Consider the following 72,089-nt stretch of genomic DNA (forward strand, 5'->3'; position numbering starts at 1 on the left):
TACCCTTGGAGCATTCTGCTTGGGGTCATTCCACTAATAAACATAAAGCAAAGACCTGAACTTTATGCTTCCCTGACTTCTCTGCCCACACCCTCAGCTATGGGGGGGGGGGGGACCAGCAGGAGCTAGGAAGACAGTGCTGGGGTCCTAGAGAAGCAAAACCAAAGGAGATTTCATGTCCAAGATTCAAGGTCAAAGCCCATCATTCAGCTGAGAGACAAGGTCAAGGTCAAGCCAATGTGAACCGAGGCACAGTTCTGAGCTGTTTTGGTTATCAAGACTCAACTCATGAGGAGGCAATCCTCAGCCTGTGAGAGGGGTGATCTGGTCCTTGAATGTGTGGAGAGGGAGAGAGAGAAGCCAGGAGCAGACAGGTCTGACACACCAGCCTCTCTCCTCGGGAACTCCAGGTTACGGAAGCCAAGGGCCCATGCTATTCTGATTTACCTCCACAAGAACCTAATAGGTTGTGTTCACTCAGTGAATGAAATAAATAGAAGTTTGTTGCAATCCTAGATGACAACCATAACCATATCTCAACTGTGCAGTGTGCATGAAAGAATAAAATGAAGGTTTGTCCTGTGTGGTGTGAGCTCTTTATTGGGACTGGAAACTTTTCAGGATAGGGGATAGGCTTCGCCATCTTCATAACCTGCCCTGGAGGGAACCACTCTGGGGAATCGCAGGTCGGTGAGCCCGCAGCCTGTCTTGATCCCCACTGACCTGAGTGCACCCAACCTTGCCTTGCTGTCTCTTACCCTGCATTAGAGACACTCCAACGGCCAAAGGATTAGATGCTTCTTATGCCGCGACCCCCTCTCTTCTCTCTAAACTTTCCTTTGGAAGCTGTATCTATCTGGCTCTGCAAAGTAGCACTCCCAGCACGCAGAGGTTTGCATGTATTACATAATGCAAAATTCGTAAGATCATTTCGACTAATGCATGTCATCCACTGATCCAAGGGATGCTCCTCCGAACATGTTCCGGGTCTGAGAAGATACTTGTTCTTGCAAAGGATTATTCCTTACGTCCTGCTCTCGCTTGGGGACTGTGCTCCAGAGGTGCCGAGGCAGATGGAGTTGGTGGGTTAAGCCTACCTGAATGCTAGAGAGACCTGGTGGGAGCTCCCCAGTCAAAGGTGCTTATCTGTGGGTGGCACTAACGACGGGGGCCCTGTCATGAGACACAGCCAGATTTACCGCTGCATTCTAGAACAGTAGAGGAGAAAGAGAGAGTCCTAGCCTGGGACTTGGGCAGGCAGGCCATTCCTAGCCTACTGACTCAGTATCCAACTGGGGACAAGTGGCTTAACTGTACTCAGATTCCTCAACCCTCAAGTCAGATGAAAATAGCAATTAACATGGTTTAGTGCCTTAGGCATCTTGTCTAATAAATTAGTCTATTTCTGACCCAGAGAAGTGAAGTGACTTGTCCAAGGTCAGAAGTTCTCTCGTCCCCAGGCGGGGAGGGCTCTCAAGATTCCTGCCCTGTGCCGTCACCACGCTTGCTCCCAGCCCCGGTTGAGGAAAGTCCACGGCCGTTCAAGTTCGCTTGCGCTGAGTATTCAACTCAGCGTTTTACCCACACACAGACCAGTGTTTCTTTTTAAGGCAAATGTTAAAAATATATAAATAAGCTGCTTCGGGCTTGCAAGTCAGCTTCGTAAACTTGAACTTCATCCCTGTTTAGAAGCTGACTCAGCCTGGATTGTATTCAAACTCCTGTTCTAGCTCAGAAGAAAAATGGCTTCATAACGTTAGCCTCTCAACACTGCGCTTCGCTGGCCAAAGGCCCTGGGGTTTCAGAGATCCATCAGCCCCAAGCAGAGAACAGTGCCCCGAATCCACAAAAGCTCAGGTCGAGTTCCCAAAAGCCATTGGTCCATTTGTTCGCAAGTCTCTTCGGAAGTCCCAGTTGTCTCAAATAGGTTGAAGCCCCTGGCCATCGCTGGATGTCCACCGAAGGGCACTGTGAGTCTATCTTTAGTGTCTTTAAACCAAGTGCGCTTCTCCGCTCCTTTGCTGAACAGGATCTAGTGGGCACCATTGTCCACGAGTCTGGTATTGTCTACCCGGGGGCTCTGTCGAAGTCTATCCCTCCTCCGGGCCATCTCCGCGGGCTGGCGGGGCGGGTGGGGACTTTGCTGTCCACACTGGTGGCCTGTCCCCACCTTGACGTCGTGCCAGGTCCGGTCAGCGGCACTCCGCGTGCTCAGTCTCTCAGTCCTGATCGATGCTGGCCATCTCTGAAATCCACATCAGGCTCATAGGCACTTACCGTTGCTATTGGTCCTTTGGTGACACGCTCCAGGTTTTCCTTTTTTTCTCTGTCATGAATATCATTGGTGGCATCTACTGCCCACTTCTTCCTCCACAGCAGACCCTAGGAGTCCCCAGGTGTCCACCGCCGTCCTGCCGCCAAGTGTCGTCCAGGAAGCTACCGCCTCGCCTGGCCTCTGCCCTCCAGTTTCAAGAATGGACTGATTACTATATTGAAACTCTCCAGTTCTGTGGCTGATTCGGAAATAGACACGGACACAAAGCACAAAAGGTGTATGAACGAGCAAAGCAACCACATCGTAGGTCCATCGGTAGCTCAGAAATCAAGAATTAGACACCTGTGTAATGACTAACAATGTCTGTGTTGATCAATATTAACATCCCGTTTCTCTGGGGAGTCTTTTGTTCCTGACTTGGAGGATCCTAAGAGGCCTCTAGGTAGTGTTCTCAGCCTGTCAGCTAGCTTTGATGGGGAAGCCAAAGGATTTGTTCCTTGGAAAACTCTTTGCCCAAATAGGTTTATATCTCTTATCTGTGTAGTGAAGAGGATGAAAGCTGAACTATTTGATCACATATGGTTTGAAATACACAGGAGGGATTTCACTATAGATATCACTATAGACTGTGATATACTTTATTATTTTTTTTCTTTATTGATTTTAGAGAGAGAGGAAGAGAGAGATAGAAACATTGATGAGAGAGAACACGGATTGGCATGCCCCCCACTGGGGATCGGGCCCACAACCTGGGCATGTGCCCTGACCGGGAATCGAACTAGCAACCTCTTAGGGCATGGGTCGATGCTCAACCACTGAGCCACACCAGCCGAGCAACTGTGATATACATTAAAGAGTAGGAGTTCCTGTACCTTAAAATTGCTGGAGTATTTCCAGGATATTGGGTCCATTAAATTTTTTTTTTTTAATGAAAAAATTATAATTGGGGAAATTTTTAAAAAGAGAGAGAGAAACCTATAGAAAGAGGTTATTTCAAGTAGAAATAGTGATACTGTTTAGCAAAACTATCAGAGAACAGCCCTGGCCGGTTTTCTCTGGTTAGAGCGTCAGCCTGTGGACCGGGGAGACCTAGGTTCAGTTCCCACTAAGGGCATGCGCCTTAGTTGCAGTTTGTCCCTGGCCCCGGTTGGGGTCGTGTGGGTGACAACCAGTCAATGTGTCTCTCTCACATCAATGTTTCTCTCTCTCTCTTCCTCCCTCTCTTCCTCCCACTCTATCTGAAATGCAAAAAAAAAAAAAAAAAAAACTTATCAGAGAACAGCAATGTTTGTCTTCCTGTATGTTCAGTGGAATAATATTTACATGTTAACTCTATAAAATAAGATGTCGTGTAATAACATTAACTGGTTTTTCTCCCACAGTATTTGCCTGTCCCTTTGGTGCTGCCCCCTTCAGGTGGTTGGGTTTATCTGTAGAACTTGGATCTCAGGCAAGAGATGTGATGACGAAAGGCGGAGTGTTCTTTCTGCCTCTTTTGACATTTAGTTTCAAAACATTCAGACCCTTAGCAAATGGAAAGGACTCGTGGCGTGGATAAAATATTTTGGAGACAACATCATGAGTCAGAGCAAATATTCCTCATCCTTTTTCTCCCACCCCACCCTGGGCCTCAGACTACTAACAAACAAAATCCTCAAGTTAAAAGGGAACATAAACATCAGAGATAACGCTATGAAAGAAACTTGGGTGGTTTTACAATCTGGCTCTGGAATTCTTTGACCCTCCTCCTATAGAGAGGTAGGGTCTATGTCCCATCATCTTAAATCTGCATGGGCTTTTGATTTCTTTGACCAATGGCAGAAGTGACTCATGTGACTTCTAAGGCTGGGCAATGAAATACCTTTTGATGCAGCTCCCACCATATTTCGAGAACACAGACTCTCGTGTCAGGAACTGCCATGTAAGAATTCTGACGACCCTGAGGCTCTGACGACCATACTCTGAGGAAGTTCAGCCACACAGACAGGCTCCAGTCATCAGAGCATCGCATCCTCCAGCCCAGGCCCCCGACAGGGGAGTGAACAAGCCCTCAGGTGATCCCAGCCGGCAGCCAGTGTGTCCCCGCCGAGGACCGGGCATCACGGAGCAGAGCCAGCTGTGCCCTGCCGAAATTCTGGACCCTACAAATTCTATAAGATAAGATGAGACTGTTTAAGCTGCTACATTTAAGCTAATTTATTATGTAGCACTACTAACTGGAACAGAGGAGCTTGCTTCCTGTCTTGGAGCAATTCCTCTTGGAGGATTAACCTCACGGATCTGCCTGTAGAATCTGGGAGCAGGGAAGACTGTGTCCATCTCCAGGGCAGAGTCCAGGAGAAGTCCCCGGTGAAGAAACACTGTAGTATGTCCAGACACAACAGGCCAGGGATAGGCTCCCAGAGTCCCCCTGTTCTCTGTGGTACACATTCCCTAGAGTTACCCCTGTAGCCCCAAAGAACATGGAGGTAGAGAGAGAACTGCAGACCTTTTCAGAGCCTACGGATGTGCCCAGCAGGGGCCTGGAGGATTCTGTACTTGGTCAGTCCTGCAAAGCCTATCCACAGCTCTGAAGTAAAGAGGTAGCCCTAACATTACTCATCCATTTTTTGTCATCCCTATAGAATGGGGGTGTAAGACAAAATATGTTGAATTATAGTAAAATTAAGTATAATGATTAATAAAATAATGATAGTAAAATTAAGAAAACTACCTTTTGCCCGGCCTGTGTGGCTCAGTGGACTGAGCATCATCCCGTGGACTGAGAGGTCCCCGTTTGATTCCCGGTCAGGGCACATGCCCAGGTTGCGGGCTTGATCCCCAGTAGGGGGCGTGCAGGAGGCAGCTAATTGATGTCTCTCTCTCACATGGATGTTTCTATCTCTCCCTTCCTTTCTCTCTCTAAAAAAAAATAAAAATAAAAATAAAAACCTATTTTAAAGAAAACTACCTATCTTGCTCACTCTAGTGTGTGCACTGAGGCTCATCCTCCCTCCTTGTGCAGCAGGGATCACCTTTACCTTATTGTTGCACCAAAAGTCTAATTCCGGTTAGTCTTCCAGGGTCACCCACTGTGGTTTGATTGCCAATGTTATGAGTTCCCCGATCAAGTATATTCAATGATTCAACATTTCCCGTGTAAATTCCCAGCGCCTGGGCATCAGCTGGTGTCACCGCCTGGCCCTGTGCACGGGTGCAGCCTCGCACTGTGCTTCCCACAAAACGCAGCAGCCCAGGCCCTCCTCCTCCTGACTGCCGTGCTTTCTCCCGTGCTGTGACTTCCCCTTCCAGGAACGTCCTTCTCCCTTCCCAGTGCTGCTGCGTGTGCTCCTGGTGCTCCTAACAAAATCCAACCTGTTTATAAAGGGGAGGCTTGGCCATTACGCCAGGGCCACAGAGTCAGCGAGTCCCGTTTAGTGTCCTACGGGGCTGTTTCCACGCCGCGGTTCCAACGCTTCTCGGGCAATTACGTGTCTATGTGCCTCTCTCTCAGAATTCTGAGCTCCTTAAGAGCAGTTCAGTCCAGTGTGGGGTGGGGATTGTTAACGTACCACTCGCAATGCGCCACGCCTCTCCCTGCCCGCGGCCTCGCGTCCTTCGCCCACATCATTGCCTCTAAGCCGGCTACCGGACGTGTTTGGGGCAACAGAACTGGTAAATGTAACTGATGCAAAGGCTTTTCTTTTCTTTTTTTTCCTTTTTTTTTTTGTTGTTGTTCAGGTAGAGTAGGAGAGAGAGAGAGGGAGAGAGAGAGAGAGAGAGAGAGAGAGAGAGAGAGAGAAACATCGACATGAAAGGGACACATCGGGTGGCTGCCACCCACATAACCCAACCAGGGCCGAGGACAAACCGCAGCCAAGCTACGCGCCCTTAGCGGGAACCAAACCCGGGTCTCTCTGGACCGCAGGCCGACGCTCTAACCGCTGAGCCAACCCGGCCAGGGCGATGCAGAGGCTTGAACGCTTATGAGGTGGAGCTTCCCTGGTGAAGTCCAGGTTGGCATGCTGGGAATGCGGCTCAGCGAACAGCCAGCGCCAGCTGCCAGGCTGTCTCCCAGCTTCCACCCGACCTCCCTGCACACTGGCCGGACCGGGCCGGAGCCCAGCCAGGGCCTTCCGGAGAAGAGAGGGCCAGCTCACGTCCACATCGCCAACGCAGAGTGACTTTGTCCTAAGCCACTAAACGTGGAGGTTACTCACTGCTTTCATAAGCAGCTGGAGCATCTCAGTGACTTAACACAATGACATTTATTTTTTGTTTAAGTCACAGTTCAACGATGGTTGACGGTGACGGAAGGACTCTCAGATCTACCCGGCCATTCTGGAACCCAGGCCCCTGACTTCTCGCGATTTCTCTGTCTCTCCTAGGTTCTTTGAGTGCCTTTCATTCACATAGCAGATGGGAAAGAGGAGAGAATCATGCATGAGATAGGTTTATGGGGCATGTCAAAGAGGCACATAACACTCCAGTCTTCTTCTGTTGCCCAGAACGTGGAAAAGAAGACCGGAAAATGCAGTCTAGCTGTGTGCCAGGAAAAAAGAAGAAAACACAGATTGGAAAGGATTAATGGGCGCTGGTGCAGGGAGAAGTGTGTGCTTCCCAGTGCCTAGCCCAGGCCTGGCTTCACAGAGACACTTCATAGGTACTTGTGGACCGAATGAGTGAATGAAATGGTCAGTGACCATAGCGCCTCCTTTAGGGCAAGACCTGAGAACCACGCATGAAGGAACAAGTGTCTCGTCCAGGTTCGCCTGCTCCTAAATCCTTGAAGCACTAACTCTATGACAGAGCACTCACCAATTTAAAAACTGAGACAGGGCCCTGGCCGGTTTGGCTCAGCGGTTGGAGCGTCGGCCTGTGGTCCAGAGAGACCCAGGTTCGGTTCCCGCTAAGGGCACGTACCTCAGTTGCAGTTTGTCCCCGACCCTGGTTGGGTCGTGCGGGAGGCAGCCACCTGATGTGTCCCTTTCACGTTGATGTTTCTCTCTCTCTCTCTCTACCTCTCTCTCCCTCCCACTCTATCTGAACAAAAAATGGAAAAAATGTCCTTGGGTGAGGATAAAAAGATAAAAATTTTAAAAAAATAAAAACTGAGGCAGGAAATGAATGTGGATGTTTTACTGTGGCTGCTTTCCTAATGCTGAGATGATGACATCATAGCTTTTTCATACCTGCAATTTGTAAGAATATAACATTTAAAACAGCAAATTGAAAGTATATTTAAAGTGAAGTTTCTGAGTCTCCAAGTCTTTACACATGCACATGCTCACGTGTGTGTGTGTACACACACATGTATATGTACCAGTAGTATAAGTACTATTGAAACAAGTTACCCATTACCAAATTTAAGCACTTTTCATGAAATATGTTAGAAGTAAGTAATATATTAGAAAATGTATACAACATAATTTCCACTGCAATGCATGGTACCATATAAACACACTGAATCAAAAGCCAAAAAGACTTGGGTCCCAACCTTTATTCTGTTATTAGTCATTTAAATTTCTTTGAATTTAGTTCTGTTAGTTCCCTACCAGCTATAAAATTGTAGAATTCCCTAATTCTCTATCATAATGTATATGTTATAGGTATCCTTTATTTTTCTCTTTCCACTAGTGAAATCCAATTCACATAGCTCACGCTTCTTTAATCAAACTCCAACAAATAGACGCTTTTTTGTTTTATTTTACCTGAGAAATGGGACTGTGAGTAACCGCACTGTAAGGTGTCATCTCTGAGCCTCAAGAATTCAGGGAGAGAAGACTGAGCGGGCTCCGGGCAGCATTTAACAGAGAATTCGGCCCGCTACTCAGCCATGGGGTAAGAAATGGGATAACCGGTGGCCTTTCTCTGCTACCTGGCGTCATCTTCCATGTTTGCCAGTTACGGTTCATTGATGAGTCCAAGAGGTGGTCTCTCCAAGCATTCCTATTTGAAATACACATAAGAGGGTTTGAGTCCATCGTTGTCACCTTGGCCTGACAGAGTATTTTTAGATCATCAAGTCCACTAGCAGGAGCCTTAGAGACACAAATAGCAAGTAGGAAGGTTTTAATGAAGAAGAATGATGGCTGCCCAGCCGGTGTGGCTCAGTGGCTGAGTGTCGACCCATGCACCAAGAGGTCGCTGGTTCAACTCCCAGTCAGGGCACATGCCCAGGTTGTGGGCCCGATCCCCAGTGGGGAGCACGCAGGAGGCGGCCAACTGATGTTCTCTTTCATTGATGTTTCTCTCTTTCTCTCCCTCTCCCTTCTTCTGTCTCTAAAATCAATAAAGAGCCCTAGCCAGTTTTGCTCAGTGATTAGAGCATCGGCCTGCGGTCCAGAGAGACCCGGGTTCGGTTCCCGCTAAGGGCAGGCATCTCAGTTGCAGTTTGTCCCCAGCCCTGGTTGGTCGTGCGGGTGGCAACCACTCGATGTGTCCCTTTCACGTCGACGTTTCTCTCTCTCCCTCCCACTCTATGTGAACAAAAAATGTCCTCGGGTGAGGATAAAAAAAAAAAAAAAAATCAATAAAGAAAAAAAATTAAATATGAAAAAAAAAAGAAAAATGATGGGAGTCTGCCTTGCAAGTCAGGGCCTGAAAGGCCATCAAAGGGCAGGAAGACGATCCTGGAAACCAAAACAATGGTCCCAGGACCCCCAAGCTCCTGGCCACGCCATCCTTCTGAGTAAATGAAACAGCGAGGACTACTGAAGCAAGAAGGAAGACCACACAGATCCCAGGAAAACTAACTGGGCAAGTGGAGGCCGACTCCAGACACAGTGCTCTTGGTCGAGAAGAAGGCAGTGCGGGGTGAACAGGAAAAGAAGCAGAGTAGTAAAAGTACGAGTGGAATTGGTTAGACTTAGTCACTGATACACTTGTCCATTAGTGCGTGGCCTAGACATTTCTTTTTGTCTTCAACATTGCCCTTCAACTGTTTTAGGGTGCACTCTCTCGGCGTAATTTTAGACCATAACTGTGACATTAACCTGTCAATTCAGTGGAGGGAAAGTAACCCGGTTAATCCAGGGAAAAGAATAATTCACAGCATAGAGGTGTGATCTGTGTTTAATCTTACCTGTGATCACTACGTTGGTGTTGTTCGAGACTGAAAATCCGCCCCTAGAGACATTTGAGATCAGGAACTGTTTTCATGATACCAGTTTCCTCACTACTCAGTTCCTCCCCAAAGGAGCTCTGCAGAACCCACTGACTGTACGTCGCTCTTCTGTAATTCTCCGGCTCCTCTAACAGAGTCGGGGTAGGTCTGGAGGGAAGAAATGCGAACCAGCTTGAGCAGCACTGCCCGAGTTGATGAAAATGAAATGCAACCATCGTGGGTTCGAGTTTGGTGGTCCAAAACATTGGAACGTTTCAAAGACACCTAAAATGCAATGCCAGTGTTGTTTTATTTGGTTTCGGGTTTGCTATCCCTTTATGTTAAACAGGAGTTTGGGAAATTTGCACAAAAGACTCCCTGTTTTCATGGATGCCTACATACTAAGTAGCCAGTGTTACTGATAAAAGAGAACATCAAATATACATGAACAGAGTCTCCACTCATCTGCCTCATGAACTTAGAGGAAGCTGACGATGAAGCACATCTGACCTTTATTTAGCATCCTACCTCTCAGTGCCAAGTCTTCCTGAGCAACCAGACCCAGGCCTCAGAACTGCACGTAAAACAGGTGCTCGCCTGGTTCCGCCTCTGTAACCCACGTGACACCTGTGCTCAGTCTTTGCGCACCTCTGAGGCTGGACCGAGGTTTGAACCGAACACCACCCAGACCTTAAGAAAGATCCGGGAACCAAGCGCAGTCTGTGCACCCTGGAAAAATATCACACAATAATCCGGGTGTGGAGGAGGGGATGTTAAGATCAGAATCCACAGCTGCAAATTACACCTTTGTGATCCGCCAAAAACATATCCTAATCTACTATTTTAAAATGTTTTATTTTGTTTGTTTAGCCCCAATAGCCAAATACAGTCTTGTCAGTCAAGACAGACTTCAAACTGCCTGCGCCCGTTAGAAACGTTTCATTAATAACATGTGTTTATCATTGAGAGAACTAGGCTTCGTGTGCTAAGATTTTGTTTGTCAGTCATTCATTGGAACCCCGCTGTTAATAGCATACAATGGTTTGTGGTTATGCCACAATTTAACCCAGGTTTAAAAATACAAACTAGAGCCCTGGTGGTCTAGAAGGAACAGGGGATGAGTGAAGGTATTGGCTCAACCTGCTTTGTGGGCTGGTGGCTTGGAATACTTTACAAACTAATCAAATTTATTGACTATGATCCCGAGGAGGGGAAAATCACATGCTGGGGTGTGCATCCTGGTTTGACTGCAGTTTGGGGAGGTTCTGAATGTCTGAAGGGGGAAACAAGGCAACTATTTGGCATTCCTTTCCCCAAAGACAAATTAGAAACAGATATCGCAGAATATGAGATTTCTTTTCAACAGTCTGACAACAAAAAGGTTTTCCTCTCTAGTTTTAATTCTACAGTACGGTAAGCATAAGTAAGCAGAATGAATGTTGCAAGAGGCTAAACAGGCCAGGAGAACCCTATCAGTTCAGTCGTGTGGGCGGCCAGGGTTCCTAATGCGGCACACGACCTGGAGGGTGGAAACGGATTCTTTTCACCTTCGTAGGACCGTCCGAAGGTTCGCTGGGATTGAAGACTGCGAGCTATACATGCACTTACAGCAAATATATCACCCTAAAATGCTTACCTTTTGCCCAGGTCAGTGTGTAAAACGGTCATTAAAAATACAACAAAACGTAGCAATGCGCAGTAACGGAGAGAAAATGCCTTGTGTGCAGTGCGCCACCTCCGACGGCCAAGTGCGCTGAACCGCGAGGAGCTGCGAGATGCTGTGTTTATGAAATCTCATCGTCATGGAAATAACACCGTGATCCTAAACATTTGTGAAATCTTATATCTCGTGTGCTTAAAACCAATTTTCCAGTTGCTTACAATGTATGCTTTGAAAAATATGTGCATTTCAAAATGAAACAAGATCGCATTTAGAGAAAATGTAACCTATAAAGTAATCGTGGTAGGCCGCCCTTCAGTGATCGCTTTACGCTTTCCTACAAGAGAGATCCTGTACCTTAAAACATTTGAATGGTTCCCATTTGTTTTCCTTTCTTTCTTGTCCATATTTTAGGGGGGGGGGGGGGGAATCATACCTAGAGAAAAAGTTTACTACTAAAAGATCCATTTTCAAAGTTCCAAGTAGTTAGAAAATGAAGACTAAGAGACAACATTCATTAAACTCACCCTTTGCACTTTCGAGGTTAAACTTGACCTTCGGTAGACACTGGGCATGCTACGCGTGCAGTAACAGGCTAGGTGCAAAGACAGCCGCAGAGGTCAATAGAACTGACCTACCTTTGAGGAGCTGACGGTTTAACAAAGTGCACAAACACCTAACAGTTTGTAAACACATTCTACAACATCTGCAGGAGTAATATTTCACTCTCTCATTTCTATTCCTCTATACTTCTTGGAGGTATTTCCTATGACACTTTTGCTTGTTTTTTCATTTTGACTGGGGCTTTGTGTTCAACAAAGTTTTCTGTAATTAACCTTGATGAAAACCTAAAAGGGACTCAAAAAGCATGCAGGGTAGCTGGCCCTTTCTGCAGGGAAGGGGCAGCCAGCACGCATAGACGGTGAAGCTGAGGCCGGCTCAAGGTGGAAAACAGCTGAACGATCCTGACATTCAGAGCGAAGGAGCAATTTCTAGAAGCTGTGTCCTCTGCTTAAACCCTGACCAGACCATGATACAGTCAGCTCTAATCCCAACTTCTAGCTGGTCCACTATTAAACAGCATTTTGAGGTTGTAAAATGTTTAATAATATGACAAGAATTTATTTTGTTTTATGAGAAAAAGACTCATTCCACCAAATCACTTTAGAGCCAAGATTTTTTTTTTTTAAATATGCCTTATTTATGAGATTTCACATAGTAAATTCCATTTTCCAGGGACTATGTCCATTCATTCATGCTGTTGCATAAAGAGCTGTAATCTGCTTTGTTTGTTTGTTTCTTTAACACGGATCTTATGTTGGATATAAACCAATTCTAGGTATTAAAATACTACAATCTCATGTCCTGATTTTCTCTAACTAAAAACATCACTGACTATAGAACCTAACAACTGAGAGCCTGAAAAGACTGTTACAGGTACATTTTGAACTTAAAAGAGTACCTCTCACTATGCTATTAATTTTAATTTTAATTAATTTTCTGATCTATTACTTTCAGAAGACTAAGGCTGTCCTGAAGGAGTCTGTGGCTAGTATCAAGTTGACAAAGAAAACTGTGCAATCTAGTGCTGTTCTAACCATCTTTGCTAAGATGTTCACATTGTTTAAATCTTCAGAAGGGAATCCTTTGATGGTCGTGCAATTCCAAAAATCTGTCCATTATTCCTAGGACTCCCAGGGGCAACTGTGGCTCTTCCAACATTCTGATGGGATAAAGCAAGCTGCAGAAAAATGTCATGTGACTCTGGGAGTTCAGTACACAGCCCAGTAGTGCTGGGAATCCCAACTCCTCTTATATTAATGAGATCACACCTCCTCTTCTTAAAGCTTAGCATAGTGTTGTTGTTGCTTCATATTTTTTTTTTTGTAATTAAAATTCAGGACTTCTGTTCATCAAAAAACATTAAGAGAGGAAAAGGGCAACTCATAGAGTAGCAAAAGATATTTATAAAATATATGTCACAAAGAGCTGTTATCTAGAGCATACAAATAAACTCCAACAAATCAAGAGAAAGAATGCAGATAGAGAAATGGGTTAAAAGACTTGAACAAGTACTTCATAAAAGAGGATATCCAAATGGCCACTAAACAAATGGAAATATTCTCAAGTTTATTAGTCATCAAGAAAATGCTAATTAAACCACAATATAGTACCACTAAACACCCACCAGACTGGCTGGAACAATAAAGACCAAAAAAATTCCAAGTATTGGCAAAGATCTGAAGCACCTCACATCTTTGTACACTGCTGGTCGTAGTGTGAATTGGGTATAACCACTTTGTAAAACTGTTTAGCAGTATCACAAATTCCTCTCTAGATATATATTATTTTTCAACAAATATACATACTAGAATTTTTTTAAAGACTTAACTGGAATGTTCATGGCAGCACTATTTGTAATAGCCCCAAAGCAAACTGGATACTATCCAGATGTCTATCAGCAGTAGATTATATAAATAAATTGTGGCATATTTACTCAATGGAATTTTATACAACAGTGAGAATGAATGGTCTACAAGTATATGCAACAATAGAGTAAATCTTGCAAAAAATATTCAGTGAAAGAAGTGTGACGTAAGAGTACCTACTGTATGTTTCCATTTGCATAAATTACATAAAGAGGTAACACTAAGCTGTGCTGTTAGAAGGCAGGATAGTGGTTCATCTCATGACTGCAAAGGAACCGGAAGGGTGTCCAGGGAGGTGGTTATGTTTGTTTGTTTTTGATCTGGGAGCTAGTTTCATAGGTCTGTTCAGTTTGTGGAAAATTCATCACGTGCACACTCAAAATAAACATAATTTAATGTATGAATTTTAGAGCAATAAGAAGGCTTAAAAATGGCTTTGTCTGTTCAGTTCATATCGCTTAGGAAAACTGTTGTGATATAGCTTCTATATCATCAAAATAATAATCATGAAAGGTGAATTTGATAGCTGACAAAATCGAACATACCGATGTCCAGTTTGGTTCTTCTTTTAACAGCTTCCTTCCTTCCTTCCTTCCTTCCTTCCTTCCTTCCTTCCTTCCTTCCTTCCTTCCTTCTTTCCTTCCTTCCTACCTTCCTTCTTTATTTTATTTGTTTACTTAGTGAAAGAGCAACATTAAATTCTGTCTAATCCTGGGAAACAACACTGTACCAACTCTCCCATCTAGATTACTGTAACTAGTTAGTCATTCATATACTAGCTGCTGTTTCCAGCCAGGGAGGGAGTGAAGGTTAATCCTTGTGATGAGGGACATGACAAAGAAGAAGCAGAGCTGGACTAGAAAATGTTTCTGCCTGTCTCTACAACGAATAAGGAGACAAGGAGAACACCTTTGTTCCATAAAGAGCCCTTGACATCTTAACACAGGGAATCTACCAAATTAATGCTTTCTTTCTCAAAGGACTCATTAATCCGCACAACAATGAATAAATACTTCCTTTCACTGAAAGGCAAGGCATGAGTATCAGAAAATTAATATACTTCGTTTCAAGGTTAAAAACAGAAGTAGCTGCAAACAGATTGTGCAAAACACCTACTTGACTGTCATAACCTGATGAGCAGATTTCGGGGGAGGAGGTCTCCCAAACCTGCAGAGTCCAGTGATCTCAATCATATTTCAGGGGAAGGCACACGTGTTCTGTAATTCCTGGAAGCACCAGACACAAGGTCATGGAGACAAGAGCCAGCTTGGCATGGGGAGAGATGAAGTTGGGGAGGAAAGAACAGCTGTTTTGAAAGGAGATGCACATTGCCACCCACCCATCCGTGGACCCTTCCTTCATGATTCTTGCCACGTCTACACATTGAAGGATTTGGTTGGGAGAGACCGGAAGTTCATGGTGATGAACCACCGCTGGAAGGCTGGACTTCTAAGTAGGCCTCCTCCCACCTTACTCTATCTGTGCTCGTGATTCATTCATTCAGTTTAAGCTCTGTGGCAGGCTGTTGCACTTTGGAAAACCGTTAGAGCAAGTTGATATCATTGGCTTATTCTTTTCTTCTCAGACAAACCTTCACGGATTCTACATCCGCCTGGTGACTGGACCACGGCCAAGAAGTGTCTGCACTCGCTTTCATACAAATGCATAGCTAAAGGCCCCACTGTGCTCCCATCAAAACAAATCCGCCAAGCACACAAACCAGTCTGAATAACTGGAGGTGCACTGCTTCCCATGCTACTTTGAGAGCACAGTCCCCCTTCTTACAACGTACTTATCATCACGGTGTATACACATACTCCTAAATTTGTGTCTTTCATAGTAATATCTACAAAACATTTCTCCCTCTCTGGTACGTCCTCAGCTCCCTAGACAATCCTCTGCTTTCTACCTTCAAGGAAGCACCTAGTCGCTCTCAAGGTCCAATACACCACAGATTAGAAAACACTTAACTATTGATTTCCACTTGTGGTCACCTACACCCTAGATACCTGGTTACAAATTCCTTTTCCACAGTCACAAGAGCGTTATCATTGGAGTAGCACTTTGAGAAATGTTTATAGAGCCCTTTTGACTAGCTTTCCTCATCACCCATTCATTTTACTTAGTTGGAGTCAAACGAGGTCTTTCTTTTCCCTTGGACCTACCTCTCCTAACTCTAAGTCTCCTGTATCTCAGACACTGAGAAACGTTTTAGTAATTTCACTGTTTAAAATACTCACCAATTAAAACGCACCGTAATCCCGGGACCTCAGTGAGGCAAACAAAACATCCAAGAGTGTCATCAATGAAAATTCAAAAGAGTATGAGAACATCTCTCCTCTATAATAGCAGGAACCCATTCTCATAAAAAAGTGGGTGGGGGGGCTGTTTTCGGGGGGTGGGGGGGATGTTAGCACAGCCTGCAGAGCCCTGCCCAGCTGCCTCCCTCTGTCTAGCCCTGACAGCTCCCTCTGAGTTTTCTCCATTTCCTCAGCATCTTGCTTCAAGTCAATCCACTCAAAGATGCTTTCAGGAACATCTGCACTCTCTCATGCGGGAAGACTAGCAGAGCGGATATCCTGCAGAAGGAAATACCAGTAAACATTAAAACACCAGGAAAACCCTTTGTTGGGATATCTGCAGACACTCCTCAGGACTAAGGAAGTCCACAAATATGCCCCACTCCATGGAGCGAGCTGTCGAAACTCCATAAAACTTCTATATTGCTTTTTACATCTCCATATGCCAACCTCCGGTGTGTTGGGGCAGGGCCTAGATTTCATGGTGCAAGTAAAAAATAAACATTTGCACCAACTTTTCTTTCCAAAAACACCTTCAAATTCCTCATGATTCTTGGACTGTAGTACAGTTGACTAAGTACACTATGTAGTACAGTTGACATAGTACACTATGCCTTCTACTTAAGTATTTAATAAAAATCAATGAATTTTAGTTTAGCCTAGGTGCACAGTACTTTTGATTAAGCGGGAAAACTAAAAAGCAAAGACCTCTTAATGGTCATCAGTGGAGCCTAGGCATTGGATTTGAATTTCTATAAAATACTGACTGTGGTAAATATATTGGAGTTATTCAATAAGAAATGAAAGTATAATCTCTAATCCCAAACTTAACTAATTGTACTAAATTAGTAAAATACTTTAGCTTTTTTTAAGTAAATGACATGAATTTTATTGGAACATCTTCCAGTCGATGTAAAAATAATTAAGATTAAAAGCTCAGTGTATTTTTTGAGCTTCCTAACATTTATGAAGAATATGATGAATAAAGTCCATGCTGACTGTAAAAATTTTATAAAATAGTAAAGACTATAAAGAGGAAACTAAAACAAAGTCTAGTCCTGCAACAGAGATGCACTTAGCTACCGCTCTGATGTCTTCACATTGACCCCACACTTTTTAAAAAGTAAGGTCTGATTCTCCTGATATAAATGTTTTTGTCCGTTGATTAACTTTTAAAAGTGATTTTTCTATATAAAGCAGTAGTTTCCGTTATTGGCTTTTGTCTAAGACTTTAAAAACGTCTTGCTCCATTTAACATTGAAAAATATATGTATTATAAAAAAGAAAACAATTCACTCATCATAGAAATGCCATTAATTAACTTTTGCCATTTCGTCTTCTGTGTCTAGATTATCAAAAATTAACTGGCAAACATCATGTAACCCCACAGGTTTTGTCTAACACAAATAAATTCTGAGCTTCATCATTTAAGAAAAAAAAAAAAGTAAGGTCTGTTGGTATTGTTCATTTTCCTCCATTAATATTTGGACATCGGCATTGCCCTGCAGTGGTAGCCAGTCTCCAAGAAGTCCTTCAGTGACCGCCACTCCTTGCGCCCACCCTGTGCTATCCACTCACACACTGGGCCAGGATCGGTCTGTGTGGTCAACAGCAGATGTGTGAGATTAGGTATGATTGTGGCTTTCCTATTGAGCCCCACCCCTTCTCTCCTTCTCTCCTTCCCTCTTTCCCTCCTTCCCTCCTTCCCTCCTTCTCTCTCCTCCCCCCCCCCCCCCCCCCCAGCAAGGCAAGCTGCCACACTGTTAGCAGCCTTCCCACAGGGCCCACATGGTAGGGAACAGAAGCCTCCAGCCATCAGCCAGAAAGCCTGCCAGTGGCCACCTGCGTGAGCTTGCAAACAGCTTCCCGGCCGGGTCAGGCCTGGAGAAGACTATGGGCTGAAATCGCATGAGGCACCCTGGGCCAGAACCACGAGAAGGGAACGTGCATCTGCTTCCTCCCGTGTCTGGTGGTTGGACCACTCAACGCAAACACGCTCTCCTTCCCTCCATCCTGTTGTCTTTCTGTTTCCCCATCTCATCCCAGGGAAGGCTCCACCATCCACACCGGCGAGCAGCGCAGAAACCTGAGGCCCTTCGACTGCGCTGTGTCACCCCTTCACCCTCCCCTGGACCCCGCCTTAGGCTCCCTCTCCTTCCAGCCCCGCCGCCGCGCAGCGCACCCAGTCCTGGAAGAAGGAGGATCCTTCGATTTTATTCCGCGGTCATCGCTCCCTATTACCTTCCACTTTTATGACTCCATCACCGAATGCTGCAATACTAATATTTTATGTTCAAAAGACCGCAACTATTTTCACACACACAAAATACCCCTCCCAGACAAACTACGCTTGTGCCGGTGACCAGGCACAGCTGGTCGACGTCAGCGAACCATCCAGGGGGACTTGGGGACTGGAGACCGAAGCCCCGCAGGGAGGAGACAAAGTCTGCCCGCAGGAGAACCATTCCTTCTCCCCCCCAGACCGTCCCTTCCAGCTGCGGCTTTGTCCTGCCTCCCTGGAGGACCCCCGCCTGCCCCTCCAGGTACATTTCACAGGAGACTGGACACAGACCGCAGACCTGGGGCCCATTCGGGCAGCACCCGGATGCAGAGGAGACAGGAGCAGAAGGACCGCGCTGTCACCATCCGTCACTGTCCCCCTGGCAGCTCCTGTGCTCACACGAGGACAGACCGGGGTGGTTCCAAACAACAAAGTTTATTCTTTGTTCGTCATTATCCAGTTTTTCTTGGGGGAAAAATAGATGCTGTCTTAAATTCGGTTTTGGATTATTTTATAGAATTTCCATATCAATTCTAGGTCGTCTATTGTGTTGGCGGAGTTAGCTAAAAAGAACTAAATGTAGATCGAACATAAGTTTGAATATACTTTACAGATATTTACTGGAATGTAGTTCCTCTAGCTGACTTGTGCATAATAAAATAAAACATATCTTAGCCCTGGCCAGTGTGGCTCAGTTGGTTGGAGAGTCATCCTGTGCACCGAAACATGGCGGGTTCGATTCCCGGTCAGGGCACATACTTACTGTGGGTTCTTGCCCAGGTCTGGGTCATGTGGAAGGCAACGAATCAATGTTTCTCTCTCACGTCGATGTTTCTCTCTCTCTCCTTCCTCTCTTTTTTATTTTATTTTTTTAATTTTTTTAATTAATTTCTTTATTTTTGTTACAGATGTTTCTCCTTTTTCCCCCCACTGATGCCCCCTCCCCCTCCCTCCGTGCCCTGTCCCCAGCTTTGTTGTCCATGTCCATTGGTCATGCATACATGCATATAAGTTCTGTGGTTTATCTCTCCCCCACCACCCCCTCTTTGGGGGATTCTCAGTCTGTACCCCACTTTCATTTCCTGTCTTTTTTAAAAAGCTAGTATTTCTTTTAAAAAATTTTTTAAGAAATAAATAAAAATAAAACATTTTAAAATGATGCCTTTTCTAGAGCTAAAAATAAATAATAGGTTTTAAGTTCTAAGGGCACAAAGACCATTTCCACAGTTGAAGAGATACACCTTCTAAGTTCAGGCTGCTTCTGCTTAGTTTAATGTAATGATTATCCAAAGACATTCGAAGAACATATTAAAATAAGATTCGCATTGTTTGGTTCTTTTTATCTAAGCAGTCATTTTTCACTCTCAGTTAAAATTAGCCCCGAACATTCTTCAGGACAGCCTCGCATTCCTGACATAGCTCCACAGAGGGCCCTGGGTTGGAGGCCCCTAGCCTCATGGGAGAGCAATTTATTAATCATACTGTGCATGGTCATGTACAGTGCTCCAACCTTTACATACACTTTCTCATTTAATTTTCCACCAACATCTGTGTTGTTATTTCCCTCTTCTATATAAAGCAATGGAAGCGTACAGTTTGAATAAGCTGGCTAAGGTCACAGAGTTGGGACAGGAACAGGCTGGTTTAACTCCTGAGCAAGTTCCCTTGGTTCTGAGGCTGTCTCTTCTCTGTGGCGCGGTGCCACATCAGACTGACTTACGGCCTTCATTCTTCTGAGGTATCTCTTCAGGCTTTGAAAAAGTCACTGTACATTAGGACCCCGGTTGATGAAGAGGCATCCCCGCAGAGGATGAACTTGGCTGTAACAAATTCCGATTGCTTTCTGCTCGCGGGAGAAACCTGCACGTGTTCTGTGCTGTCCTGCCTTTGAAGCTCAGCTTGTTTGTACTGCGCCCTCGGGGACACACAGTAGGTTTCCCCAGGGCGCGACATTCTCCAGGTCTGATCAAGTGGCATCAGCTTTGGTAAGGATGGACTTCTGGCTTAGTCTAGATGATTTAAACTTTTCCTACACACACACACACACACACACACACACACACTGGAACTTCAGGTATAGCCTCCTGCTCCTCAAGAGTATATCTTCATATCAAACATTCAGCCCTTTCCAGACCTAGTCAATGATCTTTGTCTAACTGAAAGTGTCAAAAAATGTGTCTTTCAAAATAAACTACATTTTAAAATGACTTTTCATTCCTTTGCGTAATTGGGATCCCATCCCATATTCGATCACCCTCACGGCAGGGTTAACACAGCCCTGTTTTCTTTCTTTCTTTCTCTTACTCTCCCCTCCCCCCTCTATGCATTTTCTTACCTACCTTTGGAGCACTTTGGTGTTCAGGAGAAGAAAGATGGTGGTTATTCCAAATAGTGAAATCTGTTCTTTGTTCATTAGCGTGTGATTTTTCCTGAGAGGAAATGGATACTCTCTTAAATTTGGCTTCAGATTATCTGGTAGAATGTCCACATTCGTTCTAGGCTATCGATTATGTTGCCTCAAGTTCCCCCAAAGAACTACGTGCATATCAAATAGAGGTTACAACTAACATTAGTAATTACTGATATTGGATTAGTACTTTGTAGTTTACAACACACTTTAACAAATATTGTCATTTACTCCAACAACCATTTTCTGTACAACGAAACAAACTTGTATTAAACATCTCTTACAAGCTACACATTATGTTGGTGCCTTACATTTAAACTTTCCCTTAATCTTCACAACAGTCCTTCCAAGCATGTGTTATTTCCATTTCACAGGTGAGAAAACTGAGGTTCAAAGGGGTTGACGATCTTGTTTAGTAGGGTGCTGCTTTAGGATTCTAGCTGAGACTGTTGACACCCACAATCCAGTGCCTGCCCCTGACACCCCACTGCGGTGGCTCCCAGGGTCATTGCAAAGAACACAGTCAGAGCTTGGGGGCCTCAGCATCTACCATGACTCTCACTCTACAGTAACAATTTCCATCTAGGAGAATAAACAGAGAGGTTTGCACATTTTTATCCCCATCCCCATTATATATCTCTAAATTCTCTTCTTTAAAATTTCATCCCTGAACTTCTCAATCACAGACAAGTTAATAAATTCCTTTCTGGCTTTTCTCCAGATGTCCATGGGTAGGGAAGGAGCTGGTGAGGGAAGGAGACCTCTCGTCTTGCTGTATGAAGGGGTTTATTCCGCCCCCTGAAATGTTTCTCAAGTCCCTGGGGAACTCAACTGGACCAAGTTCTTTTGTGTACTACTGTTCAGATTATATGTGCTATATAATCCAGGAACTATATTGGATTTGCACTTGGACAAATCAGATTTACCCAAAAGAAAATGTTGCCCTTCTGGATGACCTGAAAGGTGCTCATTCTGCTAATGACCTGGTATAGAATAAATGTGCTGTTTCCTTTAACAGGAGGAAGTTCCGCTTTGCAGATTTACACAAAGGAGGGTGGGTGAGTGACGGATCACAGAAGAGATAGATGGTACCTGGGTGGAATGAATTTTAAATTCTTTCCAAAAAATTTTCTTTCTTAATATTTCCTAAGACAAATGTTATAAACAATACATAACTGATTCTATGTTTGTGCCCAATAATAACTTTGTGTGCACACACATATGTGCATATGTGTGTGGTTGTATACATGTACTTTGTTATTGAATGAAACTGCCTTTATGATAATAAGAAAACTAGTCCCATGTGTCTGAAGCATAAAAAGGGTGAAAGAAAGTTATTAAGTGTTTGATACATGGGTCTGAATCACTTTATAAATAAATGCAAATGCAAACCCATGTTTCTAGAAGACTTTGGACTACATAGTCTGTGAAGTCCCATAAAAGAGCCAACTTTCAGATCTAAGATCTCCAATATTAGAATTCCTCTATAAACATTTCCATTACATTAACAACTATTTGGTGGCAATCGTTTTTCGGTCATCATTTACAACAATCTGTGGTTTTGCATTTAACCAAACTTTTCACACAACCACACAACAGGTTCCCAACCACATGTCTTCCGAGGTCTCTCCTAAGAGACAGAGGAAAATGTGACTTTTATTTACAACTTAATAAATAACTCAGTGATGTGAAGTGTTTTAAGTACAGCAATGTGCTACTTTAAACAAAGGAGTGAAAATATAGAACTGACTGTGTCTAGTTGTTTTCACTTCTTTTAAGATTTAGATTTCCTTTGCCTGCCTGTCTGATTTAACTTAAAAAAAAAAAACTATGGAAAGTGGGAACCTTGAATACTTCAAAGTTAACCAAGATCAAAGTCAAATAAAGTCCACGGAATAAGAAACAAGTCTGAATGCAAAATGTGTCAAGTTGATGTTGGCTTGAAGTTTCTTCGTTTATGGCTTCTACCAAAGCCTTGACCTTGATTTGTCAGGTATCTAAGCACGGGGGTTGTTATGAAAAAGAATGGTTTGCTTCGTTTCTTCCCAAGACAGATTCAAACACAGACTCATCTACATGGCCAGGTGACTCATTACCTGTTGGTTTTTGAAACGTTGAAAATGTGAGTCTGCTCACCTCTATCGTATCTCTATCCATTGCTTCTGACTCCCAACAGACCATCCACACAACATCTTGTTTAATTCCAGCAACCTCATCTTTTAGCATGAGTTACACCTCCCTGAAATGTGAGCATGTTAAGAACATTGAAATGACTTATTCTATATTTCTTTCCACCCTCGATGGACCCTTTGGAGTGAGACCGTCTCCTTGAATGTTTGCAGGATTCCAATCTAGACTTTTCATCTTCCCTGCCTCCCCATCATGTTCGGGTCTGGGGATTTGGGCTTATGTTGAATTTGAAAAATGCAGAATTATTATTAGCATGCACAAAGGTAGTGTGGCCTGTTATTCAAAAGATGCAACGGGTGTTCTTGAAGGTTCTGCTTCGTTGACGCCCTCCTACACCACACACGTTACCGGGAAAGGCGCGGAGATCTCCCTTGAAATGGTCCGTGCGCTGCTGGGTGTTCTGTGGTTCTGTCTCAACAACCCTGCTCAGAACTCACATTCACCGGGTATCGGCCAACAGGCCCTTTGGTATCAGAGGAGGAAATAAATCACCTTCTCCAGAAACACCCATCTGTTTTGAATAGTCCCACAGATAGATGGCTGCTTGTTTCAGGGAATATTTAATGTTAGAAAGAAAAAGAAAGAAAAAAACTAGTCCAAACAGTTACTCCCCTTAAAACTAAGCAGCAAGGAGTCTTCCAGTAAATGCTTCAAAACTGCCTAACAGGAGAGACCAGGGACATCCCTCTGTGGCTCGAAATGAAAACGATAGGAAACATGACTAATAATTTTTATGACTTTGGTGACCCCTAGTGATCAAAACAGAGAACAAATTTACCACATTTTGTTGTTTTGCTTTGTTTTTCTAGAAAAGAGGAATCTTCCAAAGTCAGAAATTTTATATTTGTTTGGGTGATTTTCTACCCAGTAACTTATTAGTAAACAGCAATGTAGTATCATAGTAGAATAATTAATAAGCAAAAGGAGGGAAAAGTGTCTTTATTTGAGAGTATATTCTTTCTGGTTTTGTTTCTATGCATTTACATACAAGTTCCCAGCAAGACAAGAAGTATTTCTCCACAAAAAGATTCTACAGAACATTTATTTTGCAACTTGTATTTTTAATAGTATATTAAACTATATACATATATTGTATTTTGCAACAATATATTGTCAATATCTTTTCATGTCCTTCTGGCATATAATTTTAACTGTCCACTCACTATTTCACTATAGTTTATTTAAACATTTCTCTATCATTGTCTACGGAGGTTGTTTTAAATTTTTTTCTATTATCCTTGAATCTAAGTCTTTAAGTTCTTCCAGCATTATGGCATTAAGATAAAGTCTTAGAACCCAGTCAGTGTGGCTCAGTAGTTGAGCATCAACCCATGCACCAAGAGATCTCTGGTTCAATTCCCGGTCAGGGCACATGCCCAGGTTGTGGGCCCGATCCCCAGTGGGGGGCATGCAGGAGGCGGTCAATTGATGTTCTCTCCCATCGATGTTTCTATCTCTCTCTCCCTCTCTCTTCCTCTCTCTCTAAAATCAATAAAAAGGAAAAGATAAAGTCTTAGAAATTATTTCAAGTTCAAAAAAATGTGAAAATCAGTTTGGTTTGCAATACATAGTCCCAAACTTCCAGGTAATACTGGAAGAGAGAAACGGTCACCTAGACACATTTATAGTGTCGCCCAAAGGGAGCATGTGGGGAGCTGGGGCTCTGGGGCAGCTGTGTGCACCCAATGGCGTTCCTTGCAGGGCCTGTGACTGAGCAGGGAACCAAGAATAATAAAAAATGTTTTAATATGTGAGCTGCATGATAGCCCTTGTCCATGAAGCTAGGCTATGCCTCTTGAAAAAAAGAAACGTGTAGGGAGTTATCAGGGCGCAAGGAACTGTTTTGTAAACACGTAGATCTATGGTTCTCACATCAGCAACAAGTCCTAACCTGACTCAGGGATCCATTCACCAGCTGTTGACTAAAGGTTGTGCTTGGACAGTGTTTGCTGAACATGATTTTATTTTTGTGGCTTTCATATTCACAAGAAAAATACACAGGTCTCTTTTTCTTCTTGTTATAAGATAAATATACTCAGGTAAAGTTTGCAGCATAGGGGTAAGCAGGGAGAGGAAACTTCTGACCATCTGTTTTCGCAATTATCCAAGTAGGAGCAGCACGTTCTGAGATGCTTTCTGACTGTCCACATTACATCTCCTGGCTGGGCTGCTCTCGAGGTTACACTGTCAAACAGGTGTACTTATTCAACAACCACTCGGCACACCTCTCCCTCCCAGGAAGATGTATTAGAACATCATTCGACTGTGTCATTTTTATTTTTTATTTTTATTTTTTTAATCCTCACCCGAGGACATTCCTCCATTTTTTTGTTCAGGTAGAGTGGGAGGGAGAGAGAGGAACAGAGAGAGAGAGAGAAACATCGATGTGAAAGGAACACATCGAGTGGCTGCCACTCGCACAACTGACCAGGGCCGGGGACAAACTGCAACCGAGGCACGCGCCCTTAGCGGGAACCGAACCCGGGTCTCTCAGGACCGCAGGCCGACGCTCTAACCGCTGAGCCAAACTGGCCAGAGCCCGACTGTGTCGTTTTTAGAAAACATATTCATATACCCTTTGTTTCTTAACACCAATTACAGAAAGTAAAAATCAGTCATCTTCTGGGTTGATTAAAACTGAGGACGGATTGCCCGGCTGGTGTGGCCATGGATGAGCGTCAATCCACGCACCAAGAGGTCGCAGGTTTGATTCTCGGTCAGGGCACATGCCCAGGTTGTGAGCCTGATGCCCAGGAGGTGGCCAGTCGATGTTCTCTATCACCGATGTTTCTATCTCTCTCCCTCTCCCTTCCTCTCTCTCTAAAATCAATAAAGAAAAAAAGATTTTTTTAAACTGAGGAAGGACGGGATGAGTGGCGTGAGCTGAAAAGACACTGCACTGCGTGAGTTTGCCAGGTCCCTGCCGTCTGTCAGAGCGTCATCTGGGGACGCCGACGGGTGTGTCACAAGTCTAGCCACTTGCCCTGGCTCACAAGCCACACTCCGAAGGCACTGTTGGCCTCCCCATAGCCCCTGTGGCATTTCCCCAAAATGAAATAACAAAAGCAGAAATGACCTCCAGAAAGAGAGGGGCTGGCCCGTGTGGCTCCTTCGCCACCGGTCCACGGAGATGCGGATACTCGAAGAAGACACAGGCGCCTCTGGGCGTCCTGGTCCTCAGGGTGGCGTCGACTCGGGTGGCGAATCGCGGGCGACTTCTCTCTAAGGGGTGCCTCCTGTTGTTAGTTAGGGTTACGTGGTTGCAAGCAAAGTAAATCAATGCTGGCTAACAGGAGCCAGAAGAGTGTAAACAAGGAAGAAAGGAAGGAAGGAAGGAAGGGAGGGAGGGAGGGAGGGAGGGAGGGAGGGAGGGAGGGAGGGAGGGAGGGAAGGGGGAGGGAGAAAGATTAACTTGGGGGAGCCAGGAAAAAAGTATTAAAAGACAGTCTGTCCAGGGCCAGATCAAGAAGAACCAGCTCAGCCCTGGCCAGAATGGCTCAGTTGGTTGAGCGTCATCCCAGGCAACAAAGGGCCAGTTCGATTCCTGGTCAGGCCACAAGGCCAGGTGTGGGCTCCATCCTGGTCAGGGGGCAGCCCATCTATGTTCCTCCCTCTCCCTTCCTCTCTCTCTGAAAATTGATAAAAATATTTTAAAAGGAGAAAAGATAAACCGGCTCCCCATGTTCTGTGTTTGAGTCCCTCCACTCAGAATACCCTGTGGCATATACATGGGTGTCTCTTCAACCCTGCTTGCCCAAGGCCAAGACTGTATAAAGAACTGGTCATTTTTCTTTACTGAATGAGACATATTTATTTTGTACTTTAATGTTCTCCCCAGATAAATAATGATGTCAATTACGTGTCTCATGGACAGTCTTATGTCTTTTTTTTTTTTTTTAAATCCTCACCTGAGGATATTTTTCCATTTTTGTTCAGATACAGTGGGAGGGAGAGAGAGGAAGAGAAACATTGATGTGAGAGAGACACATCGACTGGTTGCCGCTTGCACGACCCCAATCAGGGCCGGGGACAAACCAAAACGGAAGTACGTGCCCTTGACCGGAATCAAACCTGCAACTCATTGGTCCGCGGGCCTGCGCTCTAACTGCTGAGCCAAACATGCTAGGGTGATAGTCAATGTCTTTTTAAGAAATAACTTTTAGCCCTGGCTGGTTTGGCTCAGAGTTAGAGTGTCGGCCTGCAGACTGAAGGGGTTTAGGCTTGATTTCTGATTGGGGTCATGCCGGAGGCAACCAATTGATGTGTTTCTCTCATGTCCACGTATTTTTCTCCCTCTCCCTTCTTCCCTTCCACTCTATCTAAAAAGCAATGGAAAAATATCCTCTGGTGAGGACTAACCAAAAAAAAAAACCAAAGTAATAACTTTTAGGTTATTTGTGGTTTCTAATTTTTTACTAGCTATGGCATTTTGCAGAAACATTAAAATATATAAAATTTAAACAAAGACATCCCTAAGTCTCAATTGTATTACATTCCAGAAACTTTGTTCTCCTTATTTTTCTTGTACATGCTTTTATTTTTTTGTTTTATTTTATTTTATCCTCACTCTTGGACATTTTTCCATTTTTTGTTCAGATAGAGTGGGAGGGAGAGAGAGAGAGAGAGAAACATGGATGTGAAAGGGACACATTGAGTGGTTGCCACCCACACGACCCAACCAGGACCGGGGACAAACTGCAACTGAGGTACGTGCCCTCAGCGGGAACCAAACCCGGGTCTCTCTGGACCGCAGGCCGACGCTCTAACCGCTGAGCCAAACCGGCCAGGGTCATGCTTTTAAACTCTACCTAGCATCAGCCACACTTTTGTATTGAAGGCCGCACGTTAGCAACATCCCCATGTGACCCATTTACCGAATCACACCAGCTAATAGAATGTGAGTCGAATAACACAGAAATTAAATGAGTATTTGAAAATGCCCTTTTCTATCATTTTTTATCCTGAGAGCTTCTGTCCTATAAAGACAGACATCAAAATTTTCCAGTAATTTCTTGCCCTTCCCCTCTCTGCTCAGGATCTGCGTAGAAGGCCCAAATAAAAAGGATGCCAGATTTCTGTGCTGTCACATTCTAAGAGGGAAAAAACAGCCCTGGTGATTTAGCTGAACCGCATAAATGAGAAACAGATTTGGGCAATCTGAGTTTGTTCCAAGCCACCGAAGGCCAGCACTATCCTTTGGCATATTTCTAAGGCTAAAGGGTAATTGAATCCCTTCTCCACTAGACAGATAGTAAAAAAAAAAAAAAACAACGCAGCGGGATTTGTCTGGAAGAGACAGTGCAGACTCACATCTCACTTACGGGAGCGCTGTGGCTGGGTCGAGGGGCCTATTGGACTGTGCGAGACGTCCCCACATGATGAGCCACGCACAAAGGAGCCCTTCAGCCATTTGATGCCGAATGGTCTGCAGTGACTTCAGTCACTGCCTCGTGGAGACTTGTAAAGCTGCCGCTCTTGGTCCCTGGCCAGTTCAGCTCAGCCTCAGTCTTTGCTTCATGCTATTAATGATCCCCTAATTAGACACATCAAGGCCTGTCCTAATTAAGACTCTTTTGGTTACAAGTATCCCAAACCCACTTCAAAATAGCTTCACAGAACGAGAGGGTTTAATGGAAAGGCACTGGAGTACCTCAGAGACTGCAGGCGTCAGGAAGGGTGGGGACCGGCCATCCCATGGAGCTCAGGAAACGTTGGTCGATGGTCGCCCAAGAACTCCACCATTAGCAGAGCTTAACTTGTAACTCCCCATCACCTGTGTTCCTCCATAAAACGTTCTCCAGAGGTTAATCAGATGAGCTCAAGTTGTATCCGGTATCCATGTATGAGCTAATCAGACATGGTCCAAATTAATGGTCACATAATAAAATATATGTCTACTGTGGGCCCACCTCTGAAGAGGAGAGAGATATTCTAAGAAAAGGGGTGAATTCTGAGAAAAAAAATAACTTTTGTAAGGCTTCAGATGAATGGTACAAGAACTTAAAATTTAGTTGAGACAACAGGGCCTGGTCACCTCCATGTCCCCAGTTCCTAAGGCCTGAAGACACCACAAACCTGCCCTAGTCCCCGGTCCATCACTACCTCCCTTCTAGGCAGGGGTGGGAACGTCCGGCCCAAGCGCTGTATAAGGCCCATGAAATCAATACCAGCTAACATCATGCGCCTCACCAAATCAGCCTGACCAAATAGAGCAGGCTAACTTTTAACTTGATCATTTTGTTGGCCCAAGAATGATGTTATAAATATCTCAATGGCCCTTGGCAGAGAAAGGGTTCCCCACCCCATGTCGTACAGGCTCATGACGGCCACACCTCTGTATCCAGTCCATGTACCTCTTCTGAGTGCCAAGTCCAGTCAGTCATCTTCCTACTTCACCTCTCCACTAGGGCCTTCCAGAGAAATCTCAAATTCAACATATCCTAATGAAACTCACGATCTCAACCGTGTTAGAAGTCAGAGTAGTGGCCACCTCAGTGCAGGACAGGTACTGCCTGGGCAGGAACAAGAAGGAAATTACTGGGAGTGTTAAAAATGTTCTACATATTGATCTGAGTGGTAGTTACACACACACACACACACACACACACACACACGTGTGTGTAGGTATGTGTATGTGCGCGCATATAACTGATCTATCAAGTTGCGCACTTAGAATTTGTGTATATTACATCTCAATAAAAAATAAGTGTAAAAAAATTACTATAGATTAGTCCTTCATCTTCTGCTGGTATCTATGTAAATTGCATTTGCCAACCCAATGCAGAAAGGAGCTGGACAGAGAGTACAAAGGAATGAGGCTGATTATATTATCGTTCTCAGTTATTCACTGCCCTTCCCATAGGTGCATTATATATTCTCATCGTGGCCACATGACTTGCAGGACTTCCCTTTGGAGGAAGCAGACTTCCTTGCCCCACTGATGTCACCTCGGCCTGTGATTTGCTTTGTCCAGTAGAATGTGAGCAGAAACAACAGACACCGTGTGTGAGCAGAAGCATGAAGAGCCTGGGCCCCATGGGACCACCTTTCTGCTCCCTCTGCAGCATGAGCTGCATATTCCAGATGGGGGCTGCTCCTCCTGGCTGGAACCGGAGACCTGTAGCCACCACAGACAATGTCCTCTGAGCAGGAAACAAACTGTCAGACTCCGAGATTGTGAGGTTTTCTGAGAGCGTGAGGTTTTGAGGTTTTGCGGTTTCCTGAGCCGGCTGCTGCAAACACCAGGTGGAGGACCTAGCGTGTTAAAGAAAGCCTGCCAGTCCCCAGGGACAGCGAGCATCCTCATGTGGGAATGCCAGCTCACTCTTCACAGGCCTGCACGTTGTTCAGAAGGGACTAGATTCTTAATTAAATCCCCTCTGAACTTTTAATTAATACATACTTCCTTTTAAGTGTTGGCAAGTAAATCAATCTGTTTTTTAAAACACTTAAAACAAAATTATGGTGATCCTGAACATGTGTTTCAGTAAGAACATAAGGAAATGCCTGAAAAGGAAATGCGTCATCTGATGTGTATTTTTTTTTTTTTTTTTTCCTGTTGTCTTTTCAGGACTCATGGGTTTCCTTCTTTATGCAGATCCGCCACTAGAGGTCACTGTAGAGTTCTGCATCCACACACCCCGTGTGTAACGCTGTCTGACCTCTAATTTCGACAGAGAACTCTACAGGTTTTTTGTTGTTGGTTTTTTAATCTTTATTGTTGAATGTATTACAGATGTTCCTCATTTTTCCCCCATCGACCCCCTCCTCCCCACTCCTGCCCCCCTCCTGCCTTTCCCCACACTGTTGTCTGTGTCCATTGGTTATGCATATATGCATATAAGTTCTTTGGTTTATTTCTTCCTACCCCCAAACCCCCTTCTCTTTGAGGTTTGTCAGTCTAGCAACCAAGTTGTACTTCTTAATCCCTTCGCCTTTTTCACCCATTCCCCCAACCCCCTCCCATCTGGCAACCAACAAAATGTTCTCTATATCTATGAGAATGTTTCTGTTCTGCCTGTTCATTTTGTTTGTAGATTCAATTGTCAATAGATATGTATTCATTGCCATTTTCTTTGTTCATATTTTTTATCTTTTTATACAAGAACACTCTTCAACATTTCATATAATAATGGTTTGGTGGTGATGGACTCCTATAGCTTTTCTTTGTCTGGGAAACTCTTTATATGGCCATCGATTCTAAATGACAGCTTTGCAGGACAGAGTAATCTTGGTTGTAGGTTCTTGCTTTTCATCACTCTGAACATTTCTTGCCACTCCCTTCTGGCCTGCAAAGTTTCTTTTGAGAAATCAGCTGACAGTCTTATGAGAACTACCTTGTAGGTAACTAACTGCTTTTCTCTTACTGCTTTTAAGATTCTCTCTTTGTCTTGAACCTTTGCATTTTGATGATGATGGGTCTTGGTGTGGGCTTCTTGGGGTTCATCTTGTTTGGGATTCTTGTCTGTGCTTCCTGGTCTTGTATGTCTGTTTCCTTCACCAAGTTAGGGACGTTTTCTGCCACTATTATTTCAAATAGGTTTTTGATTTATTGTTCTCTCTCTTCTCCTTCTGGTATCCCCAAGATGCGAATGTTGGCACACTTGAAGTTGTCCCAGAGGCTCCTTACACTATCCTCATTTTTTTGGATTCTTTTTTCTTTTTGCTGCTCTGATTGGGTGTTTTTTGCTTCCTCATATTCCATATCAATGGTTTGCTTCTTGGCTTTACCTACTCTACTATTGAATCTGTGTAAATTATTCTTTATTTCAGTTAGTGCCTCCTTCATTTATGACTGTGCATCCTTCATTTCTGACTGCTCCTTTTTTATGCTCTTGAGGCCCTCACTAAGTTTGCTGAGTTTCTCACTAAGTTCATTGAGCATCCTTATAAGCAGTGTTTTGAATTCAGCATCTGTTAGATTGCTTATCTCCATTTCACTTAGTTCTTTTCCTGGGGTTTTGTTCTGTTCTTTCATTTGGGACCTGTTTCTTTGTGTCCTCATTTTGGCTGCCTCTCTGTGTTTGTTTCTATGTATTACTTAATGAGAGGTATGGGGCTCGCTGAGACCAGATGCTGCTTGTTTGAAAGAATTTAGGAAAACCTGAAGCAAGATCCAAGACAGGCCAATCCTATGGTTAAGCAACTGGCAACAGCTTGGGTGGGAAAGTTGGGCGGGGTGGGGCCTCAGGGAATCACCAGGGCGGAGCTACCAGTGTGAGCCAGGTTGCTGGAGTCCCAGGTATGGCAGCTGTCTGCCGCCCCAGGGAAGGGCTCACCAAAGGAACAAAGGCCTCTGACAGCACGTTTGTCCTGGAGAAAGCCCCCTCTCCAGCCCTCGCTCCAGTGCCAAACAGCTCAGTTCTTCCCTGTGTGTCTCTGGCGCCCCTCGAGCTGCCTCCCCTCCAAGCTTAGAGGGAGAGAGTCTGATAAGTCCGTGCGCGGGCCCTTTAAGGAGCTGCCTGGGGCTCCAGGCGCGTCAGCCTCCCTGAGCCTCAGTTCCCGCTGGTTTTCCAGCTAGAAGTGATGGGGATTCTCTTCCTGGCACTGAAACCCTGAGCGGGGCACCTGGTGTGGGACAGGGACCCCTCAGTCCTCAGGGAGGACCTTCCTAGCCGAGGTGTCCTCCTGATTTTTATCCCCACACGTGGGTGTGCGCCCAGCCCGTCCGCCTTCGCCCTCCTACCAGTCTGGATGTGGCTGCTGCTCTAATCTCGTAGTTGTAGGACTTCCATTCAGTGTGATTTCAGGCGGTTCTGAATGATGGTTGTTCTGTAGTTTAGTTGTAACTGTGATGTGGTTGTGGGAGGACGCGATACCGGGTTTACCACCCCCACCCCCCATCCTGACCAGAAGTCCCCCTACAGGTTTTGAGTCCGTGAAACCTGAAACATCTCTTATAGCAGAAATGACCAAACTAAAGCTGTCTGACTTCGGGCACATCGTGAGAAGGTAAGGTTCTTTGGAAAAGACCGTAGTGCTGGGAAATATAGAAGGCAGCTGGGAGAAAGGAAGACTGAACATGAGATGGACTGACTCCATAAAAGAAGCCATCGGCCCTGCCGGTGTGGCTCAGTGGTTGAGCGTTGACCCATGCACCAAGAGGTCATTGGTTCGATTCCCGGTCAGGGCACATGCCCAGGTTGTGGGCCCGATCCCCAGTGGGGGGCATGCAGGAGGCAGCCAGTCAATGTTCTCTCTCATCAATGTTTTCATCTCTCCCTCTTTCTTCCTCTCTCTCTAAAAATCAATAAAAGAAAAAAAAACTTTTTTTTTAAAAAAAAGAAACCATCGGCCTGAGTCTACAGGAGCTGAGCAGGCTGTTGAGGACAGGACACCATGGACATCACTCATCACAGCGTTCCCGGAGTCGGAGCCGACGACAGCATGTAACACCACCAACAATCAGGTCAGTGTGTCTGCCTGAAGGAAGCTCCAAACCCATACTCGACCCAAGGTCGGTGCTCCCTCCCCACGTTGTAAAAGCTGACGACTCCGTCCAGGTGACCAAGCGCACAGCACCCATTCCTTTCCTGTGGCCTCGTTTTCATGGAGGTGGCTGCCAAGTCACCTACCTGGTTGCCAGCACTGGTGACAGTTTACTGACTGCCCCTCAGCCTCTGTAGGGGGTTTCTGCCTGATGCTGAAAACAGACCAAGGAAGACGAGGCCTGCCGTACCAGGAAGGGGTCACGCAGGGCGACAGGTGAACCTCGCACAGGCGTGTGCTACAGGAAGCCAAGAACGATTGCTGAGGTGATTGTCTAGGAAAGCAGAGGTCACAGGAAGGAAGTGTTCTCAGAGGCCAATCACTCCAGGCTGAGGGAGGGCTGGAAGCTGGATTTTAGGCTGTTTGTTCTTTTTTCCTCCCTGGCTTAGCAAGAGACCTCCACACTGGGGTATCCTGATGCTAAGATATGACATAGGATATGTGCATGAAGATCAGACTTCACCCCCCTCCCCAAGACTGTCTAAGAGAATTTGCTTTTCTCTATATTGAAATATCCATTTGTCATTTACTGACCTGACAAATATTTATTGTCAACTGTGTCCCAAGCACTCATTGCTAGATAAGATAGCCACAGGCAGGGCATGCCCACTTAGAACTTAGAGTCCAGTGGGGACACAAAGATGATTGCAATGCAGTGTGACAAGTCCTATGATAAAGGAGAACACGGTAAAATATGAGTACAGAGCAGGGGCCTCTGATGAAGACTTACGAAGTCAGGGAAGGCTTCCTGGAGGAAGTGCTATTAAATTGAGGCCCTAAGCAGAATGGAAACAGGCCATATAAGAGGAGAATAAGCATGTTTCAAGCAGAGATAATAGCACAGAAGAAAAAACATTTTTTAAATAATCAAACAGGGTTTTATTTTTATATATGCAGGTTTGGATCTTGCTGCTTTCCATTTATCTATTTTATCCTGATTAACTTTTCTTGAAAACATGACTTTAATAGCTGCCTAATAGTCCATTGGGAGGATAGTGACTAATTTATTTACCCATTTTCAAAAGGAAATAGCATTTTTAAGGCTCATGCGAATCGCTCTCCCCTTATCAATGTAAAATTATGTGAAATCATTCTTTATTAATTAAATTAATATCCACGAAATTTCCTTCATTTGGCTGTCTGTGGAGAACAATTTCTGCAGCCCAACGGATATCCACCCACGACAATCCTGGATTTAAGCAAGGTACTGGTTTTCGAAATATTGGTTCAGTTCTACTTGTACATTTTGCTGCATCGTCGAGCATGAATTGTCAGGGCTGAGAGGGGCTCAGGGATGCTACGGCTTTGAATTCGCATCGTCCCCCAGAGTCTCTGTGTCCCTCAGTCTTAATCTCCCCAAAGTCTGCATCTCAGGCTCCCCGCTCTTAGAATGCTAGCTGATATTTATCTGCATCTTTTCCTCAGTAAAAGATTTTCTTCTCTGAAGTTGCGAACATCATTTCAAAAAATTTTTAAAACCACATTTTGGGGGTAAAAATATAAATATGATATATTTGACCACTTTCACCAACACTCTTACAGGAGGTAAGGCGATTTAGGTGGAGTATCGGATCCCTTTCTTTTGAGCTATTTCAGATCTCATTCATGTTGCTTTTGTTCTGTCTGCCTTTAAAGTTGGTCTTCTTCAGGTGGTCCTGCCCCTCACTTTAACCCACTTCACAGCAAGGCATGGGGGTTGCCTGTTTGCTTTTGGTCCAAACCTGTTGCCTGGGGTTAACTTACGCTCGCTCAGTGGGGCATGTTTTAGAGAGAAGCGCCCACTGGTGGTGCGGCCGTGTGGCAGCTCTCAGTGTGAACTCTGTTTGGAATGAGATTTCCTGTGTCTCCTGTATTCTTCCGTTGCTGTCTGACCTGCCACACGTTTGGGAGTTTTTTCAAGCCTCAGAGCACTCGAGCAGTCGCTAAAGTTCTCAAGTGAATTGATTCCCCACGTAAAAAGTCACTTCCATCCTGGCACCCAAGACTTTCCACACGACAAATGTAAAGGTCCCCAGCTCCACAACCCCCACCGCAGCCTCTGGGCCCTGACAGTCAGGCTCTCCTCTGCCCCGCTGGGCTCCTGACCGTGCAATGCCCACTTCGATTGCAATGCTACCACCTTGCAATGCCCACTTCATTATGCAAAGTAGAGTGAACATGCAGCAGCCAGTTCCTTAAAGTGAAGATTTTATCCCAACGAAGCAGATGTCCACGTATCTTTGTCGACAGGCCACCCCGGCCTATCAGCGAGGAGGCCTCGGGAAGGTGGCCTGGAAGATAACAGGGTGCAGACTGGGACTTGGCGGACTCAGTCACCTCGCCGTTTCTCTTGCACTGACGTTTGCAAGGCAGCTCATGAGCTCAAGATGTACAAAGAACTAATGATCGGATTGCTATTGTCAGGTAAGTGGAATTTTTTGAGCCTAATGCTGTTATGTTGGATGTGACATTATAGATGAAAGTGTAAACTATCCCACGTTAGTTCTGTCTTATTTAAATGAACAAATTAATGAGTACGATCTCAGAGCCCAGTCTGCTGCAGGGATATTATTGACACTCAGCTGTGGACGTGGGGGTGGCCCGCGGGGCCAGGGACTGTGGTCGGATCACAGCTTCCCGGGGTGAGGCGCGGGCTTCCATTCGAAGCCTCGCTAGAGTGCAAAGAATGCTGTCAAATAGCGGGAACTCTCTCCGTGCGGAGAAATGCGTTGCTCTGTTTGTGTTTTAATGAGCTAAACTTCTGGATGAAAGAATCATTAATAAGCATGATGAGGGATACACAGGCCTCAATTTTTAAAAGTTTTCCCAAAAAAGTATAGTTTCCTCCTCCTCCTCCCGTCAGAAAGGTACAGGCCGCAAGCGTGAACTCTGAACTGTGGCGCTCACTTCTCTCTGCGGGTCCACGGGAAGGGGTGAGGCGGGGGAAAGGAGAGACAGCTGCCTTGGCTTAGGTGTCATGTGGTTTGGGGACACATCTCAATCAAGTCGTTAACGTAAAGAAATCATGTAAGGGCATTCTTAAGTTGTATTCAGTTTTTATTATTTGGGGCCTCTTCCCGAGAATGTCATGGTGATCACCTTCTCGAAATGCGATGTTGGTGTGTTGGAAACACCAGCGCCCGGCACCTAGATCAGGAGGGGCAGCCGTCTGAAATGTATTTAGCCCATCAGACGCTGCTCCAACTGAAGTCAGAGCAAGCGTCGGAAATTCCTGTGCGCTCCTGGGCGGCAGGGAGGAGAGCCAGCGTCGCTGAGATGCCCCGGGGTGCAGTAGTGTCCCCGTCAGAGCTCCGGCATGAGGGACAGAGGACGGGGTTCAGATCTGCTTCCACCCTCGCCCGTGAAATGCAGTCAGTGCTGGCGTCTGCGTCATAGCCATCCCACGAGGATTCAGCAAAGTAATGTGTCTACGCCGGTGCCTAACACATGCAAAGTACTAAATAAGCATTTAATGGTGGTAAGAATTATAGACTAGGGAACAAACCTGGGTATGTATTCTGAAAAGAGGAAAACAAAGACTAACAAAGCTGCTCCAGATTTTTTTAAGTAGCTAAGTATGAAAATGTTTAGCTTGGAAAAAACACATGGAGGGTATGGGGTGTGATGTTTAAACATATTCAAATATTTGTAGAGTTTTACACAGAAGAGAGAAGAGGTCTTCTTTGTGTTGTGTCCGAGGGCAGTGTCTACTCAAGCAAAGTAGACACTGCCCGTTTCTTGGGGTGGGGCACAGCACCTGAAAAACCTGTGCGCATCCTTGAGCTACCCAAAATTTGGAAAGGATTCCTGCAAGAGAAATAAATTCTTCATGTCTGCAACTGCTCGAGCAAATAGTGGACGTCTGCCTTCGATGCCCTTCACGGGGACGCAGTAGGGCAGTCTGACTCCAAAGGCGCCCTTGGCCTTCACGGCCGGGGCTCTTACTGTCTCTACCTTACCTTCTGAAGCCCTGGAAGAAAGTCTCTTGATGTAACTACTGTAAAGGATCATAGACAGGTGTGGAAACAGGGTCCCCCTCCTGACTCTTGGAAAATGTGAGGAAGGGGAAAATGTGGCTGGGGGGTAAAGAAGGGATGGTTTTTGTTTCTCCAGTAATCTTATGGCTACAGCCAATTATTTCTAACCTCAGATGTCATCTGCCACATGAAGAGTAAGTTTTTTGCAAATAATTTTATTTCCAATCATTCACTCAGTAATTCTATGTCTAGTGCCCAACACTGAAGCTAGAGCAGTAAGACAATGAGCTCCCCCAGAGGATACATTCGGGGGGAGGGCACATAGACATTAAACAGAACAACTAAACTATTAAAGTAACTGACAATAAAAAATAAGACAATTGCCCGGCTGGTGTGGCTCAGTGGCTGAGCGTCCACCCATGCACCAAGAGGTCATGGTTCGATTCCCGATCAGGGCACATGCCCAGGTTGTGGGCCAAATCCCCAGTGGGGGGCGTGCAGGAGGCGGCCAATCGATGTTCTCTCTCATTGATGTTTCTCTCTCTCCCTCTCCCTTTCTCTCTCTATAAAATCAATAAAGAAAAACAATTTTTTTTTAAATCAGACAACTAAAATCAAACCAGGTAAGGTGATAAACAACACAGAGGCTGCTTTAGAAATGTGAAGCAGGAGTTTTTTTTCCAGTAGGTAACATCTGTGCTGAGAGTTGGACAGTGAGGAAAAGCCAACCTTACAGAACCTGGGGAACAGGCGCTGAAAGGCAGAGGCAGGAGTTCTGAAACAGGAGAGGACTCCATGTGTTCAAGGAATAAGCAAAGCTTTTATGTAAAAATCAGCTTCTATCTGATCAGCGTGGCTCAGTGGATTGAGCACTGTCCCTTGGACTGAGAAGTCCCGGTTCAATTCCTGATCAAGGCATATCCCTATGTTTTGGGCTGGATCCCCGGTAGGGGGCGTGCAGGAGGCAGCTGATTGATATTTCTCTCTCACATGGATGTTTCTCTCTCTCTAAAAAATCAATTGAAAAAAATCAGCTTCTGATGCTAAGAATTCGAGAATACTGTACAGTATTAGATCACTTCAACTAGGAAATTATGTCATAAACCCGGACCCTCTAAAGGTTCCTGATTTTACTTTAAAAAATCATGCAAAATTTGCACTCTAAGTCCTAATATACTGATTTAATCGGAAAATCCCAAGGGACAGGAATTATCACACCTGTTTTCTTTGTCAGTGTAGCCCCAGAATCTAGCACAACTCTTGACCTATAGTAGGATATTGGTTGAATCAGCAAGGAAGTAAAGGGAAGGAAGAAGGGAGGAAGGAAGGGAGGGAGGAGGCAAAATGAGAAGATTGTTTTTATTTGTTTATGCAAAGTGAGAGCTTTTTGTAGGTAGACGATGATCGCCCTGTGCCTCTTATTACATACACCTGCAGGCCCACTGTGCATCTTATTATTTTTTGTTGTTTCTCACCCGAGGATATTTTTCCATTGATTTTTTTAGAGAGAGTAAAAGGGAAGAAAGGAGAGAGAGAGAGAACAACATCAATGTGAGAGAGAGACACATTGATTGGTTGCCTCCCACACAACGTTGGAGGTTGGGGATCGAACCTGCAATCCAGGTACATGCCCTCGACAGGAATTGAACCTGTGTCCCTTCAGTCTGTGGGCCAATGCTCTAACCACTGAGCCAAATGGGCCAGGGCCCACTGTGCATCTTATTACATACACCTGCAGGCCTACCATTGTGAAAAGCATGTACTTAGAATGACCTAAAGAAACAAGGCATCTCCTTTTTCTTCACTGATCCAAGAAAAGAGCCTTCTGCCCATTTAATTGTTACAGGAAAGAGTTCTGAGTTGGGTTTCAGGGACCACAAGACCACATACATTTCTTAAAATTAAAACTTGGGTCTTCGTTTCTGTATCCCACACATTGCTAGGCACACAGTAGGCACTCAGTCAATAATAGTTGCATAAATGACAAATAACCAGATTTTGCTTCGGACTGCTTTGACTGCAAAATCAATGCGCCCCTGTGGGCCTCAGTTTCATTGTGCCTATTAAATAAAGCCCAGAGTAGATGGTATCTAAAACCCCTTTCATCTCTATACTTCAATGAGTCCTCAAAGGTCAGCCTGCGATGAGCTGGAGACTGATTCTCAAATCTATAAATCTCGTTTGCTTGGTGTGAAATTGGGTTTTTAGAAAGAAATGGGCCATCCGCTGTGAATTCCTTTGAAGAAGGAACCCTAAGAGAGGGAAAAGAATGGATGGTATCTCTAAATTGATTCTAAACCGCAAAATTGAATTCAGCGTACTTGTGATCCATTTCTTCTGACTTTGGTTTCTAGAGGATTGTTGAAAATATTTATGAATCTATTGGGGAAGCACGTTTTAAGTAATTTTCCCAACTTGTTGTTGTAGGTTATATTTCTACATCAATCACCTCCAGCACACCTGTGAACGGCATTGAGACGCATGAAACAAGTGAGTTACCAACAAAAGCCAGTGGGTACTAGATTTCCAGCCATTATTCTCATATACATATATTTCATAAGTAACTATCTGTGTAGTTTTCTGTGATAAATGAACTAAACTAAAACTAAACCAAAAATACAAAAGAAAATCCCAGAGTTATCTCTGGGTTTGGGAATTGTAGGAAACGTTGGGGTTTTTTTTGTTTTCCCCCTTTCTTTATGCTTTTTAATACTTTCCACATTTTCTACAAAGAGAATCATAACTTGTAATCAGGAAACGTTTAAAATTCTCTTACAAGTGAACTGAGCAAACACAATGTCTGCTTTCTAAGAGGTCTTTTTCATTAAGCAATGCCAACACACATTAGTGAAGGAAAGCCAAGAGACCAGCGTTCATTTCCTCGGGGTTTATTCCTACTCCCACAACCTGGGTTGTGATGTATGCTGAAGCTGATTTCAGGGATCTGGTAGAGAAAAGAGCAGTAATGGATGTTGAACGTGTAATAACCCATCGTTCGTCATTATCCCATTTTCTGTTTTTCACATGGCTCCTTCCTGTTATGATACTCCTAGTCCCCAACAGCCACGCTCCAGGAGCAAAGACTATGGGGAAAGTGGCCACGTAGAGAACCTTAGGACACGGCATTCCCCGAGAGACTTCTGTCATATCGTGAGAGTCTGGCAGTGTCCAGGCCCATCCCTATCTCAGAAAAGTAAATGAATTCAAATGCATTGTGAGCCCCAGGTCATAAAACACGGCAGTTCTTCAGTGCTCTGGCGCCATGCCAAGCCCCAGTACACAGAGCAGGAGGTGGGGTCTGACCCTCCCGGCATGGAGGGCCCTGTCCCTTGCCCTTTTAGATCAGACTCCAACTCAACAGTTTGCTTTGAAGGTCCAAAGCCAAAAGTCTGGGTTTCTTTCCACCCAGGTGTGCATAAGCCTACAGACGTGTTCTTACATTTAATCAATGAATTAGGTAGAACAAGAAAAACAAACCCGCCCTGGCCGGTTCGGCTCAGCGGTTGGAGCATCGGCCTGCAGACCAGAGAGTCCCAGGTTCGGTTCCTGTTAGGGGCACATACAAACAAAACAAAAAAGACAAACAAGAAAAGAAAAACAAACCCTCTTGACTCGGGGAAGAGAAGCTTAGATCTCTGGTAGTAAGTGGGGAGGAAGTAAGTTAAGGTTTTCTGCTGAACTGCCCACCTGAAATGGAGACCTCCTCAGGGATCACATCCGTGCTCTTCGCCTTCTGTCGCCCTGACCGGTGAATCTTCCTCGACAGTTTCCATTCGGATTACGGATTCCTCACTTTACCTGTGGACCACCTGTGGCCTCAGGTACTGTGACCCGATGATGCAGACATTCCCCCAGTAATAGAAAAAAGCAGTTCTGTATTAAAAAAAAAAAACCTAAAGAGAGGGTCACAGCATGTATTCGTTTTTCACCTCTTCATTAAAGAAAAGTAAGAGTTGGATAATATTTTTTTTTTATCCTCACCTGAAGACATTTTTCCATTTTTTTGTTCAGGTAGAGTGAGAGGAACATAGAGAGAGAGAAACATCGATGTGAAGGGACACATCGAGTGGCTGCCACCCGCACGACCCAACCAGGGCCGGGGACAAACTGCAACCGAGGTACGTGCCCTTAGCGGGAACCGAACCCGGGTCTTTCCGGACCGCAGGCCGACGCTCTAACCGCCGAGCCAAACCGGCCAGGGCAAGACTTGGATAATATTAATAGTAATATCACATAGTAAAACTGTGCCTCTTGCCCTGGCCAGTTTGGCTCGGCGGTTAGAGCGTTGTCCCGCCGACCAGAGAGACCCGGGTGCAGTTCCCACTAAGGGCACGTACCTCGGTTGCAGTTTGTCCCCGGCCCTGGTTGGGTCGTGTGGGTGGCAGCCACTCGATGTGTCTCTCTCAGGTCAATGTTTCGCTCTCTCTCTCTTCCTCTCTCCCTCCCGCTCTATCTGAAAATAAATGCAAAAAAAAAAAAAAAATGTGCCTCTTGGTACAGACCTCAACATCATCTTGTCAGGCACTTCACCAGTGTCATTCCAAGATGAGTGTGTGCGAATGTGGGGAAGTGTGGGAAAGTTCATCTGCGTCCATTGATCACCCAACAGAGGTACACATCCGCCACCTGTGATTTCAAGGCAGACATTTTTCAGATCCTCTCTGTGTTTATTTTTCGCTTCCTTGATCCATCACAATTGGGAAAAGCTATTAAATTTTTCGCTGCTATTACAGTTCTGCTAATTTTTCCTTTTGCTTTATATTTCTTGTTGTTATATTATTGGGATAAACTTGTCCGTATTTTCTTAAGAGTCATTGTGTAACAAACATATCCTTTAACAATATAACTTAACCTTCTCTATCCTTTTTAATGCTTTTGCCTTTCATTCTAATTTGTTTCCTATTTGAAACTGTGATTTCTCTTTTTATATATTTTCATGTATCTAATATACCTTTGTACTTTTCTTATCACATTTTGCATCCTTTTGTTTTATTTGAGTTCCTTGTAATTTAGTATATGCCACCGGGTTTGGGTTTTGCTGTCTATTTTGACTCAATCTAAAGGTCTATGTCTTTTAATACAGAAACTTAATTTATATGCGTGTGTGAATTCTCTGCTGACATTTAGTATTTTTTTAACTTTATTCCATACTTTACTAAATGATAGCTTAGTTTCGATATATATGCTAGGTTTATTTGCCTTTATCCTCTTATATGTTTTGAAGGCATGTAGGATACTTGTATCATGCCATTCTTCACTCTACGTTTTTACTTTGGGATATCCCCTTTTTTTTTTTTTAATCCTCACTCGAGGACATTTTTCCATTTTTTGTTCAGATAGAGTGGGAGGGAGAGAGAGGAAGAAAGAGAGAGAGAAACATCGACGTGAAAGGGACACATCGAGTGGTTGCCACCCATACGACCCAACCAGGGCCGGGGACAAACGGCAGCCAAGGTACATGCCCTTAGCGGGAACCGAACCCGGGTCTCTCTGGACTGCAGGCTGATGCTCTAACCGCTGAACCAAACCAGCCAGGGCTACAGTTTACCACTCTTGCACTAAGGGAGCCCACCTGCAATTCGAAAACTCATTTTTAGCCTGAGTATTTTCAAGCCAAATTCCTGTGGAGTTTCTTGACCCTGCTCCCTGGTGGCTACAGACTCGGGGTTCAAGGACCCAGGCCTATGAACCCCATTTCTACCAGAGCCAGTCCGCTCTTTCTGCTTCCCACGGAGGAGCGGAGCCCTGGAAGGGGCACAGAGGAAATCCAGTGTCAGGGAAAGGAGGCTCCCCAAGTCCAACCGCAAGGACCACCAACATTGAATACGGCGAGTTGTGCAGGTCACTCCTTCTCAAGCAGCCCGCGCCTGTATCCGATGGCTTTCTAAATCTCTTCTAGTTCCAGGTAAAGGTGACTAAGAGCCTTGCGACCAGGCTCTGCCTTCCTTGAAAAACTGTTGACTGGAGAGTTCCAATAAAATACTCAAAACATGAGGCTCAAGAGTTATCACACCAAACACCTCATCTGTTAGAAAGTTCAAGTGTTCTCCATTTCAGTTGGCTACTTGAGCTTAATAAAACCTTTCCAAAAATGATAAATGAATGACAAGAGCCAGATGGATACATGATTATATTATTACAACATGACCTAGGCTGAGTTTTTCAAGTCTCACGTTCCAGAGCAGTACTGAGTATTTCCCTTGAAATTGTGCTTCACAGCGTTAGCCTTCTCCAAACATTATCTGGAACAGGCGAGATCCCCATGCATATGTGCATTTCGCGTAACACAGTCTGGTTTAGCAGAAAATAGGCACTGACTGAAAATCAGTGGATGGGAGATTTTGTCTCTGTTTTACCACAAATTAGCTCTGCAGAACTTCCACAAATAAATTTACCGGTCAGTTTTTATGGTCATCACAATACCAAAAACTAGAGCACTCAGAAAATTTAGTTTTCTGACTTGGAAACTACTTAAGGCGTGTCATATGCAGGGTATATCCTTGTAAGAGTTTGCTTCTGCAAGATAAGACTGCTATCAACTGTAAGTCTGGCGGGAACCCAAACCCAGCCAGCAGCTGCGTGGACCAACCTTATCACTGACGACAGGTGTGCAGCCACTGTGAATGTTTGGCACCGAGCAGAGCTGCAGGGTATTCGTCCAGTGGTGCATTTTTCTGTTTTCCTGTCTAATAACATTCCAGGTTAGACACGTCCACTGCTGGGAAAAGCCATGTGGTTTTGTGGATAGAGCATCGAGCAGAATGTTAGGAGGCTGGACCTCAACTCTACCCCTACAGTGTTCTGGGCCCACAAGTCTCCCAACGTCTTGGTACAAGAGGAACAATGGCAGGGACCCCCTCAGGCTTCCTCCTCCAGTGCACAGACATCTCAGGCTGGCTGGGTGCTCCTGAGCCAATGTGGGGTCCCGGCATGAGGATAAGAGACAAAATAGAGGAATGTTTTGGAACAACTCAAATGTTATGCTAGTGTCAACTGTGAGATGATGCAACCACACACGTGGAATATTTCATCTTCTGGGTAGCATATTCATTCATTCTTCATTCATTCATGCATGCATGCATTCCACCCTTCCCAAACCTAAAATTACGGCATTCAGTTCGGGTCACAAATATGTACTTTGTACAAAGCACCAAAGCAAAAGCCATTTCAGCGTCTAGCGCAGTGGTTCTCAACCTTCCTAATGCCGCGACCCTTTAATACAGTTCCTCATGTTGTGGTGACCCCCGGCCATGAAATTATTTTCGTTGCTACTTCACAACTGTCATTTTACTACTGTTATGAATCGTCATCGGACATATGTGTTTTCCGATGGTCTTAGGCGACCCCTGTGAAAGGGTCGTTCGACGCCCCAAAGGGGTCGCAACCCACAGGTTGAGAACTGCTGGTCTAGGGAGTAAAAAAAAAAAAATTTTTAACTAGGCTTTTGAGGCCTTGCCAAACCTTCCCTTCTATTTTATTTTGCACCAATTTTCCACTTGCACATTAAACTTGTCCACCTGAGAGGTTTGTCTACCTGTGCCAGCTGGCTGCCCCTGGCCCACTGGCCCCCGTGTGTCCATGCCCACACCCTATCTCTACCTTAATTCCCCTTCCTCCTAATCTCCGCTTAAGACTCTTCCGTCCCTTCAAGGTTCAGCCCGTGCTTCATTGCGAATCGGCCTGGGTAAGTTTTCCAGAGCCCAGTGCAGCTAAAGAAATACTCAATGTTGTCCCAAAGCCCCTCTGCTGCTGGGTAGCCAGATGCTGGACACGCCTTCCTAATGCCTCAGGGTCAGTACATCTCTCTTGGAGAGAGAGCTGGCATTTTTCAGGCACAGTCGGGATGTGTTTCTGCTAGAAGTGAGGAAGTGAGGGGTGGCCTGCATGTGAACAGAGCCAGAGCAGAACACAGCTTCTCTTCGTAGCAAGGACAAGGAGGGCTCCGAGGTATACACAATGTAAGGAGTGCCATCAGTTGGTGGGAAAAAATCATCACAGTGAAAACTACCTTGTTATTATTAAAATTCGAGCCCGTAGGATGTCCAGGACTCTCAAGAAATCTGTCTTGTTTTGTGTTTAATGCACCCTAGTGTTCGCCAATTAATAAGCTAAAACATCAAAGAAATCTTGCTGACAAGATCTCAGCCAGGTGGCAACCGGGAAGGTAGGAATAATGGTGAGTCCGCAGAATTAGGTCTCTGTCTCTGTCTTTCCCAGCTGTGCTCATCTGAGCTACTTGTTTAATTTTGATGATATCAAATTCCTCCCAGTACGGAAGTTGGATTAAATGTTCCAAGTGACCTTGTAATGTAAAAGTACATTCTGAATGAAATAGGACAATATTTAAATTGACCATTACTCTGAAACAATGCAAATAGACTTGTTGCCAGCTGATTTAGCTACAGAAAGCTATGGAGCCCTGGCTAGTCTGGCCCAGCGGTTAGAGTGTCGGCCTGCGGTCCAGAGAGACCCGGGTTCGGTTCCCACTAAGGGCACGTACCTCGGTTGCAGTTTGTCCCCAGCCCTGGTTGGGTCGTGTGGGTGGCAGCCACTCGATGTGTCCCTTTCACGTCGATGTTTCTCTCTCTCTCTTCCTCTCTCTCCCTCCTACTCTACCTGATCGAAAAGTGGAAAAATGTCCTCAGGTGAGGATAAAAAAAAAGAAAAGCACAGGAAAGAGAGTAAGAGAGCGAGAGAGAAAGGAGGGAGGGCGGGAGGAGGGGGAAGGGAGGAAGGAACGGGAAGGAGGAAGGACTGAAGAGAGACCTGTCACATAATCTAGTCCCTAAGAGGTTTAGACAAACCATGTCTGTTGTTTAAGTGTACAAGTTTACTTGGATCCTTTCTACCAAGTAGACCCAACTAAAGAGTCTATTATAAAAAGTCCTGTTTAAAATCCATTTCTTCAACAGAAATTTTACAACTTTGCAAAACTACGTCCACAGATGTCCACTAGCTGATTAGGGTCTGAGAAACCTGGGAGACCCAGATAGACATGCGGGCGTCGGCTACCCAAAGTAGCACTAGAACATTCTCAGTGGTTGTTGGGGGTACGGACTGTGGAATTTTGGTTTCCTTACCTTGAAATTTGAAAGTAGTTTAAGCACCTGAGGGTACATAAAGAGAGAAAAGAAGTATGGGTGAGGAACCCAGAACCGATTTACCTTCTATGAGGCTAGAAGGAAATTACATTTTAAATGTCTTTGTTGTAATTTTTACTGAAGAAATAGGATTGCATCTGGGAGACGGAGTGAGGGAGGCACGGAACACAGACCAAGTTATGTCAGAGGCTGTGCACACGGGATCTGGGATAGCTTGATCTTTTGTGATACACTCTACACTCTGCTCCACAGCCTCACTCCTTTTGGTTGTTGTTGTTAATCCTCACCTGGGGATATTTTTCCAATGAGTTTTAGATATGTGGAAGGGAGTAGGGAGGGAGAGAGAGAGAGAGAGAAAGAGAGAGATTGATTGCCTCACGCATGACCCCAGTTGGGGATCAAATCTGCAACCCAGGTATGTGCCTTTGTCCCGGAATTGAACCCAAGACCTTCCAGTCCACGAGCCAAGCTGATGCTCTAACTGCTGAGCCAAACTGGCCAGGGCCATCACCTCACTCTTGATGCCTCTCTCTACTTCTATGTTATACAGAAGGCGTATTACGAACAGCCGATGACATTACTAAGGCAAGACCAACAGAACTTTTAGTTACTAGAGACCCGGTCACCACAGGAGGAGAGCAAACAGGTTTGTCCATATTTTTATTTTATTTTTTTCCATTTTTTGTTCAGGTAGAGTGAGAGGGAGAGAGAGGAACAGAGAGAGAGAGAGAGAAACATCGACGTGAAAGAGACACATCGAGTGGCTGCCACCCGCACAACCGACCAGGGCCGGGGACAAACTGCAACCGAGGTACGTGCCCTTAGCGGGAACCGAACCCGGGTCTCTCAGGACCGCAGGCCGACGCTCTAACCCGCTGAGCCAAACCGGCCAGGGCTTGTCCATATTTTTAAATAGTTGTCCTGGAGTTGTTGTTATGACCCAACAATATTTAATGGGACCTGTCGCTGCAAGGAAACTGTGACAAAGTCTAAGAAACAGAAGCTAATACGTAGACAGTCCCTATACTTCCAAGGAATTCTTACTTCTGGGATATCTCACAGAAACAACCCAGACTTTGGGTTAAAGACATTCAAGCAATCTAGCAAAGCACCTGGAGTGTGAGTGTGATTGAAATGGTGAACCACACACAGGGAACCAAAAATGCAGTGGTTAGAAGGTTGTGGTGAATTCAAATGAGCCTCAGCTGTCCCAGCTGCTGACCTTGGGTGACTCTCCCCAAGGAGCCTCTGTCCCCTTAATTTTTAAATGGGGCCCATAATACTTATCTCACAGTACTTCTCTGAATATGGAGGAGATGTGTGTAAAATTGCTGAGCTTGGAGTCGGACACACCAGACGTGCCTAACAGCTGATAACTAGAAGCAAGCTGGGTGCTGCGATAAGGGTGGTCAGGTGGCATCCACTCTCTGGTTATTTCTCTGGAGGGAAGATGACTTCAGAAGAGCAGGTTGAACAGAGAAAGAAAGAGAGCCCTTGTGGGTGGGGTGGAAGCAGCATACCGCCTATTTAAAACGGGGTCATTGGCAAATAGAAACATCGAGAAAATGGAACAAGATAAATGGAAGCAACAAACTCGAACAAAAACCCAGAGAAGAAAATGAGACTAAGTGCTTGCAACTAATTGTTAGGCTTCTGGGTCCAATGACACAATCCAGTTTTCAAAATGATTTCAACATGAAGACAATGCGGTGGTGTCAAACCAGAGAGCAGTTAAGGGCCAACTACAGACACACAGTGCTACGTGCTGTGGATCCTAGAAATAACAGCCAGCATGGTGGGCCATTGTGCTCAGAGTTTTCATGCATTACCTGATTTGATCCTTATAGGAACCCAAAGAGATGGGTAGTATAGTCTTCATTTGCCCAAGAGAATACTAAAGCACAAAGAAATGAAGTAACTTGTCCAAGGCCGCCCAGCTGGTGAGAGGCTGAAACCCCATCTGGTCAATGCCAAAGCTCATATGCCAACCACAGCTGTAGTACCACGGAGAGGTGGACGACAGGCCCCAACTAACCTTAAGAAACAAGTGCTCCAGAATGATCGCACATCACCGAGTCCTTGACTGTGGGACATGATCCAGTGCACTATGTTATTTGTAATAATTAAATTCAAGAAAATTGTGTGGTCGTAGCAGTAAGAGGCCTCCATGACATAAAATGGCACTTGGGGACAGTGGAAAAAGGAATGTGCACTATGGACTGGATAAGGGAGAGGGTCATTCGGGTGAAGCATTCAGGCAACTGTCCTGGAGACTTCTGCAGACAGAGAATTTACTGGGACTGTTGAAAAGAGCCCAGATGAGACAGTAGGGGTTTGGATTCAGCTGGTGGCTATGGCACAAATCTAGAAATCGATAGCAGTATGACCTTTGGGGGACTGAAGTTCGTGTGTGGTGATGGCTCAGTGCCTCTCCTTTCTACTCACCATTCTTACATTTAAAAAATTTTTGTTTTTACATATTTTTATTCTCACTCGAAGATATGTTTTTATTGATTTGAGAGGAAGGGAGAGAGAGAAAGAGAGAAACATCAATCAGTTGCCTCTCATACGCATCCCAAAAGGGAATTGAATGCGAAACCTTTTGGTGTACGGGACCTGTGAAAACTTGTCGGGTAGTTGAAAGTAGGTATGGGAATTATTAATAGTACAACAGTATCTCTTAAGTTTTACCAGCTGTTGAAAGTTGAACAACAGCTCCTTAAACACAGTTAAGGAAAAGAAACCCAGTAAACAATCTAATTCCAGAACTGTATTTTTTAGACATGCTAACATGCATTCTGAATAGTTCTGAAATTTTATCTTTTTAGGATCCAGAAAACAACTTGACCACATATTCTCAGAACCAGGTATGTTCATATTTATGTGAAATGACAATCTTCCTGGTTTAATTATGTATTGCTAGCTCCAAATGCCTGAGAAGATTAAACGTGTCAATTTTTAAAACAAAAGCATACGTTGTTAACTTTAATCACACCAAATTGTAAAGGCAAGCAAAATATGCTCTTTTAAAAATTAAAGTAGGCATTTCTTATTTTCTTAAACATTTTGGAAATAGCAATACATAACTTGATAATAATTTTTTTTTAAGTTAGATCGTTTTATCTTTCTAACCACCGTGGTTACTAAAGAAAAGTCTCAAGAGCTTATAAAGCCATTGAACTCTTCATATCTCTACTGTCAGAGGGCAGAGTTTAAAATCACCTGATTCGTTGGCCCCATATCAAGAATAGAGACCATTCATGTCTCAATCCTGATTCATTTTTGGCCCGATGCTACCACTTGGGGGCTGCCTCCCAAGCCCTCTGTAACTGGGGACGGTCACTTTCCCCCTCTGAGGCTGCTATAGATCTGCCTTTCGTCATTTTTGTGCTTATTTACCATTCTGCATTTCTAAGCCTCCCTTCACACTTGGCCTGTGTCCAAACGTCACACCTACACACAAAATGGATTGTGGAATGGAGTCACTATTACATAAATAAAAGCTAAGTGGACAGGGAGGCTGGGCAATACCAGTGGGAGAAAGAGTTCCTTTTACTTCTTTTTAATCAATAATGAGACTTTCAAATGTGAATTAGCCAAATAAATAAGCCATGTTACCTGTATGTTTTGCCTTCTGTTTCCTTCATTTGGAGTCACTACAAATATATTATGGCCCGGCCGGTGCAGCTCAGTGGTTGAGGGTCAACCTATGCACCAAGAGGTCGCCAGTTCGATTCCCGGTCAGGGCACATGCCCAGGCTGTGGGCCAGATCCCCAGTGGGGGGCATGCCGGAGACAGCCAATCGATGTTCTCGCTCATCGATGTTTCTCTCTCTCTCTTTCTCTCTCCCTTCCTCTCTCTCTAAAAACAATAAAGAAAAATATATATATATATATACACATATATATAATGAATATGCAAGAGTGCCGCTAACTTAAACTTTGTTTCATTCTCAGCATGTAAAAATTTTGAAAAAAATATTTTTAGTGATTATATTATAGAGTGTGCATAAGGGTAAAGTAGAAGAAACAGAAGCTTAGAATATAGGTGACCTAAGTTATAGTCATGTTGCTTCTAACTAGTTGTCTCACCTAGGGCAAGTAACTTGAACTCATTAGACTTCTTTCCTTCATGCTTATATCAGTTTCCTACCAAAGCTCTGATTCTATGATCTGTCCAGTACCCCTTTCTACATCAAGACATGCTTTTCTCTCATCACTTTGAATCTGTGAGACACTTTATGGTTTTTCCCATATCAGAATAGAACGTTCACATCCTGCCATCCATAATGACGCCGGTGAGGCCCTATAAACAACACTGGGTTTGGAGTTGGAATACTTGGGTCTTGGTTCTGTCAGATGTGTGACCTTGGACAAAAACTTTACTATTCAAAGGTTCAGTTTCTCACACGGTTACTATGAAAAAGCCAGTTTTTTAAAAGATAAAACATATTAATGTTCTTTCTATAAAAAGGCAAAGTGATATTACCCTGATTGCGCCTGTTTTATTTTGCAATTGATATGTGGTCATATATTTCACACTTTTGTAATTTTCTGCTCTCTTTTTCTCCCATAGTGATCATAGCCATTATTTGGGGGGTGATGGCCGGTATCATTGGAATTATTCTCCTTTTTGCTATTTGTATTAGCAAACTAAGTAAGGTGAGAATTCAGAGGTTTTGTTTTGAATCCTAACCTGGGGCTATGTTTATTGATTTTAGAGAGAGGAGCAGAGCTGGGGGGGGGCATCAATGTGAGAGAGAAATATCAATATATTGATCAGTTGCGTCCTGTCTACGCCTGACCAGGGACCAAACCCGAAACCTAGGTGTATGTGCCCTGACTGGAATCGAACCCACAGCCTTTTGGTGTATGGGTTGATGCTCCAACCAACTGTACCACCTGTCCAGGGTGAGAAATCCTTTTTTCTTTTTTTTTGATTTTTTTTCTTTATTGATTTTTAGGGAGAGGGAGAGATAGAAATATCAATGAGAGAGAACATCAATTAGCCACCTCCTGTACGCCCCCAACTGGGGATTTGGCCCATAACCTGGGCATGTGCCCGGACCAGGAATTGAACCGGTGACCTCTTGGTGCAGGGGTCAATGCTCAATCACTGAGCCACACTGGCCAGGCGAGAATTCCATTTTTAATTTTGCTGTAAATACTGGTGTGAACGTCGATCGATAGGAAGGTTTATTCCTCTTGGTTCAATTAAAGTCACAGAGAAACAAAACCACATAAAAATACACCTTTTTCAGCTGGACACAGAGAAGTTACCGAGTTACTCTAGTGAAAAACATTTTTGCATTTGCCCTATAAAGGAACCTCCAAATATAAATCCATCCCCATTTTCCAATGAAAGATCCTCCAAAGTTTTTGTCTAACTTGGTTTAATATATTTTGATGGCTACCGATGAAATTATCAAATTTGTAATTACAGTATTCGAGTATAAAAAATATTTAAAATAACATGATATATTTATATATGTTTAAAGCATTTGCTTTTTTTGTTCTCATATTTTCTGAAACAAACTTTCACCCATGAATTTTCCAGCATGAGTGATTTTTTAATCACTAAAGCTAAATTTAAGTCCATATGACACAGCATTCCAGAGCACATAACCTTTACTAACCTTCTGTTTAAGATGTTTCAGAATAACTGTGCATGTGTCCATGATGCTGCCATTGGAACTGTAATCTTAGATCAGTAACTGTCTAGTCACAAAAGAATGGTACCGTTGAATTCTTATTCATCCTCTATTCTTTATCTATCTTTGTGATCTCTGTACTATAACCACTATATGTGTGTGTATATACATATATATGTGTATATGTGTGTATGTATATATATGTATATATATTATTTTTAATTTTTATTTATTTATTTTTTTTAATCCTCATCCGAGGACATTCTTCCATATTTTTTCAGATAGAGTAGGAGGGAGAAAGAGAGAGAGAAACATCGACGTGAAAGGGACACATCGAGTGGTTGCCACCCGCACGACCCAACCAGGGTCGGGGACAAACTGCAACCGAGGTACGTGCCCTTAGCAGGAACCGAACCCGGGTCTCTCTGGACTGCAGGCTGATGTTCTAACCGCTGAGCCAAACCGGCCAGGGCACTTTTTTTAATATCTTGTCGTTTTTATTGATTCTTTTAAGAGGGAGAGAGAGAGAAACATCGATGGGAGAGAGAAACATTGCTCTGCAGCATCCCACATGCACCCCAACCGAGAACAGAACCCGAAAGGTGGTTGGAGCAGCCTCCCATGCACAGTGGCGGGATTTTTCCTGGTCAGAGCACATACCCGGGTTTCAGGCTCCATCCGGGTCAGTCAGGGCGCATGTGCAGGAGTGGGCTGAGAGATGTTTTCTCCCCCCCACCCCTTTCCTTTCTCTAGAAGTAATTTTAAAAAATAAAAAGGCTTGTTCAGTGGGATAAAAACACTGTCGTGATGGGCCTATAGCAAGACTGATGGTAAATCTACACTAAATTCCTTTGCCCTTTTTTCTTCACTACTTCTTTTATGTGATGTAATCATCTAAAGCTATGATTATCATTGCTCCATGTAAATGGATCTTCTCTAAATAATATTTTCTTCACAAAAGCAAAGTAATGAAGTGTTTGCTCTAATATGAGAGATTCTGTGAAGACTTGATTATGGGCAGGCTCCTCTTGTGTGCAGTATAAATATTGAGGAGAAAATATCTTCTTGTGTTTGGACATAAAAGACAAACTATGCTGCTGTCTTATTAGTTAATGATCTAAAATCTGAAAAATGTAATGAAATACTTAGTTGAGAAAATCTTCTCTATGACTCTAGAAGAACTGGGTCATGGTCAATATGACTAAGAGATTTTACCTCTTATTAAAAATTTTTTTCCATTTTTGCTTTTTATTATAGCAGGGAAATGAGACAGAGGCGATGTTTGAGGTCATAATTCACCTATGAAATGACAAATACTATTCTACAATTTAGAAGTACAAATACAAATTTATATTAAAGTTTGTAAATATGTATGAAATAATGACTTTTTGAAGAAGAAGGAGGAGGAGGAGAAGGAAGAGAAGAAAGAGAAAAATAAGGGAAAAGAGAAGGGGAGGAGGAGGAGGGGAAGGAGGAAGAGAAGGAGGAGGAGGAGAGGGAGGAGAAGAGGAAGGAGGAGAAGGAGAAGGGGAGAAGGAGGAGAAGGAGGAGGAGAGGGAGGAGAAGAGGAAGGAGGGGAAGGAGAAGGGAGAAGGAGGAGAAGGAGGAGGAGAGGGAGGAGAAGAGGAAGGAGGGGAAGGAGAAGGGAGAAGGAGGAGAAGGAGGAGGAGAGGGAGGAGAAGAGGAAGGAGGGGAAGGAGAAGGGGAAGGAGAAGAAGAACTCAACAAAATGAGTTTTAACCAAAAGAGAACAACTTTAGCCAAAAAAAAAAATTTTATTTGAGGCCTTTTTCTTTATAGTGTCTTAAGTTTAGAAAATTTTGACATTAATATTCGTCTGCTTTTTACTTACAGAAACCTTCATTTAATGTCCAGCCTTCACTCTCACATGACACAGAAGCTCCTCTAACTTCTGTAGAAACAGAACAGCCAGGTTGGTGTGACTATTCTTATTGCCTATTAATGAGTTACTTCTTTCTGATTAGGGAAGGGTGTGTCCAAATAGGCTTCATTTATATTCTGTTTCATCAATGCTGCCTCTGTGAGATTTTTTTTTTTAATGTAAACATTGTCTGCAACACAGTGAAATTCTCCCTTAGGCATAAAGTATCTTTAAAAAAAAAAAATAAGACAAACACTGTAAGTAAAGCAAAAACCAAGTTCTTTTGTACACTTATTTTCCAGACTATAAAGTTATATAAAGGAGACCCTGCAAGGGGTATAGTTTAATAGCCCCAGATCTAGAGCCAGACCTTCAGCAAGTTACTCCTATGGAGATAATGAGAGTTAACATAAAGATCGTTTAATAGGGACTTAATGATAGTGTCAACCTTATAGAGTTTCACGAGGAATACATGAGCTACAAGTCCAGCATCTACAAGGGTTCATGGCCATAGTAGATACTCATGCCTGTTAGCTAGTATTTATACTGCAGGCTGCATTCCCAAATGACCGCCTCCGAACAACTGGCCAGTCATTTGGGTCCTTGTTTTCATTTTTACTCCTAGCTGCTAAGTAAATACACAGCATGTGGCGAACGCTGGGTATAGTTTGTTTCTCCAGAACAGTATTGCCCCACAGTGTTTTTTAAAAAGAGCGTTTACTGCCAGCCTTAAGAAGTGGGAGATTTTTACATTAATAAACATGCAGATGTTGGTACTCCCTTACAGAAGAAAATGTGAACGTGAATGATGCTGAAGCCTCCATACCAGCGTGAGAGCAATTCATAAAAGCTGCCTTGTATATTTATTAAAGTACCTAGTCAGTTTCACGTAGTTCATTCATTATGGCCTCTTGGATAACCTCACTAATTGAGTATCTAGTTCCTATTACTCTTTGCCTAAAGCATAAATGTAAGTGACTTCTGTTTTGGGAGATGTCTACCAAGATCAAGTCTCCGTGGAATGGGCTTCCCTGCTCAAACAGAAGGGTCTGATTCTGCCACTCCAACATCGATGCAAGGTTTTCCTATGATTATCATAAATCATGACAGAACCAAGATCCTGTCAATGTTCAGCTTTAACCCTGGACCAAGGCCCTGGTCTTCAAAGGACTTGCTAGGTTTTCTAGACTTTGGGAATCATAAAAAAATATATTATTTTAAAGGTCTACCAAAGCTACGTAACCTATTTGCAGGAGTTGCCTCATCACCTGGGTTGTTGAAGCTGAGTATTATTGTTACATAGTTACTTAGTCCCAGGAAGTTCCCGCTCTGTAGAGAGAAGGCATATACATAATTCTCAGCTATAAGCATTATTAAAATCCTATCTCCAGATACTTAAAACAACTTGTTTTGAATCATGTACCAAATTCATTTCATTTACTAAGATCAGTTTATTATAGGACTTGCAGCTGGAACAAGTATCTGTAAAAATATTTGTTTTATTTACTTTCTGCATTGTTTCAAAAAAAAGTTTTGATGCTTTTTTTTAAAATGGAGCAATTACCACCCAAACCCTAATTTTTTTGTTACGTAAAACTTTATATATCCTTTTAGCTACTTAATATTCTGGTGATAAAGTTAGTGTTTCGCATTCCCTCTGCTATTTTTCCCCCATACAATCTTGAGCTTCTCTGTGGACTAGAGCACAAAAGTTTGGGACAAAGTCAAACTGCATCAAAATATCCTTGTAAGTTTAAGTGCAACAAACATTTATCAAATACTTACTGTGTGCTGGGCACCAGTATGAGTCGCTGTCCTTTAGAAGCTGAGAGTCTAGTGGGAGACACATGGAGTGTTCATGGCAGTGAAGGTGTTTCAAGGTAGCAGAGGCTTCGGGAGATTAAGTCACCTGGGGCCGGTCTTAAAAGGAGAAATTCTTAGGGCAGGGTCTCTGGGCAGCATGCACAAAGGCTCGGAAGAAGACAATATGTGGGGTATCCAAGGAATGGTGTATTTCTACATTAGCAAGGCTAATGCTTTGGTTCTTTGTTCATATCTCAAATATATATGAAGGCAGTGGAAAGTCAGATGAACCAAATGTTAGGCTCATCCATTTCCCCATATCTGTGCAAATGAGGTGAGTAAATGTGTCTCAGTAAATTAGTGAGACAGGTTATAAAATCTGATCCCACCGCACAGGAAACGTTATAAAACACATAAGATTATTTAAAATGCTTTGTTCCTATCCTGATAGAATACTGCTCTGACATAATTTACAAACCAAAAGCGGTAAGAAATCAGAGTGATCATGCCATCTCACCAAGAACCAGAGATGTTAGGGTATAAAGTATGAATTGCTTTAACCTCCTCGAACTTGCACATGGTTCATTCTTGATGGGCAATGAGAATAAGTGCTGAGTCAGCTGCCCACGGTGGTGGCCACATGTGACTCCACCAGCCCAGTCTCTCTGGACAGCTTGGGAAGCACAGTCCCTATGGTGACCCAAATAGAAGAAAACAGGAAAATGTCCCGCTTCCAAAGAGCCCAGGCTCTTCCCATCCCTTCCACCACTGTCCAGGAGTAACATCGATCCAGCTTCCAACCAAGAGAGATGGAGCATTGGATTTGATGGAGGAGACCAGGGAGTTTAGTAGTGAGTTTGTGCACAGATTTCCTGTTTGTGTCCAGCAAAGTTATTCCCGAGAGAGGTACAGGTGAGGGCGCTCACCTTAACTTTTTTTTATATATATATATTTTGTTCAGATAGAGTGGGAGAGAGAGAGAGAGAGAAACATCGACGTGAAAGGGACACATCGAGTGGCTGCCATCCTCACAAACCAACCAGGGCTGGGGACAAACTGCAACCGAGGTACGTGCCCTTAGCGGGAATTGAACCCAGGTCTCTCTGGACCGCAGGCCGACGCTCTAACAGCTGAGCCAAACCAGCCAGGGCTCACCTTAACTTTTTGAAGTTACAACATAATGTGATTCAACTCACTTATCACTTACTGCCTTCCCACTATATTTTGTCTCTACGCAAGTTCTGTGTTAGTTCCTCATCTCTGTAGAAACCAGGAGCAGAGCAATTATGATTGTTTTTGTTTTGTTTTTTTAATTTTCTTTATTGATTTGAGGGAGAGAGAGAAACATCCTCCTGCATGCCCTCCACTGGGGATTTGGCCCACAACCTGGGCATGTGTCCTGCCTGGGAATTGAACCGGCGACCTCTTGGTGCATAGGTCGACGTTCCACCACTGAGCCGCATCAGCCAGGCTTATGCTTATTTCTTACCTAAAGCTCTTAGAATAGATTTTATAAGAAATTCTGTATCTTTACACATAACTCCAGCAAAGTCAATCTCAAAGGAAATTTTTTTCATTTCCTAACAATTATGTGTCAGAACAACACTGTAAAAATGTAGAATTCTGAAATTTATTTTATGCATTAATTTCCTATTGTTTTTAAATATAACTGCCTCATACTATTGTTTAAATATTTTTTCTCTATAATTCTTCTGCAGAACAGTAATCGATGAGAATCTGCTCACCAAGCCAAATTTGGAAAAAACTATAGGACATGAGACTTCAGTGAGGTGAAAAATTAACATGGAAATTGGACACGATAAAAAATTGTATACATCCCTAGACTGTACAATCGCAGGGTGACAATTTCATCATAATGAGCCCAGTGACTCGGTGATGGAAAATGCCTCTCTACTTGTTAATCTTTTAAAATGAAGAACAGCCCTGGCCAGTTTGGCTCAGCGGTAGGAGCATCGGACTACAGACCAGAGAGTCCTGGGTTCGGTTACCGCTAGGGGCACGTACCAAAAAAAAAAAAAGAAGAACAAATATTTTCTTTCATGCTTGCTTTTGTGTGTTAGCATAATGTTTATAGTTCATTGATTTGGAATTCTGATCCAACACTTCAGTTATCCCCGGTTCTGTAACACTGATTTATTCTAGTCTATTGTATTTTGATGAGTGTGCCGGCAGATGCAAGGCTTGTACTATCAGAGATGAAATCTAAGTTTTCTCATTCTAAACTTCTGAATCTATTTTTCATTTTTAAATAAATTAAATTCTATCATTTCCTTCATTGCTGAATAGTAGTACACTAATGGTGATGATGTTTTTAGACACAATAACAAAGTATATACTTGGAAATGAATGCCTTGCATACATACATATATACACACATTTTGTGTACATATACATAGACATAGATATTAAAAAATGACACTCACATTCATCCTTTAATGTATAAATCAATACAAAAAAATTGTTTCCATAAAAAAAGTGAAATGTTACATATGTATAAACAGCTCATTTAAATTTGTCTGACGTGGCAGTGTGAACTTCTCCGGGTCGCTGACTGATGCATTCCTTGCATTGCGCTGGAAGAGGTATTTATGTAAATGGCCAGAGAATCCTGAGAAAGAAAAGAATGAATACTTTTCCTTGTGAAAGAAATGTAATAACTCAGCAATAAGATGTGCAGACTTGACAGGCAGGTGAATATTTTCATAGGTCAACATTAAATGGCTTTTTGTTGTTCCCAATTAAATTTTTTAATCCCTCCAGTCCTAGATGTCCTTGTTAATAAGGTTTTGGAAACTGGTTTAAATAATCTAAAAGAAATCCCTCGATATGAGACTAAGGCTATGTGCCTATCCCACCGACACTCATTTGGAGTGAAAATTTAAAAAGCAGTATAAAAACAAAGAAGTACCTTCCTGTGATGTCCTGTTTCCACACTGATAAAAATCCATTTTGCTTTCTATTGTTGTGTGATAATTAAGTGAATAACATTATGTACATATCTGGGCCTGGCCACTTATATTTTTTAATAAATTGAAAAAAATCTAAATCGTAATCTCCTTGTATGTTCAGAGAATGTTCTTATACTAAGTTGGCTATTTAATTTTGCTGTTGTTGTTAATCCTCACCCGAGTATATCTTTCCATTGATTTTTAGATAGAGTGGGAGGGAGGGAGAGAGCGAGAGAAACATCCATGTGAGAGACACATCGATTGGTTGCCTCCCGCACGCGCCCGACGTGGGCCCGGGATCGAACCTGTGTTTGCTCGTGCAGATGTGAGCAAAGGCCTAAAGGAGGGAGAGCATGAGGGGAGAAAGGCGGAGGTATCGTGAAGGGAGAACGTGGGAAGCTGAGGGACGTGGTGAGAGGGGTGCTTTAGTGATATTCACATACAGTTACTGAGTAAAAACTTTCTGGTTCATTCTAAGCATTATCTTACCAGATGTAGAAAATTTCCCACAAGAATTTTTGTTGTTGTTGTTGATCCTCACCCGAGGATATTTTTCCTTTTTTTTAGAGAGAGCAGAAAGGAGGGAGAAAGGGAGGGAGGGGGAGAGAGAGAGCAAGAGAGACATAGATTAGTTGCCTCCTGCAGGTACCCAGCCGGGGCCAGGGGGACCTGCAGCCCAGGCACATGTCCTTGACCGGGAATCAAACCCGTGACCCTTGGGTCGGTGAGACTGTGCTCTAACTGCTGAGCTAAACCATCCATGATGCGAGAAACTTTTAAGAGCTAAACCATTTAAGCACAAACCAACACAAAATTCGAGCTGGTACCAGGCACATGCCTGTTCCACTTGTATTACCTAACAGTGACCAGGACAGTAATGGAGTCTACCCAGCTTTTAAAGAGGAGCAAGAGAAGAACCAGTTCCATAGAATATATTTTTTAAACATGTTTTAATTGATTTTTTTAGAGAGGAAGGGAGAAAGAGATAGAAATATTGATGAGAAACATCCATCAGCTGCCTCCCAAACGCCCCCTACTGGGGATGGAGGCCGCAACCCGGGCATGTGCCCTGACCAGGAATCGAACTGGGACCCTCAGTCCATGGGACGTTGCTCAATCTAGTTGACCACACCAGCCGGGCTCCACAGAACATATTGTAAAGGACACAGGAGACATAACTGAGGTTATTTTTCATTGTATCCTATGAGTCTTCTTCACTCAATATAAAACCATTATACTGATAGAACTGGACTATTTGGGGGCCTTTTAAAATTTATTTTTCAAGTACAGTTTACTAATATCATTATTAGTGTAGCAAAAATGTCTCAATGCAAACAGGCAAGGCACCCCCAAAGTGCGGGGTAGGCTCGAGGGAGGCATGAAAGAACAAACCTAGGATGCTTCTTCCTCCCAGACCGACTGTCTCCTCTGGCCCTGTGGGAGTCTGAGTGTTACAGTCATCAGACCTGACACATCCCACAGGCTCTCAGAGACAAAAACCAAAACAAAAACTAATGTCAAGGAGTCAGATGCCGCGTGGGACTTTGATGCAAGGAAGTATGGTGAGATAAAATCAGTTGGAACTCTATTCATTCCCGTTTGTGGAAGGACTTTCAAACGCAAAGCCAAGTGCCTAGGGAACAACTAACACTTCTGCATCCCTGCATCCGGGCAGCAGTGTTCGCGGTTCTCGCCCTTCACACTCTCTCGCTGCTATGGACCAGTGACTGATGTGTTTCTGCTGAACAACCCAAATCTCTAGGTTTCCCAAGTCCATACCCCATGTGGTCACTGCTAATCCTCAGAACTGTCGTGAGAGGTGAAACCCAATATTATTTTGGATTCGAAACACAATCAGCATTGATGAGGGTGCCACCATTGGTCATGTGACCTTCTATTTTCATTGATTGTTAAGAGGAAACTTAAGTCACACCAGAATAGCACTCTTGGTGGTAGACTTTGACGATCCCTTATTCCTTCAGGATAAGTAACCCATTTATTTTTTAAAATGAGACCTTAAGAGAGCAATGCCATCATCCATTTCAATGACTTGTATAGTAATCCACAATTTTATTAGGAAATTCTAGGAAAACCCTATATTCGGCATCCACTATATTGCCTGCTTTTGACAAAATCTGGAAAAATGTCTCCTTTAGGTCTTTGTGACTTTTTTCATCGTTCGGAAACATTTGCAGCCACTCGCTTCGCAAAGGGAAGCACAGCCGCAAACTCACGAACGCGCCTCAGCTGACCGGGGTTTCCCTTGCAGTCGGCATGACGTCAGACTCCATGCTTGCTTTCAGGTTCAGTGCCTATGGCGTGTGATGGTGGCCCCGGCTCGAAATGCAGATGCCTCTCCCACTTGCAACATTGAGCAGGTGTTCCTGGGGTAGGCAGTTAGACAGACGAGCAGAGCAAAAACAATGGGCCCGGTGCAGGTCACCAGGGCAGTACGTCCCAGACACTAGCGATGGGCTGAACAGGGAGAGCAAGTATCAGAGATAGTGGAGGGAACCAGGACCTCGCCCCTAAGGCACCCTCTCCTCCTCCAGATAGAATCTGCCCCAACCTTTTCTCCCCTGGCATGTAGCTAGTCAGGCAGTGGACACCCCTCCTCTTAGACCCTTGGAGGAGAACAAGGGGGCTGGAGAAAAGCCCCATCTGACTTCCACACAAAGACAGAAGATGCCCGACAGGCCCCCATTAACGCCCTCCCAGGGAATGGAAGGAGCCCTAGCCCACACCCCAGGGCCGCTCTTTTTTTTTTTCTTTTCTTTTCTTTATTGATTTTAGAGAGAGAGGAAGTAAGAGGGAGAGAGAGAGAGAGAAACATCAATGAGAACATTGATTGGCCACCTCCTGCATGCCCCCCACCGGGGATTTGGTCCACAACCTGGGCATGTGCCCTGACCTGGAATCGAACCAGCGCCCTCTTGGTGCAGGGTCGATGCTGAACTACTGAGCCACACCAGCTGGGCCAGGGCTGTTCTTTGAGCCACCTGCTGGAAACTTCCTTGTGAGTGAACTTTTTCTTTTCTTGCTGAATAAACCTCCTCTTGCAAGTTTGCGTCTTGGCTCTGAATTCTTTCCCCAACCAGAACTCAAGCACCGTGGTCTCCTTACACCACCTACGTTCCCATGCGCAGGAGAGACGGGTCTGTTCCCAGGTAGAACCTGGAAAGGGCATGTGGCTGCTGGGCTCGCCATCCACCCTAATCGACAGGCTCAGACCCTGGTGTGTGATGTTGTCGCCTCTCTGCTTCGTGGTCAGCAGTGCACTACCTTCGGGAGATGGGGACGACACACGGAATATTGCTGCTACCTGCAGACCATGTGGCTGATGGATGAGATACGTTCAGGCCAGTATCATGAAATTTATTGAATGGTAATTCTTGAAATCAAAATTTTATGCCTTAGTCAGGGAGAAACTGATTATTGCTTTTTAATAATACATCCTAGGATTTATATTTATTTATTTACTTACTTATTTATCCTCCCCCGAGGACATTTTCCCATTTTTTTTGTTCAGATAAAGTGGGAGGGAGAGAGAAAGAGAGAGAGAAACATCAACGTGAAAGGGACACATTGAGAGGCTGCCACCCGCGTGACCCAACCAAGGCCGGGGACAAACTGCAACCGAGGTACATGCCCTTAGCGGGAACCGAACCCGGGTCTCTCTGGACCACAGGCCGACGCTCTAACCGCTGAGCCAAGCCGGCCAGGGCTACATCCTAGGATTTAAAAGCTAACACCAAATATCTCATGCCATCTTCTAGGATAGAGCCCAGCCAGAGACTTGAGTTAGAAAACTTGGCAATGTGGATACTGACGCTCGGTTAGCCACACGCCACAAGGAGGTACTGCTTCTAGCGACACGATGGTCTCAGTGGGCCCTCTGCTGCCCTCCTCCAAGTTCATGCCCCACCACTCACATTTGAACAACAGCCTCCAACTTCTCCGTCCCTTACCACTTCTCACACTTTATGAACTTCCACAAAGCAGATTTTTCTTCTAAAACGGCAACTGGCCCTGACCAGTTTTGCTCAGTGGTTACAGCGCTGGCCCATGGAGCAAAGGATCGTGGGTTCGATTTCTGGTCAAGGGCACATACCTGGTTGCAGGTTTGATCCCCAGTCCCAGTCAGGGTCACGCGGGAGGCGACCAATTGATGTGTCTCTCACATGGATGTATCTCTCTCTCCTCTCCCCCCCTCTCTCCCTTCCACTCTATCTAAAAATAAATGGAAAAATATCTTCAGGTGAGGATTAGCAAAATAAATACATAAATAAAGTGGCAACTAGAAGAGAGTGGTACAGTGATATAATTTATATCTAGGGAGAATGCAGAGTGTTTGGGAAAAGGAGCCTGGGGTATTATCAGTCCACACTCTCCTCTGCTGGGGGCCAAACTTGAAAACGCAGAAGAGCCACCCTTGAGTTGCTGGTTCTATCTCAATACAGGTGCTGATAAAACAGGTGCTGCCCTGGCCAGTTTGGCTCAGCGGTTGAGCATCGGCCTGCGGACCAGAGAGTCCCGGGTTCAGTTTCCACTAGGGGCACGTACCACAAAAAAAAATAATAAAATAGAGATAAAAATAAAAAAAAACCAACAGGTGCTAGTGCTCAACACACCACCTTTAAATGTTCTAAAAAACCTTCTTCACTCCAGACTTGTTCCCAGGTAGCAAGGCTGGTGAGCAAACAGGACTGAAATGATAGGTCTGGATCTCCAAAGCAGCACCACGTCCATTTCTGAGGGTGCAGCTGGTGTCTTACTCCTGAGCTGCAGCCTATCATCGACTTCCTTCTATTCAGACGCCAAGTCTGTGCCTCAGGGGAGAAAACCCCCCAATTGTCGGCAACCTGAACAGCCAGACAGTACGGCTGCTGCCTGGCTATGCAGAATTCTAGACCATCTGAAGTTCCAAGGCCTTCCCTGCCAAGCTGCGCTTGACCAAACCTAGAGGCCGATACTGTCTGCGCATTAACATGGAAACAAGTTTCTGACTGCAAACCAGATCGACCGTGTCTTACAAGTGAGAATATACCGCAGGATAAATGAGCTGTGAATTATTTTTATGTTTTGATGTTAAAAATTGTCCTTCCCGTGTGGCAGGAGAAGCTCAGTTGGTTGAATGTGGCCCCATGAACTGAAAGGTCAGCAGTTCAATTCCTGGTCAGGGCACCTGCCGGGGTTTTGGCCTCGATCCCCAGTAGGGGGTATTCTGGTGGCAGCCGATTGAGGTTTCTCTCTCTCTAAAATCAATAAAAACATATTTTAAAAAGGAAAATAGCCCTGGCCAGTTTGCTCAGCGGTTAGAGCGTCGGCCCACAGACCAGAGAGGCCGGGGTTCAGTTCCCGCTAAGAGCACGTACCTCGGTTGCAGTTTGCCTCTGGCCCCGGTTGAGTTGTGTGGGTGGCAGCCACTCAATGTGTCTCTCTCACATCGATGTTTTTCTCTCTCTCTTCCTCCCTCTCTCCCTCCTGCTCTATCTCAAGATAAATGCAAGGATGTCCTCTGTTGAGGATAAAAGAAAAATAATTGTCCTTCCTGTGACAGAGATGATACAATCATTCCAAATCATTCTGTCACAGGTCTCGTTCATTAACCACTTGTACATCATGCCCACAAGAAGAGGCACCTTACAGCCACCTTGCAGTTGCTATAACGCTGAGGTTGCTCAGTCATCATCCATGTATTTACCCACACACTCAGCATTCTTCCTTTTACAGGCCCATAATTAGATGTATAAACTTGAGAGTAGGAGGAAACAAGTCGTGATCAAAAGGTCTATAACACTCCGTTAAAGAAAAACAAAGAACCAAAAAGTATATGCACATATAGAGATGTGCTAACAAGGTGCCCCTCGAACCTCGGTGTGACTGAAGAATTACCTGAGAGCATAGGACACAGATTGTGTGGTCCCACCCGCAGAGCTCCCGATTCCGTGGATTGGAGTGCGACCTGAAAATTCATGGTTTTCCAAGCTCCCAGGTGCTGTCCCTGCTGCTGGTCCTCGGGTCCCATCCTGGACTCACACGGCTAATGTAGCTGAGACGTAGCTGGGACAGCACAGGGACTTGGGCCCCGGAACGGAAAATGCCGGTGGCCAGGGAGTCAAGTGAAGCCCAGGCTGTCGGAGGAACCGCGGATAAGCTGGCTGCAAGAATGTCACCGCCCTTCCACTTCGTACTGGAAAACGCAGAGGGAGCGGCCTAGCCTGTTTCCTTGAGATGGCGGAACCACTGACCCCCAGGTGCAGCTGATCAAGGTTTGACCTCCCCATGACCTTCCTAGAGTGGTGGTAACAAGCAGTCCCCGATCTTGCCTCCACAGTGCAGACACGAACATGCTGACCAAGCAAGACGGCTGGGGAAGGAAGTCTTGGGACCCGAAATGGAAAATTCCACAGGACTGCCTTCTCCCTCAGGCCTGCTCTGACCCAGTGTATAAGGGCAGCCAACCAGAGCCAGACCAGCCAGCCGGAGGACCGTCCTTTCCTGTGCTGCCTCCCTGGTGCTGGAGCAAAAACTGAATAAAACTGGTCTGGCTATGGCCGGTGGGGCTCAGTGGGTTGAGTGTTGTCCCAGGGACTGAGAGGTCCCGGTTTGATTCCTGGTCAGGGCACCTGTCCGGGTTGCAGGCTTGATCCCCGGTAGGGGGCGTGCGGGAGGCAGCGATCAATTTTTCTTTCTCTTTCCCTCCCCCTTCCTCTCTAAAATCAATAAAAACATATATAGACCTTAAACTTCTTTTTTTTGAATCCTCACCCGAGGACACTTTTTTTGCATTTATCTTCAGATAGAGCAGGAGGGAGAGAGGGGGGAAGAAAGAGAGAAAAACATCGATGTGAGAGAGACATCGAGTGGTTGCCGCTCACATGACCCCAACTGGGGCTGGAGACAAACTGCAACCAAGGTACATGCCCTTAGCAGGAACCGAACCTGGGATTCTCTGGTCCGCAAGCCAACACTCTAACCGCTGAGCCAAACTGGCCAGGGCTCAAATTCTATTTTTTTTTTTTAATTGGTCTGGAAATTTCTCTGGGGCTTCTTCTCAATTTCTATCTTAGGGAACCCAAGAACCCCAACCCTGGGTAGCATAGTGGCGTAAATGTTACCACAGCAGGTCCCAAATAATGTGTTACAACATTGATGGCAAGCCTTAGGAACTGAACTCGTGTTTTTATAATGAGCCTATTGGTTTCATTATAAGTCACAGTACCTATCCATGAAGTTAAGTGAGGACCTAAAACTCATCAAGCAACCCCTGGTAAACTACCTGCATATCCGAACTTCAAGATACAAAAGTTTCTCTGAAATACTATTGAATGATCTTCCTCACCTACACTAAAAAAAAAAAAAAAAAATCCATGTTACCCTGAGGTCCTGTTAACCTGAAGATAGGTTAAATAGTTGTTAAAGTAGTTCAAGTATATCTTGCTTTAGCAAATAAAATGGTACTTTTCACATTTTTTGCTGCATATGAATCACCTTTGAGGATCTTATTAAAATCAGATTCTAGTCCAGGTGTTCCGGGTTGGGCCTTCAATTCCAAATTTCTCCCTGGTGAAGGTTTTAGAGCTATCGCTGAAGGCCCAGAGTTACTGTGATCTCAGTTTTTAAAATACATCAGACTTAGAGTGACATTTTCCAAGTGAAACTTGCAGTGCTCCGTGATGCTTGACAGCAGAAAAGAAAGTGGGTTCAGGGCAGAGACAGACGTGTGTCCGTGTGAGAACATAGAATGCCTCTGTTGGGGCGGCGGGAACGGCACCGGGCGTTAGACCGGTGGGATCAGGCCAGACCTGGGTTCAGCAACCTCGGCACTTGAGTCCCGGCTGGGAGAGAATTCAGAGACAAAACTCAAACTGTAAGAGGATAGTTATTTAGAAAAGCACACAGGTGCGAGAAGTGAGTGGTAGGAGAAATGGGTTTAGAAAACAATTAGAGGCAAAAAAAGGACCATTGCAGCTTAGAACGGAGAAAGGTCAAGGTGATGCGCCTGGGGGGGTGGGGGGGAGAACGGGAAAGGTGAGGGCATGTTCCCAGGAGGGAAATCAAGCTGGGTCCTCTGTCCTTAGGGTTTTAAGCGTGGAGTTTTTAGGGGACATCCCATGGGAAGATTTCAATAGAACACGCAGCAGTTTTCCAGGTGTCCTGTCAGGGTGTGGTCGCCACTGATTGATTGGCTAGTGCCAGGGTGTCATTATTCAACGCAGCTGGTCCTGAGGTCAGCCAGGGTGTTGCTTGTCTGGTTTTGCTACTTTTCTGGGCCTGGAGCTGAAATACACCTGAAGCCTAGATGTTATCTCTAGGGAGGAAAAATCAGGGGGTCATGATCAGCCACATGAAAAATGGTGGTGGGGGTCCAAACCACATGGCCAGCGATGTGCTAGGGGAGAAAGTTCACCCTGGGGATGAGGTCCCACTCTAAAATGGTCCGTTTCTAGGCACCCAGGCTTTTCAGCCTGGTGACCTTCCTACCTGGCCCATCATCACCCTTGCTCGGCTCATGTCTGTGTAACTGCCTAGCACACTTGTGTTGAGTTTCACCAGCAATGGGTGCCTGCCTAACCTTGAGCAGATTCTCAACTTTAGCTGCACAAATCCGAATGTGGGGCCAGCCTATGCAATGTTTTGGATACAGATACATTGAAATAGGTTACACCATTATTATATTGAAAAGAGCTGCTTCTTCCTTTAAAATTGCAATAGGAATGTGTTCTACACCTGGAGCAAATGCAATATTTTGCACTTGATTCAACTTCCTCATAATTTTTCACCTTGAGACTGCCCACTGAATTAACATTTTTAAGACTACATACACAAAATGTTATAAAACATAAGTCTATTTCAGAAAAATATTTGAAACCTACCAACAAATTGGTGGGCTAAGTGGTAAAAGTGTCAAATACTGTCCTGGCCAGTTTGGCTGAGCGGTTAGAGCGTTGGCCTGCGGTCCGGAGAGACCCGGGTTCGGTTCCCGCTAAGGGCGCGTACTTCGGTTGCAGTTTGTCCCCGGCCCTGGTTGGTCGTGCGGGTGGCAGCCACTCGATGTGTCACTTCACGTCGATGTTTCTCTCTCTCTCTCTCTCCCTCCCACTCTATCTGTACAAAAAAATGGAAAAATATCCTCGGGTGAGGATAAAAAAAAAAAAAGTGTCAAATACTAAAATATTGGCCAGTTTACTTTTTTGCTATGATATATCTATTACATTAACAAGATACTGCATCTCCTTTAAGGAAGACCAACATTTGGAAGTCCATATAAATGCAACTACCATAGCCCTGGCCGGTTTGGCTCAGGGGTTGGAGCGTCAGCCTGTGAACCAGAATCCCGGGTTCGGTTCCCGCTAAGGGCATGTACCTCGGTTGCAGTTTGTCCCCGGCCCTGGTGGGGGTCGTGTTGGTGGCAACCAGTCAATGTACCTCTCTCATGTCGATGTTTCTCTCTCTCTTCCTCCTGTTCTATCTGAAGATCAATGCAAGGTGTCCTCAGGTGAGGATAAAAATCAATCGACTTCCGGTCAAGATGACGGGAGGTAAAGGCGGTATCGCGTCCTCCCACAACCACATCAAACTTACAACTAAACTACAGAACAACCATCATTCAAAACCGCCTGAAATCAAGCTGAATGAAGTCCTACAACTACGGAATTAAAGCAGCAGCCACACCGAGACTGGTAGGAGGGCGGAGGCACGAGGGCCACAGGCGAGTCGTGCTGGTCCCACACCCACGTGTGGCGGATAAAAATCAGGGGACACCTCGGCTGGGAAGGTCCTCCCTGAGGTCTGAGGGGTCCTCGTCCCACACCAGGTGCCCCGCTCAGGGTTCCAGTGCCAGGAAGAGAATCCCCATCACTTCTGGCTGGAAAACCAGCGGGAACTGAGGCTCAGGGAGGCTGAGGAGGCTGGAGCCCAGGCAGCTCCTTAAAGGGCCCGCGCACGGACTTATCGGACTCTCTCCCTCTAAGCTTGGAGGGGAGGCAGCTCGAGGGGCACCAGAGACACACAGGGAAGAACTGAGCTGTTTGGCACTGGAGCAAGGGCTGGAGAGGGGGCTTTCTCCGGGACAAACGTGCTGTCAGAGGCCTTTGTTCCTTTGGTGAGCCCTGCCCTGGGGCGGCAGACAGCTGCCATACCTGGGACTCCAGCAACCTGGCTCACACTGGTAGCCCCGCCCTGCCCAACTTTCAAGCCCACCCAAGCCGATGCCACTTGTTTAACCAGAGGATTGGCCTGTCTTGGATCCTGCTTCAGGTGTTCCTAAATTCTTTCAAACAAGCAGCATCTGGTCTCAGCGAGCCCCATACCGCTCGTTAAGCAATACACAGAAATAAACACAGGGAGGCAGCCAAAATGTGGAGACAAAGAAACAGGTCCCAAATGAAAGAACAGAACAAAACCCCAAGAAAAGAACTAAGTGAAATGGAGATAAGCAACCTAACAGATGCTGAGTTTAAAATGCTGCTTATAAGGATGCTCAAGGAACTTAGTGAGAACCTCAGTGAACTTAGCAAGGGCCTCAAGAGCATAAAAAAGGGCCAGTCAGAAATGATGGATGCAAAGTCAGAAATGAAGGAGGCATTAACTGAAATAAAGAATAATTTACACAGATTCAATAGTAGAGTATGTAAATCTAAGAAGCAAGCCATCGATTTGGAATATAAGGAAGCAAAAAACACCCACTCAGAACAGCAAAAAGAAAAAAGAATCCAAAAAAATGAGGGTAGTGTAAGGAGCCTCTGGGACAACTTCAAGCGTGCCAACATTCGCATCTTGGGGGTGCCAGAAGGAGAAGAGAGAGAACAAGAAATTGAAAACCTGTTTGTAACAATAATGGCAGAAAACTTTCCTAACTTGGTGAAGGAAACAGACATACAAGTCCAGGAAACACAGAGAGTCCCAAATAAGATGAACCCCAAGAGGCCCACACCAAGACACATCATCATCAAAATGCAAAAGGTTCAAGACAAAGAGAGAATCTTAAAAGCAGCAAGAGAAAGGCAGCTAGTTACCTACAAGGGAGTTCCCATAAGGCTGTCAGCTGATTTCTCAAAAGAAACTTTGCAGGCCAGAAGGGAGTGGCAAGAAATATTCAGAATGATGAAAAGCAAGAACCTACAACCAAGATTACTCTATCCTGCATAGCTGTCATTTAGAATCAATGGCCATATAAAGAGTTTCCCAGACATGAAAAAGTTAAAGGAGTTCATCACCACCAAACCGTTATTATATGAAATGATGAAGGGTCTTTTTGAAGAAAAAGATAAAATATATGAACAAACAAAATGGCAATGAATACATATCAACAATGGAATCTACAAACAAAATGAACAGGTAGAACAGAAACATTCTCATAGATACAGAGAACATTTTGTTGGTTGCCAGATGGGAGGGGTGTTGGGGGAATGGGTGAAAAAAGTGAAGGGATTAAGAAGTACAAATTCATTGCTAAACTGACAAACCTCAAAGGGAAAGGGGTTCGGGGGTGGGGAGAAATAAACCAAAGAACTTATATGCATAACCAATGGACACAGACAATAGTGTTGGAAAAGGCGGGAGGGGGGCGGGAGTGGGGAGGAGGGGGTCAATGTGGGAAAAATGAGGAACATCTGTAATACATTCTACAATAAAGATTAAAAAAGAAATCAATAAATGCAACTACCCTAAATTAGGACTGTTTCATTCAGATTTCCTAAGTAATATAATTTTAACATGTTATAAGCATATGTAAGCATTGCTATAAAATATAAAGTTAGGCACACTTTGTCTACTATGTGAAGCACTCTAAATTTTTTAAGTTTGCTATTGGAAATGTTGGCAGCTGGGAGAACGATATCAGGTGTTAGACCAATGGAATCAGACCGGGCCTCGGTCCAGCAACCTCAGTGCTTCAGTTCTGGTTAGGAAAGAATTCAGAGCCAAGACTCAAACTTTAAGAGAAAGTTTATTTAGAAAGTTACAGTTGCAGGGAGGTGGATAGAGGTGAAAGAGGGTATAGGAAGGATAAATGATGATGGGGGGAAATAAAATAAAGAAAAAAATTAAATAAAAGCTTACTAGATTTAAAAAACAAAAACAATAAATAACAGAACAGCCACAGAGGCAGAAGTGAGCAGAAGAAATGGGTTCAGGAAACAAGTTACAGAGACACAAGAAGGGGCCCTTGAGCTGAGACACAAGGGTGATGTTAATGCGCCTAGGTGGGGGTGGAGAAGGGGAAAGGCAAGAGTGTGCCCCCAGAAGGGAGAGTGCCCTGGGACCTCCAGTCTAAGGCCTTTAAGGGTGGGCATTCTAGGGGAGGTCCAGGGGGGAATCTCAATGTAAAACTCATCAGCTTTCCTGGTGCGTCCTTCAGGGCTGTGGTCTCCACTGACTGGATGGCACTAGGAAAGGGGGTTTGGTCAGCGCAGTGGGTCCTGAGGCAGCGTTGGTGTCCTTGGTCTGGTTGTGCTGCTTTTCTGAGCCTGGAGCTGACATACCACTGAGGCCTAGATGTATTTGATACAGGTCAGAACTTCATTGTCCTGGGGGCTTAATGCTTAAAGATTATTCTCCTGGTTATTCCCCCTCCTTCCTTCCTCCTGTAAGAGGTGGGGGGGAGGGTCTAACCCACATGACTAGCAACATACCAGGGAGGATCTGAACCACGTGACCAGCTCTGTGAAATGTCAAGGGCTCTAAACCACAGGACCAGAGGTACGCTAGGGGAAGAAAGGTTACCCTGGGGCCCACGTCCTTGCTTACCCAGTTTCATCCATTGCTAGGCACCTGGGGCTTTCCACCCAGTGACCTTCAGTTCAGTTCCTTGCCTATTGTTCTTGCTCTGATCTTGTCTGCCTACCACAGAAAAATCTCCTTTTTTCTTTTTTTTTTGGTACGTGCCCCTAGCAGGAATCAAACCTGGGACTCTCTGGTCCGCAGGCCGATGCTCCAACCGCTGAGCCAAACTGGCCCAAATCTCCTTTTTGCTAGGTTTTCCTGTTAATAAATATTAAAATTGAAAGTAATGATTACAGCCCTGGCCGGTTTGGCTCAGCGGTTAGAGCGTCAGCCTGCGGTCCGGAGAGACCAGGGTTCGGTTCCCGCTAAGGGCGCGTACCTTGATTGCAGTTTGTCCCCAGCCCTGGTTGGGTGGTGTGGGTGGCAACCACTCGATGTGTCGCTTTCACGTCGATGTTTCTCTCTCTCTCCCTCTCACTCTATCTGAACAAAGTGTCGAGAAATGTCCTCGGGTGAGGATAAAAAAAAAACAAAAAAACACGAAAGTAATGATTACATTTTATCTGGATCTCAATAACATATAATCTTCCTAACAAACTACTGTAACCCTGCACACCTACATAAACACCCAGCCTTTTCTAGGTTGGTTTCAAGTACCATTCTATGTTTCAAGGTTCTTCCTCCTCAATGGAAATATACTTCTGATTTTTAGTCTATCTTCTCCAACATATTTCCTCCTCAAAACAGATGGTCTGAGCCATTTTTCCTTCAATTAACAGTATAAATAAAAACATGGCCTTACTTTCTTCTAGATAAACATGCAGCCCTGGCCGGTTTGGCTCAGCGGTTAGAGCGTCGGCCTGCGGTCTGGAGAGACCCGGGTT

The 72,089-nt window shown here is 44.5% G+C and overlaps 1 protein-coding gene across 1 annotated transcript; it reads left to right on the forward strand.

The window, feature by feature from the left end:
• The first annotated feature begins 32,916 nt into the window (after positions 1-32,916).
• Positions 32,917-57,266, forward strand: GYPA (glycophorin A (MNS blood group)). Its single transcript, XM_036240103.1, has 9 exons — positions 32,917-33,034; positions 34,263-34,318; positions 35,317-35,517; positions 39,498-39,560; positions 46,722-46,817; positions 49,000-49,038; positions 50,748-50,833; positions 53,677-53,755; positions 57,226-57,266. Exons 3-9 carry the CDS (start codon positions 35,481-35,483, stop codon positions 57,231-57,233), a joined length of 408 nt encoding a protein of 135 aa, XP_036095996.1. The 5' UTR covers positions 32,917-33,034; positions 34,263-34,318; positions 35,317-35,480; the 3' UTR covers positions 57,234-57,266.
• Positions 57,267-72,089: the final 14,823 nt, after the last annotated feature.

Source organism: Molossus molossus, unplaced genomic scaffold (genome assembly GCF_014108415.1).
Source record: "Molossus molossus isolate mMolMol1 unplaced genomic scaffold, mMolMol1.p scaffold_m16_p_4, whole genome shotgun sequence".
Taxonomy (NCBI): domain Eukaryota; kingdom Metazoa; phylum Chordata; class Mammalia; order Chiroptera; family Molossidae; genus Molossus; species Molossus molossus.

Coding starts and splice junctions, on each gene's coding strand:
- GYPA (XM_036240103.1), top strand. CDS start 35,481: ATGTACAAAGAACTAATGATCGGATTGCTATTGTCAG. Junction 35,518..39,497: donor GATCGGATTGCTATTGTCAG/GTAAGTGGAATT, acceptor TTGTTGTTGTAG/GTTATATTTCTACATCAATC. Junction 50,834..53,676: donor GTATTAGCAAACTAAGTAAG/GTGAGAATTCAG, acceptor TTTTACTTACAG/AAACCTTCATTTAATGTCCA.